The 66,026-nt window shown below is 56.5% G+C and overlaps 3 protein-coding genes across 3 annotated transcripts; all 3 read left to right on the top strand.

Annotated features, from left to right (window-relative positions):
* Nucleotides 1–6,689: 6,689 nt before the first annotated feature.
* On the top strand, nucleotides 6,690–11,914 carry LOC143382096 (cytochrome P450 11B3, mitochondrial-like). The gene is made up of 9 exons (XM_076835977.2): nucleotides 6,690–6,928; nucleotides 7,291–7,449; nucleotides 9,069–9,268; nucleotides 9,391–9,594; nucleotides 9,849–10,003; nucleotides 10,618–10,784; nucleotides 11,141–11,219; nucleotides 11,310–11,498; nucleotides 11,801–11,914. The coding sequence occupies exons 1-9, from the start codon at nucleotides 6,690–6,692 to the stop codon at nucleotides 11,912–11,914; spliced, it is 1,506 nt and encodes a 501-aa protein (XP_076692092.2).
* Nucleotides 11,915–24,664: 12,750 nt separating this feature from the next.
* On the top strand, nucleotides 24,665–26,742 carry Ly6k (lymphocyte antigen 6 family member K; the record flags this gene model as incomplete). The annotated part of the gene is made up of 3 exons (XM_076835790.2): nucleotides 24,665–24,761; nucleotides 25,206–25,307; nucleotides 26,462–26,742. Coding segments are annotated over 3 exons (480 nt in total), but the record flags the coding sequence as incomplete, so codon positions are not given.
* Nucleotides 26,743–51,247: 24,505 nt separating this feature from the next.
* LOC143381982 (ly-6/neurotoxin-like protein 1) lies at nucleotides 51,248–57,475 on the top strand. The gene is made up of 3 exons (XM_076835788.2): nucleotides 51,248–51,299; nucleotides 54,446–54,544; nucleotides 57,264–57,475. Exons 1-3 carry the CDS (start codon nucleotides 51,248–51,250, stop codon nucleotides 57,473–57,475), a joined length of 363 nt encoding a protein of 120 aa, XP_076691903.2.
* Nucleotides 57,476–66,026: the final 8,551 nt, after the last annotated feature.

Below are 66,026 nucleotides of genomic sequence, written 5' to 3'. Positions count from 1 at the left end.
CCTCCCCCTCCCCTCCCCCTCTCTCTCCAGGGGTTGGTTTGGTTTGGTTTTTCCTTTCCTTCTTTTCAGCTTTTGGCCACCTACAGGTGGTGGCATTGCGTCTCTCCCTCGGGTGGAAAGAGGAAAAAGGAAGGACTGGGCCTGAGTGGGCAGACCCCATGCCTGGGGAAGAGGGAGAAGGAAATGGAGCAGCACAGCTCAGAAACCCGAGCTTGGCTCCTGTGCACAGGCGGTGCCTCCTCCCCTGCTCTTCTCTCTTCCTCAGTCTCCAGTATTTCTCTCCCTTGAGTTGTTCTGCCAGTAAGACCTGGATGTCCTCTGGCTGCTCTGAGCAGTGGCCACCCTTTCTAGGGAGTCCAAAGCCCCTCGGAGGGACTGGGATGTGTCCAGAAGAGCAGCATGAGCTCTACTTTGTATCTCAGGCTGAGGTTTGAGTTTGGGACCTTCTCCTGCTCCTGCAGGAGGTGCACTGGGCATCACATTGATTGACCTCATCTCCTCGGGGTGTGAGTGGAGCTGGACCAAATGCTTTTCTCCTTTCTCCTTTTTCATTGAAATCAGAGCCATTGTCTCCAGGGATGGGACTGGGCTGGGGTTTAAGTGAGACAGCAGCAAGGCCAGGCGCAGGCTCAGTGTTTAGACCAAGAGCAGCACAAGTGTGGCCAGTGGGGCCACAGTCCCCAAGGCCCATGCCCTCATGCAGAAGCTGGGCATGGCCAGCAACTCACTTTGTCCTCTGAAGGACACTCCCTGGACTGCATGGAGCAGGCTGCTGCACAGGAAGACAGCAGCTCTGCCTGCCTGTCCCTGGTCAGTGCCTGTTCACCTGACAGGCATGTCCAGGGCACTTGGAGGGAAGCCATGCCTTGTTCCCTTCACAGTGGCCTTTGGTGAACTAGTAACTAGTCAGTGTGAAAAGGGGCTGCCCTGGAGCTCCACCCTGTCCAGGCCCACAGCACAGCTCAGCCGTGGACTGACAGCCTGGCCGTGGCGTTCCCACTCAGGGCGCTAGTAAGGAGGAAGGCACTGATGCCACTGAGCTCAGCCTGAGCTGTGGCTTTGCCTCAGTGGAGGTCATGACACTTGGTGGCATGCTCGTGTCGGTCAGGAAGGCCAGACTCCCTGCTGTGCTGGTGGGGAGGCCTACCTGTCCCTACCAACTGGCCTGTGGCACAGCTGATCAAGACACAGATCGCGTCCTGCAGGCTCAGCGAGGCTGATGACTCGGGACCACGGCCCTCGGAAAGAGCTGGCTACTTGGCAGTGAAGGGGCACAGGACACCGTGCAGAGCCAAGAAGAAAGCACGATGGGCAGGGAGAAGTGCAGGACGTGGGCCAGAGCTGGCACCCTGGGCTTCGTGAGCGCCCAGGCGAAGCAGTCAGCAGGCTGGTCGGAAGGGAGTGGCCAGCTCTGGGAGCAGCATCTGGGGTGAGTTTTGTGGCCATGCTTAGTGGTCCAGAGGGTGAGAACCCCATGCAGGAGTGGTGGGTGCTTCGCATTAGATGGTCATACATAAAAGGCCAGCCCCCAGGCTGAACAATCCTTGGATCTGGCCCTTGAGAGGGCTGCCTCCCAAGGCCAGCAAGGTCCCAGAGGTCCCACGCCAGAATACAGTGAACACACATGAAAAGCAGTGCCACTCCCCAGCCTGCATGCCAGAGGCAAGGGCTCCTTCAGCCCAGGGCACCCTCAGGCTTCCCTGTGACTTTGACCCCTTGGCTGCCATCCCTAACACCTGGCCCCCAACAGTCTGCTTCCCGGGCTCTTCGTGCTGGGCCGAGAAGGTGTGTCCAAACATGCACACAGCCACAGACCCAGAAGCCCTGGAGCTGCCCGGGATCCACTGAGGGAGGGGAACGACAGGGAAGGGTGGGCAGGCAGGCCCTGCACAGGATGTCCAGCCAGCCGGGACTGATTGCGCCACCACCCCAAGGACAAACCTTGGACTCAGCCTGCATCGTTCCGGCCAAGTTTGGCTCTGAAGTCGTGTTGCTCCCACCTAGGGCACTGGGTTCACTGTCTCCGTTCAACCGAGATCTGAAGAAGAGGATCCAGAAATGGCAAGCAAGCAGCAGTCTACTGCAAAGTGACAGAGATGGACTTGTAAGAAGAGAGTCTGGTGGGAAAGTTTGGGCCTGTTCTTTTATGGTCTCTGTGATTTCCTCCTTTCCTTATCCCCTCCCTGTCCACTCCTCAGAAGACCCTCTCCAAGCTCCTTTGTTCTGGCCCTGCCCCAGCCTCCTCACTCACCATCTTGCCCTGGCTGCCCACACCCTCCTCCATCTCCGTCAACATGGGGCTGTTATGTGATAGACAGATCCTTTCCCACAGCGGTCTGGCTGAAAGGCCCTTTCCTGTCGGTGGTGACATTCACAGCCCAAGTCTTCCTGTGGTGATGCAGGTGGTGACTAAAAATGAAAGCTGGTCTTTGCAGACACATCACACGCCATGCTCCTTGACCCACTCTCCATGGAAATGAGAATTTCATATGGATATAGACACTTAGAGATGTGCGGTGAAACTCTCATCTATATATGAAATTTTAACTTACATTTACATTTTAACTTACATTTAACTGAAATAGTTGTGTGTGTGTGTGTGTGCATGCACACACTCCAAACACACACACAGGACTGCTCACATCGATGGAAATGATCCCAAAGACAGACATCAAATGAAGGAAAGCTTCCTGGGGGGTCAGCACAGGGAGTGTCTGGGTGTTGGAACATGGCTGTTCCCTGCCATCCCACTTCTGAGGAATGAGATCAGCAACCAGAGATACCTGCATGCCCAAGTCTATTGTGGCACAACTCACAACCCAAGATGTGGAATCAACCTAAGTTTCCACCAATGCACACCTGCTTAAAGAAAAGGTGGTTTATATGTGAATCATCTTCAGCAAGAAGGACGGAAGCGCAGGACGTTGTCTTAAAGGAGATGAAGCAGACAAGGAAAAGAAGTACATATGTTCTCTCATACATAGAGCTAGCTAGGAAGGCTGGCCTGAATGCCCAGTAGTGGTCCTACAAGTTGGGAGGGTGGGTGGGAGGGCACAGACACTGAAGAGTTGGCTTGGATTGGTGAACGTGACACGTGTTGTGTATCACACCAAACACTATTTGAGGTTCAATTCATATCGTTTTTTTTGGGTGGGGGCTACTGGGGATTGAACTCAGAGGTACTTGACCACGAGCCACATCCCCATCCCTATTTTGAATTTTATTTAGAGAAAGGGTCTCACTGAGTTGCTTAGCGCCTCACTTTTGCTGAGGCTGGCTTTGAACTCGTGAACCTCCTGCCTCAGCCTCTTGAGCTGCTGAGACAATTCATGCTTTTCAATAAATAATAACAAAAACCAAAATAGAAATGTTGTCCCAGATGTAAGATACTTCTATACTGGAAGTGGAAGGAGTTTGAAATTTAGCAAAAAATTGGCCCCTCTGGGGCTGGGGAGGTAGCTCAGTAGTGAGGCTTGTACCCAGGCGTGTGAGATCCAGGGTCTGATCCCAGACCATGCAATTCTCCAAAACATAAACTGAAATAAATACAATTTGAAGATCGGCATTGCCCTTGATGAAAGGGAGCCTGACGTGGAGACAGGCACAGGGCTGAGTGTCTGGAATGCTGTGAGCACTGACGCAGGTCTCAGGATACACGGCAGGGGATGTGGCAGGTCCGGAGCCTCTCAAGACTCAGGTGCTGAAACTTCTTCCCCTCGGATTGCTTCGCAGAGGTGGGGCTTCTGGGCAAGGCACTGAGTCTGAGGGTGGAGGCCTAAAAAGGGCCTGAGACCTTGTGGAAGAGGGATCACTCAGCATCAGACCCTCCAGCCGTGCCTCCCTGCCAGTCCTTCTGGCACCAGAGAGTCTGTCCGTCTTGTCTGCAGGCTGCAGAAATGATGTGATCCTTGGAAGCAGAGAACTGGGCTGACCAGCGGTGACATGACCCTGGGTTTCATGGCCTCCAGGACCCTGAGGAATAGGTGTCTGATCTTTCTCGTTCGGACGTGGGGTAACTGGTCATGGCAGCACAAAGGGACCAAGACGCGCATCTGCCTGTCCATCTATTTACTGGGATCTGCAGTAGTGTTTCGTGGTTCTTGGCGTACAAGCCTCTCACCTCCTTGGGGACCACTTCTCGGGGGCCTCTCCCTTTGGATAGCACTGTGTCCCTCTACCAATTCGGGTGGTTCGCTGCTGCATGTGGCCACACAGCTGCTTGTTGGGTGTCCTGCCTGACAACGCAGATAGATTAACGCATTGGCCCATTGGGGTTTCTGTGCAGGGTGTGGGGTCTGTGGGAGCAAGACCCCGATGTCTGTGAACACAGAGGATCTCACTTCTTCCTTGGCAACTGCTCTGGCCAGAACTTCCAGTCCAGCGTGGGCCAGTAGTGGGGACACAGGCCTCCTCTGCCTCTTCCTGAGCTGGGGGCACCCTGCAGCCTCCACCACTGAGGGCACTCTCTTCATACCACCTTCCCAAGCAACTCTCAAGAAGTGGTGCCCCAGGCTGGGGTGGGGCAGTAGCGTGCCCCCCTAGCGGGGTGAGGCACTGGGTCAAGCCTCAGCACTACATAAAAATAAATAAATAAATAAATAAATAAATTAAAGGTATTCTGTCATATTTTTAGTTAAAAAAAATATGAAACGACAAAAGAAGTGGTGTCCGTGCTCATTCTAGGAGCTGGGGACGACCTATGGCTTCCTGCCCTTGGCTACACAGTGCTGTCATTCCAGTGGCTGGTTTCCATATCAAACTGTGCTGACGCTGGGCACTAACAGCACCCGATCACATGGCACTGACTTTTTAAAAGAACTATTTTAATTTGTTTTAACTAGTTATACATGACAGCAGAATGAATTTATGCACTTTGATATATCATACATAGATGGGGTATAACTTCTCATTTTTCTGAGTGTACATGTTGTAGAATCATATTAGCCATGCAGTTATATGTACATAAAGTAATAATGTCTGTTTCATTCTACTACCCTTCCTGTTCCCATATCCTCACCCCTACCCTCCCTTCACTCCCCTCTACCTAATCTAACGCTATTCCTCCCTAGTGCCCACCCCCTATTGTAAATTAGCATCCACATATTAGAAAAAAACCCTGGCCTTTGGTTTTTTGGGGATTGGCTTATTTCACTTAGCATGATATTCTCCAACTCCATCCATTTACCAAGAAAAGCCATAGTTTCATTTAAGGCTGAGTAATATTCCGTGAGACACTGACATTTTAATATTGCCAGCATTTGGCTTTGTTCCCTGTAGCGTTGGTGAGGAGCGTTGCAACCCACAAGAAGGATGTTGTGCTGGGATATCCTCTTGCTGTGACTCTCTCTGAGTGTGGCATCGGGTGCTTTGGAGTCACGGGAAAGACTTAGGCAGTGTTCCTTCTGCTTCTCTTTTTGGGAAGGGTTTCTTAAACTGCATAAATGAGGGCACTTTCCCCAGGCAGAGGCCATGTGGCCCTGAGCCGGACAGCACATGGATGGACCTGGCCACACAACCAGCGGCGGATTCCCTCTGCACTTGTCATTGATCCTGTTTCTTATTGCACCTTGTGTGTGTGTCTAGGACTTTGTGGACCTCCCCTGCAGCGTCTGGGTGCTTGGTGTGTGTTGCTCCCAACTGCACAGCTGCGTTCCGCCGTTCCTGCAGGGGCCACCAGCATGTCCACTTCCATTCCTGTTCTGGCCATTTGCCTCATCCTCTGTCCATGACCCCCTCCCCAAAATCGCCAGCTTAGGTTAATCAAAAGCCCGGCAGCCTTTGGTTTGCCAAGGAGTTGACAGCACAAAGCTGCTCCTGCTCTCAGTGTCCCTGTGCTGGGCTCCCCTGCTCCAACCCTCCCATTAGGCCCGTCCCATTCTCTTTCCTTAAGGCCAGAATCAGTCTCTGGAGCTGAGCTCCTTTCCTTCGCTGTATGGGCAGTGAGAGCTGAGATTCCCCTCTGAGCTGTGCTCTGGGTGCTTCTGGTGAGTTCTGGTTATGTGTGATTACTGTCTTATCTCAAGGTGTTTTCTCTCCTTTTTTTGGCTGCTGGGGATTGATCGATCCAGGTGTTTCTAGGTTCCCAGGTTCTTCTTTCACCCAGATGTCCTAGGTGAGAAAAGAGCTAAGAGGTCTTATTTTCTCACACAAAAACTGGTATGTGAATAAAGCAAAGGTTCTTCAGCACAGGCTAGCCATGACACAATGTGTGCATATGCATCACGTTGTATAATATACATATACAGACTTTATCTGTCAATATAAAAAACACATTGAAAGATTAATACATGAGGGTTAATGTGATGACTGCACAAACAACCCCTTCTCTAGCAACATGTCTTCCAGGACTGATGAATAATCAAGGCTCTTGATAAGATAAGCGTCCTATCCCTCTGTCTCCCTCACCCCTGCAGAGGAGGGTCCAGAATGCTCAACACTATGCACGGCTCCAGCCCCCCATGCGACCCTGCACCAGGGTCAGCTTCCACCTGCAATAAGCCTTGCAGAGATGGGGACCAGGCACCAGGCCATCTCCTGCCTCCAACTTTGGTTGGGGATCGGGTATGAGTGCCCCAGATCTCTCAGGCAGGTCAAGGGACAATTTGTTCCATGACGTGATCCTTGGCCACAGAGGGCCCCTGGGTGAGATAAAAAGGACTGGGCTGAACGGGGGTGGAGGGAGCATCATAATGGCTTTGAGGTCAAAGGCAGGTGTGTGGCTGGCAGGGTCCTGGCTGTGCCTGTGCAAGGTGAGAGCCCTGGGCACCAGTGCAGCTCTGGGTGCCAAGGCAGTGCTGCCCTTTGAAGCCATACCCCAGTGTGCAGGCAACAAGTGGCTGAGGATGCTACAGATCTGGAAGGAGCGGGGCCAGGAGAACTTGCACCTGCAGATGCACCGGGCTTTCCAGGAGCTGGGACCCATTTTCAGGTAAAGCCCTGCCAAGCCCCTCACTCAGGATGCCCAGCACCTCCTTCTCTGGGAAGCCCAGGCACTCGCCAGGCACACGGTGCTCCTGCTCCCTAGGAACATGGGTGGTCTTCGTCCTCCACAAGGCAGGAGGGGGCATGTGGGTTACGTCCCGAGACATTGCCAGTGGAGACAAGGACTCCTCCTGTGCACAAGGAAAGCTTGCCTCAGAGGAAGCTGAGAGGGGAAGAGGGCTCAGGCAGAAGGCTCGGGGACTTCCTGTGGGGCAGGCTCCAGCCAGGAGAAGGGTGAGGTCTGACTGGTCTCCAGAGGGGCACCAGGAGAGGACGTGGGATCCAGCAGGGCTTTGTGCACGTTCCAAGGTATGACGTGGGAAGAACACAGATAGTATCTGTGATGCTGCCTGAAGATGCTGAGAAGCTGTATCAGATGGAGAGCCTGCAGCCATGGCGGAAGCCCCTGGAGCCCTGGGTGGTCTACAGAGAGCACCGTGGACAGAAGCCCCTGGGCGTATTCTTGCTGTGAGGCACCAATGGGTTGGGTTGGGAAGTGGAATTGACACTGGGCAGCCTGGAGAGGAGACCAGACCAGCAGACCACAGGACACATGTCCTGGGCTCTGCGGGTGGGTGGACAGTGTCAGTAGTAAGCATGGGTGGGTTCCTGTGATGGATGTCCTGGGCAGGGGAGCAGGCAGTGGGGGAGAAAGGCACATGGGGTCTGCACAGGCTAGACAAGGAACACTGAGCCCCTCCCTGAAGGGAGCACCCTCGGCTTTAGGCCTTGGTCCATGTCCCCTCCTGCTGCTGGGTGGCTCTCCTTCCTGTGGGTCAGAAAACCAGCCCAGAGATGTGAAATCCCAGGACCAAAGCCGTAGGCAGCATGGGCCAGAATCTGAAGTCCACCAGGGCTGTCCCACCACCAAGGGGCCCTTGCATCCTGGGTCAAGTCAGCCTTCACTTTGGGGAGACAATGATGGGGAGGAGGTTGGGGATGTGCATGGTGGAGGTCCAAGGCAGCTTCCAGCTCAGCAGCAAGGCCCTGAGCTTCCACTCAGCAGCAAGGGGGTGGCTCCTTACTGGGCACAGGGAAGCGGGGAGAAGATGGTGCTTAGGGTGGGTCACCTGCAAAGAGGTTGCCATAAAGAGCAGGAAGTGCTGAGAAGAACCACAGGCTGAAGAGTCCCACACTCCGTGTCAGGAAGTGGATTTTCTGGGGAAGAGCAGGGCATGTGCACGTGAGTCTCCTGGGCTGGGCCCTCCATGGAGGGCATCTGGTGCAGAGGCCAGATGTGAAGGGCGGGTCTGGGGGAAGGGAGAGCCAGTGCCCCTGAAGGAAGTGGTGAACGTGTGTGTGTGTGTGTGTGTGTGTGTGTGTGTGCGTGCACACGCACATTAGGGTTATATGCAGCACTGTGCATACTCTTGGACATGAGTGTCTTCACACATGTGTTTGAGGTCCGTGTGGGCACACGCGTTGGCGTGGCAGGTACCCATGTTTCTCATCATCAGGAATGGGAGGCACTGCCCTAGGAAGAGAAAGGCGTGTGTGCCTGATTGTGGCTCAGGCTGCAAAGCCCTGCCCACCACTGGCACCAGAAGCTCCCGGGGCCCCATGTGCTTGGGATGTGGTGGGTGGATGTGGTGGGAGATTCAGTTTGGACTCTGCACTACAGAAGACAAGGACACTTCAGGGAGCAAGCAGGTGCCACTCTCCAAGCTCCATGGGGAAGGACATGGAGGAGAGGAGTCAGCCTGGCCTCTCCCACCTGAGGCATGGTGTGGGCCAGGCAGGCAAACTTGACCTCATCACCCCCCACCCTGGCAGAAAGCCTGGCCACCCAGGCAGGGCCCATGTGGATGCAGGGTGTGCCTGGCAGCTCCCAGGAATTAGCCCACAGGCCTCCCAGCACTCCAGGGCTACCTGCCCTCATCCCCATTTCAGACTTCTGTGGCCATCGCCCAGCACAGGAAGGTCACTCTGAGAGAATAAGGTGAGGCCAGGACATGCAGCTGCCTAGCCCTCGGCCCGCCTTCACCCTTGGAACCACCGAGTCCCTTTGGGTTCCAGGAAGATGGCAGACAGGTTGGGGACCTGTGGAATGCTTGGGGATGCCTCTCAAGCCCTTGCCTGCCCTACAGGAATGGAGCTGAATGGAGATTCAACCGGCTGCGGCTGAATCCAGTCGTGTTGTCAGGAAAGGCCGTGCAGAAGTTCATCCCCATGGTGGACGAGGTGGCAAGAGACTTCTCCGAGGCCCTGAAGAAGAAGGTGCTGCAGAATTCCCGGGGGAGCCTGACCCTGGATGCCCAGACCAGCATCTTCCACTATACCATCGAAGGTGTGGGGCTGGGGGAGCTCCTGGCCTCGAGGGTTCTGAGGTGGCCAGGGTGGGGTGGAGTGCTGCAGGACGCAGCTGAGGCCCAGGCCTGCCCTTGTTCAGGGCTGCCATCCTCTCTGCAGCCAGCAACTTCGCTCTTTTTGGAGAGCGGCTGGGCCTCTTTGGCCCACACCAGAACGCTGGCAGCCTGAAGCTCATTCTTGCGCTGGAGGCCATGTTCCAGTCCACTGCTCAGCTCATGTTCCTGCCCAAGAGCCTGTCCGGATGGATGAGCTCCCAGGTGTGGCAGGAACACTTTCAGGCCTGGGACTACATCTCTGAGTATGGTAAGGGCTGGACCAGGCAGGGCCGTGGGTCGGGGCACGACAGTCATCCAGGTTTCCTTTTACCACCACCCAGAGCCACACGGAGTCCACACAAAAGGGCCACGCCTTCCTCGTGGTCCTTGCAGAGTTGGTGGTGTGGCCAGGCTTAAGACAACACTGAGGAGCAGGGAGAGGAGGTGCTGGGTTGGTGGGTGGATTGACAGTGAAGCCGACCTTCCCAGCACTAAGGCCTGAGGCCTCTCCTCTCCCCACAGTCAACAACTGCATCCAGAAGGTGCATCAGGAGTTTGTCCGTGGTTGCCCTGAGGCTGTCAGCAGTATCACACTGAACCTGATCTTGCAAGGGGACTTCTCACTAGATGCCATCAAGGCCAACGTTATGGACCTCACGGCAGGGAGTGTGGACACGGTCAGTCCTAAGTTCACCCCAATATTGTGCGTGACGTTCACCTGACTCCCTGGAAATGTCTAAATTCATTTCTGAGCTCAGGACACTGTAGAGGTACCTTGGAAGGAGCCATTTTGGAGATTCGGAGCCTCAGATCTCAAACTGGGGCTGCAGATGTGTTTGGAGTACCAGGAATGATCCAGGAGGAGGACCTGGCTGGGGTCTGCAGGCCTGCTCAGGGTGGGACAGTGAGGCTTGTCAGAGGGGTCTGAACAAGGCTGGCGGACGGCCATTGCAAGCAGATGGACAAGGGCTGCAGAGCACCTGTGACTCCCGAGACGGTCACCCCTCAGGGCCATGGAGCAGGGTGTGAGAGCCAATCAGACCCTGAGGAGGCAGCAGGAGGTGGCCTGGGCTGGGCCCCGAGAGGTCGTTCCCTCAGGGCTCAGGGCAGGAGTCAGGGGGACATGGGGGTCTTGAGTTGTGGGGTGCCAGGGCTCTGTGCTGCTCGGGGCACGCCCTTCCCCTCCAGGGGAGGGTGTTCTCATGGAGGGGTGCCCTGGGGCTGGGGTGTCCTGGGGCTGGGGCGCATGGCCAGTGCCGTGGTCTGAGCCTTGTCCCCATGGCTCCTGCAGACAGCCTTCCCCTTGGTGATGACGCTCTTTGAGCTGGCTCGGAACCCCAGTGTGCAGGAGGCCCTACGCCAGGAGAGCCTGGCAGCAGAGGCCAGCATCTCTGCAAACCCCCAGAGGGCCCCCTCAGAGCTGCCCCTGCTGCGGGCTGCCCTCAAGGAGACCTTGCGGTAGGTGCTGGCTGGCCCTCCCCACCTGCCCTGGCCCCTCTGCTCACTGGAGGTGGGAGGCAGGCAGGAGCAGCTTTGCCTCAGAACCCAGAGCTCCTCAGCTCCTCCTGCTCTGCCTGAGCGAGGGGTGCTCCTCTCCTCTGGGATTGCACTCCCAAGTCCCATGCACGACTGGCCATGTCCTCCTGGGCCTGGCTGCTCAGGCTGCTGGGGGCTCACTGGGCCTAGCAGGTGCAAGCAAGCACATCCTGTGACCAGGGCTGCTGCACCCTCGGGGGTCCTGGGTGGGCAGCAGACAGAGGGAAGAGGAGGGAGCTGTCCCCCTGAGTCCCTGCCTGTTGGTGTCCTACCCCCAGGCTCTACCCAGTAGGAAGCATTTTGGAGCGAACCACAAGCTCAGATCTGGTGCTTCAGAACTACCACATCCCAGCTGGGGTGAGTGAGCCCTGAAGCCCACCCAGCAGATGGCCCCTTCCCACATCCCCTCGCGAGGCAGCTGACACCTCCCTGCTCACCTGTCTGCAGACCTTGGTCCACATGTGTCTGTACCCAATGGGCCGAAACCCTGCACTGTTCCCTAATCCTGAGCGCTACATCCCCCAACGCTGGCTGGACAGCCAACTGCATTTCCACCATCTGGCCTTTGGCTTCGGGGTTCGCCAGTGTCTGGGCCGGCGCTTGGCAGAGGTGGAGATGCTGCTTCTGCTGCACCACGTGAGTGGGCCTGGGAGGGGCTCAGCAGAAGGGTGTCAGTGGTGCGTGGGGGTGAGCGGAACCAGGAGGGGCCAGCGGGTCTTGGTGCAGGGTGAGCAGCCCCCAACCCTCATCACTCAAGTGTGCGCGTGATGGGGCGGGGTCTTCCCTGAGGGTGGGTCCTGCGCCCACTACCCCGCCAGCCTGGGTGCGCTGGCTCCTGCTCCCTGCAGCGTGGTGGCTGTGCTGAGCAGCTGGTCAGGAGGCTGGGCAGGACCAGGGCCTGCTGCCCAGACCACAGGGAAGTCCTGCCTCTGTCCTAGGTGCTGAAATCCTTCCAAGTGGAGACACTAGTCCAAGAGGATGTGAAGCTGGTGTACCACTTCGTTTTGAGACCCGCCTCCTGTCCCCTCCTCACTTTTCGGCCTGTCAAGTAGTCACATCTGCGCACTGAGAGTGCCAGCCCCACCACCAGCCTCCCTCTGCCCTGACCCCAGCCCACCTCTCTTTTGTCCCAAGGGCTCTGCTTCCTGGGCCCCAATATGGTCCAGCCAGCCCCTGGCCCAGTGGACTGGCCCAAGCCCCAGGGCAGGACAGGGCTTGCAGAGCTGTGCAGCAAAGCCAGGATGCACTGAGGAGGATCCTGGTGGCAAGTCCCGGCTTTGTTGCCAGCCTCACTGAGCAGTCTGCTGGGACATGTTCCACCGCCCGCTTGGCAACAGCTCCTGCTCCTCCTGGCCATCTAGTGGCCTCTGATGATGCCTCCCCCCATTGGCTTCCTGTGCAGCCCCATTTTCCCTGTCCTCCTATACCGCCCCCCCCCTTAATGTAGGTGCCTGGTTTGAGAGACAGGAGGAGAACCCCAGCATCTGAGGGACCAGGTTGGCCTCATTTTTGGCCTCCATTCTGCACCAGCTCATGAGTGAGATAGCTCTGCACACCCATCACCATGGAGCTTCACCCTGTAGTGCCTAGTGCAATATCCCCATGGTGGCTTAACCCTGCATATTTCCATTGGCGAGGTGAGAAATCTGAGTCTGCACAGGATATAACTGGACATGTCACTGGTGTCAGTTTCTGGATTCAAAAGTGAGATAACAAGATATCTCTTCCCCTATGGGCAGAACGGAGCAGTGGCACAGCCACTTTGAGAAACTGCCTTGGTATTCCTCCAGGAGCATATGTGGAGGTCCTGGCAGACCCTACATCTTCACCCTAGGCATATACCCATGCTGAGAGCCACAGCTGAGTCGGAATGGCCCCTGGCATTTTGCCAGTAGTATTGATTGACAGGCGAGGCATTACTATCCCCTCTGCTGCTACTCTGCAGTTCTCACACTACTCTGCAGTTCTCACGCTACTTTGGAGTTCTCCTGGGGATTCCCAAAGAGTTACCATTGGTTGGGGAAGTGCAGGAGGAGGGATTTCCGGAGGATATTTCCGGCTGCTGGTTCCTGGACGAGCCACATGGCATTCGGGAGAATTCCCCGGGAGCGTGTGTGAAGTGTTTTGGTGGAGCTCAAAAATAAAGTTTGTTCCTGCTTCAGTGGCTCGTGATTTGTGCCCAGCCAGACTGCGGCATACCCAGAGGGCCCAAGGTCACATGAGAGCTTCTGTAGCTGTTGATGGCAATGTTATAAAGGTGCAGAAACTCCAGTGTCCATCAGCTAATGAAGGGATCCACAAAATATGTGTGGCATTCATCCAGTGAGACATGACTCAGGCATAAAAGTGAAGAACTAGCACACCTGCATGGATGAGCCCTGAAAACACCATGTTAACTGGAAGAAGTGGGTGACACAACGTCACACGTTATAAACTCCATTCCTAGCACATGTCAGGATTGGAAACCCATAGATAGAAAACAGGCAGCACTGGTGGCCTGAGTGGGTAATGGGTGTGGGGTTTATTTTTGAGGTCACATTAGTGTTCCAAACTGGACTGTGGTGATGACTGGTGAATCTGTGAATGTACAAAACATTCCTCAATTCTACACAGAATTGGTGGGTTGCATGGTGTGATTACATCTCACTAAAGTTACGGAGCATAAGAAGTGCCTAGAGGAACAAAAGCAGCTCACCTGATGAAACCACAGAGGAATTCTGAATTTGCAGGGAGGCAGAAAAGAGCAGCAGCCTCACTGTAGAACCTGAGGACATGCAGGGAAACCAGCATTCCGGCACGTTTCCAACCAACAGCATTTTCCTTTATTTTGCTCTTAAAAAAGGCATGAAGGGGCCAACAGGAGGCCTGACACATCAGCGTCTCCAAGAGAGAACAGCAGCATTCTGAGCAATAGGGGAAGATGAATGGACTCCAAGAGGCCATCCAAAGTCAGTGTATTACTGACAATGATGGAAGCAAAGCTCAGGAAAAATTTTGGTTCCCCCAAATATGCAGACCCTTCTGGTAGAACCTCCTCAATTATCTCCTCGCCAGTGGGTCCTTCTCCACGTTAGAAGGTTCTCCAAAATTGCATGTCATCCTGCTACAACACTGAATAAATAGAAGCTGTTAATCCTCTGGGTTGTTGTGGACTTTTTGGCAACTGATCTACTTCATACACAACACGCAGTTCAAAGTACAATTCTTGAACATGAGTAATTTATGAGAGTTCAAACATGAAAAGAAGAAGTGCTGGAAATCACTGCGTTCACATGTTCTGACTGTGCACAGAGCACATTCAACATGACAGGACTGTACCACACACCACATTCCCAAATGCTCCGACATTGTATTGCCAAGAATCTGAGACCAAGAGAGAATATTCAGTGTCACGAGAGGATCTGAATGGTCCACAAGAAACTTCTTCTAAAGGCATTTTTCTCTCCATGGCCAGGCTGCCATTGGCCCTTCAAATGGCATCTTGGTATTTTGCATGTAGATATACAAATTAAATGTTCTGCTCATTTTTTTTTCTAAGTGTTCTAGAGCTCTAGAAAGTAAGGAAGACCAGAAACCATTCTCTACTTATAACCAGTGACTTCTCTGCCATTAACACCGTGGCCTGTGTTGATGTGGCATGCCTCTTTAGGGGGGATGGGGCCCGAGGCCTCTCATTCTCCTGGGTTTTTGTTTTTTGTTTTATTGTTGTTGTGGTGGTGGTGGATGGTTAGTTTTATGGTGTGTGTGTGTGTGTGTGTGTGTGTGTGTGCGCACATACACACAATGAACTTCCTGGCAATGACGTGAGCAGTTTTGGTCCTCCACCTGCTCCATGAGGCTCAGCCCCAGGCTCAACCAGTCATGGAATGAAACCTATAAACCTGTGAGCCCAAACAAACCTGCGTCCTTATGATTATGTGAGGTATAGGCTACAATGACAAGAAGTTGACTCAAACCAGGTCAAGTGCTGTAGAAGGCCACCATGCCTGCGCAGACTACTGGTCCCTGCTTCACTCCACCCTTACAAATGTCATTCAGGTTTCTCCCTTTGCCAGCTCTAATGCAGCCACACCGGGATGCAGATCCTCAGAAAGCATCGGCCAGTCTCACTTGCAACAATAGTTGAAAAATGACAACACATAACCCATCAAGGTCCCCACCAGTGGCCCACCACGGTGACAAAGCCAGATTCTCAGCCTCCTGCTGTCCCAACTCAGCAGATCACCACAGTGTGAGGGCACTCAGTCCAGGGAAGAAGGGGCAGTCTGGAGGTCTTTACACCCAGCTCGGGAAACAGAAAGGCACCTGAAGCTACAGAAACAAACTCAGGTGGGGAGACAGCAACTAGAGGAAGGGTCCTGAACAGGGCCCAGACAAGACCTCCAGCTGTCTGTCACAACCTCACAGACTGCCTGCCTCTGGGTCCCTGAGCCTCTGGCCACATGGGTCTTCACAGTAACGCCCTGGGGAGACGCACACCTGCCTCACAGCACTAGAGGCCTGCAAGGAAGAAGCAAGAGCACGTTCGGGGGCCAGCTTTGCCCTGACACATTCTGTGTGTGACAGTGTTACCGGCGTGGCCCTGAGGGGTCAGCACATCTGCTGCTCGGACTTGGACAGCTGGACAGCCCCCCCACCCGTCCCACACCCAGCACATGACCGGAATTCAAATGACGATCAACCAGGCTACACTGAGGTATCTACATACGTGAGCAGGGAGACCCAAGCAAGAGACCTGTAGGTCCAGCAACATTCCTACCGTTGAAGACACGGCAGGTGTGGACTCTGCTCCCCCTCTCCACAGATGACTGCACAAGCTGGTGCACAGTGTCCTACGTGAGGCATGGCAGGACCTGGGAATAAGTCCTCAGGGTGGGGAGATACCAGGAGAAGGAAGTAGGTCAGGGTGCAGAAAGAAAACCATACAGACTCCACTCCCGAAACAGCTCAAATAAGACGATGGAACACAGGTGTGAAAAGAGCACAGGGAAACTTACGTGCCGCTACGGTCATACAGCGTCTATGGTCGTATAAGCACGTCCTGAGATTCGGGCAATCAAACGTGTTTTCAGCCACACATTCATGGCACTGCACATTGAAGGTCCCTGAGGGAGGGAGAGCAGGCATTGGGCTCCTGCCCCAACGTATCCTTCCACCCATTACCATCTCGTCTTCCCCCATGCAGTAGCTGGCCCTGCCCTCTCTCCCAAAGACTTGCCTGAGCCTGCACAGCTTGGTCTCAGTGCAGTCCCAGTCTGGCCAAGACCTGCTCCCAGGAGGGAAGCCAGGCCAACCTAGGAGCTTTCCCTCTTCTCAGGAAGACATGCGGGGACCATGAGCTCTGCAGAGGGGCCTGCCTCTCCAAGGAAGTCTGGACGCTCCCCTAAGAAGCCAGCATGTTCCTGGATTTCCTTGGACACTGCTGTCCTCTCTTGCTGTCCCTAATGGGCAGGGTCACCTCCAAGCTTCCCCTCAGGTCTCCTGGTCAGCTGCTCTTTGAGGGAAGCCATCCTTCCTCCTTTCTCTCCCCTGCACACGAACACAGCCCATTTGGCCCTCAATTCTCCCCAACAACATTGACAATGCACACCACAGCTAGCTCAGATGGCCAAATTCCTGCCACGTCCTCCTGGGACCCCGGGCAACTCTAGGAGAATCCATATGCCCTCCATGTCTCAGAAGAGATGATACTTACAAGTAGCTGGAACAACTTTGGTCACGTTGGTAAAATTGGATTCCACACGTGGGAGCCCCACAAAGAGGAGCAGGAACAAGGGGAGCATCATATAGGGCAGAAGCTTGGACCTGAAAGTGAAGAGACCCACAGCCAGTCAGCGAGAAGCCAGCTCCCTGCTCCACTCCACGCCCCCAGCATCAACCACCACAGGAGTCTCCCCCCTCCCGCCTTCCTCACAGGCCCTCCTCCCCACAGACCTGGAACCTATCAGAAGAATCAAATGGATATTCCTAAACCAAGAGAAGCAAAATATTTGAAATTTTAGAATTCACCTGGACGCCATTAACAGCCAACTGGACTCAGCAAGAGGAAACAACAAACGTGATACAGGCCTATGGAAAATGTCCACACGCTGCCCAGAAAGAGAAAAAGGCCAAAGTGCATAGCAGCTGAAAGAGAAGCTGCATCCATGTGAGTCAGCTGTGTAGCACACACGCAACTGGATTTGCACAAGGAGAAGACACACATGGAGGGAGCAAGCGTTTGAAGGACCACTGGTACTGAAATGTCTCAATAGCAGTGAAAAGCATCACCCCACAAACTTAAAAAGGGCCAGCGGATCCACAGCAGAGGAAGTCCAAGGAAACCCAATCTCAGACACATCACACACAAACCACCGAAAACTACCGGAAAACGTGAGGGGCCGCGGGAGAAAAGGAAAGGCAAGTCAGCGTCTCAAACAGCAATAATTCAAGTGGTGGCTGACCTTCCCACACAGACCGGCAAGTGCTGAGCAAGCATGCCAGAGTCTGCAAGGGCAAACAGACTTCAAAAGCGAAGGCCAGATGGAGACCGCGACCCAGCAGGAGTGAGGGGCAGCGCTCCCAGGAGACCCGCTACGGGAAATCTTGAGATCTGACTCCTTTACAAGGACCCCCAAAGTCAGCCAGAGCCCAAGCAGAGGAGGCTTCAGAATGGAGAGGAGTGGCTGGGGCCAGCTTCCAGGCCCAAAGGATTACAGAGGTCAAAAGGCAGGCTGGTGACAGCAGAAAGCGACTGTGGAACCCTGAGTCCACTTTCTGACTTCAGCTTCAGGAAGCCAGAAGTTGCTCACCAAAGGAGAACTAGGACTTCCTCCTGCTTGGAATTGAAGGGGACACTTCAAATAATAGGTGGCCCCAGATCATGCCCAGTGGAAGGCATGCCTGCTGTGCACAGGCTGGTGGTGAAAGCAGGACAGACTCAGAGCTAGCCTCAGCAGCCTGAAGGGCCCAGAGGGAAGAGCAGGCTCAGAGGCATGCTTGTGGGCGAGGGCAGGTGGGGAACCTGGTCCAGTGTCCACTTGAACAGTCATCAGTGGACTCAAATCATGAGCCAGGAAGGGAAAGGGGAAAGATCAGGGTGGCCACTGAGAAGTCCAGGCTTTTGGAGATCCAGGATGATTTGGGCCACAGGAGAGGAGGCCAAGGTCAGGAACAGAAGGTCCTGTGGGTGGGGCTCCAGGAGGAGGGGGCCTTTGCCCACTAAGGGAAGGGACTAAAGGACAAAGGGGTGAGACTAAGTAGAGAAGGGGTGAGAGGGAGAAGCCATGAGAAGGTGGGCTCAATCCTGAAGGAGGGTCTCGGACTAAAGTGTCTCTGAGGTGACACATTGGAACACTGAGAGCATCTGCTCAAAGGGGTCTAGGGGACCACAGGTCCACAGGACTAGAGTGTGGACCCCGGTGTGGGTCCAGGGCCCTGGGTATGTCAGGGGTCTCTGAGAGGAGGGTCGCCAGGCCTGGAGGGTCGGAAGGAACCCAGGAGCCTGGATGGGGTCCGGGAGAGGACAGGGGGGGAGGTCCTACAGGAGATAGGACGCGACCTTGGGAGCGGACAGTGTGGGCAGGTATATCCTACACAGTTTGGCACCATGATGAGAATAGAAATACCTGGGACAGAAGCAGACCCCAAGCAGACCAGCACGCTTTCCTGTCTGCAGGACGTCAATCCATCAGGCATGGGAGGGCTCATTTTCTGGGTATAGGAATGGCCCCAGGTAGGAGAAGGAGTCTAGGCTTTGTAGTTTATGGTGAGGGTGAATTAATCACTGGACACTGCGAGCATGCTGTCTGGACACTTGGGGACCTGGTGGTTCAGGTTAAGATTTTAACTCAGGAAAGCAGCTGTGAAAAGTCTAAACTCACTGTCACTGGGAAAAGCCCAGAGCTGTGTTCACTGCTTATCTTCCTTCCTCTGGGACCCACCGTTACCTAGAGGGTCACTGTTCCTTTTCTCCTTCAGGACTCATCTGCAATGGAAAGGGTCAAAGTCCAGGGCCCAGCGTTTCAGTATTTGCCTCCTGCCTTCAGGACCCTCTGGGCCTGGGAAGGGGTGAATGTTTGCTTTTGCTGAGGATGAGCCCAGGAAGGATCCAGGTTTGCTTTTCCTCTAGGGGCCCTTGTCCCTGGGAAAGGACGTACTGCTGGGAGAGGGAGAGTGTCTGGCTAATTCCCTCCCTCCCCACAAGCCACACTGTCCCTCTGTTTTTCCTGGGGGACTGTCTTATAGGAATATTATTTTCCATAACCCCTCAGAAAGGGTGGGCTGGCAGGAGAGCTCTGGAGACCAGGACAGGGTCCGTGGGACAGGACCACAGACATGCTGGGACACGTGGGAACTGAACTAAGTTGCTGGCTGTCAGGAACAGCAGCCTCGGGCAGGCTTTGTCGGGACTGGGCACAAGTGATAAGGACCTTCATCTAGAGAAAGACAGAACAACGCTGGAGTGTGCTAACAATGAGCACCAACTTGGAACGTATCTAAACCACTTGTCCTCCACACCAGAGAGCTCTGCTCTAAGGAACCCCACCTGGCCCAGCCACCTTCCCGATGGAGGTTGTGTTGCTTTCTGGAACTTCTCTGCCCTGATGTCACCACCCAACTTCTGGAACCTTCCCACAGGAATGGGGGGGGGGGGGGATTCTGGAACCTTCCCGCCCAGAATTCACCACCCACCTCTGGAACCTTCCCACTGAAAAGTCTCACCAGGCTTTCTTAACCTTCCAGGCCCAGATTGCTGTCTCCTCTGCAACTTCCTCCTGTCCCAGTGTTCTCCCACTGGAACCCTTTATCCAGGTCCCTGTATTCCTCCTTCTGCATGTGGCCACACAGTTCCTCCCCAGCCTTCCTGGCCAAGTTTGAAGACTAGGCTGTGCTCTGCTCCGAGCGGCTCCGCCACGGACAGAGCAGCAGTTTTCAGGCTGTGCCCGAACCTGTGCTGCCCTGGTTATAAAGCCGCAGTTGGTCCTGAGCCCTCCATTCTGAGTTTCAGGGCTGAGGGGCAATGACTCCACACCTTCTTTGTACAAGTCAACACCACCATCTGCCAGGCACGACCACCTTAAGGCACAGACGGATAAAGTCATGCTGGTAGGAGCAACCCGTGAACTTGTCTGCTGACCAGAAGCACAGGCGCACGCGCCTGGCAAACTCAGGTGGGAAAACCAGGCCCGAGAGCTCCCCATGCAGCAACCTGCTCACTCGAGGTCCATCAGAAGAAGGGCACCCTGTGACTGGACACAATGGCACCCTGGCCCCATCCCCTGGTCACTCGTCACCAGCCTTGCCCAGGAAAATCACAAAGAACCTCCAAATCCCTGCCCTTGGGCTTTAGCAGAGTGCGGTTTCTCCTGCTGGTGACGAGCATGTCCAGGCTGACACCCCAAGCTGACCATCCAGGATGACGCTCTGAAACTTGCAACCCCTGGGGACCCAGAATAGCTCCGGTGCCCTGACAGCTCTGCACCCTGAACAAGCTCTTCAGCTGGTTCCGGATCTTACCTGACCGCCTGCAGGGACTCCGCCTTTGCTCTCAGTCCAGTCTCCCTGACCCTGTGGCTGCCTTGACCCCTTCTTATGTGTGTCACTGTGTGAAGTGTGATGTGCGACTTGAGTGCCTCAGATACTAGCAATGAAGATTGGGATAAGAACCTGTGGCTGCCTGGCTTATGACCACCAGGTGATCTGCACGTCGCCAGGGAACTGCCCCTGCTGAGCGGTGCAGCCTGTGACTCGACTGTCATTCAGCAGACCCTGACCTAGTGGAAAGACAGGCACGAGTGTGGTCTAGGCTGAGGACAGGGCCCTCTGCTGGGGGCGACACAGGTGCAGGCAGCCCTGTTCTGGCTCCATCCCCTCTGGGAGACCTCCCTCACGACCCCTGACGCTCAACCTCAATACCCTCCCCAGCCTCCAGGAGCCCTTGACTCAGGACCCTCCCTGTAGGTTCAGGTCTTTGACCCCTTGGCCTCTGTCCTTTAGCCCCTCCCTCAGGGTCCAGGAACCCTTGACCTGGAAGCCCCCTCAGGGCCCCCAGTCCATGGGCCTGGAGTTCCTCCCTTCAGGGTTTCCTCAACCTGAGGCCTTCCCTCACGGCCCCCACCCCTCAGTCACTGAGTGCCCCCCCAGGATCAGCCCTGGTCAGGTGGGCAAAGCCTGAAGCAGCCCCAGGGCCCCCATCTCTTCCTTAAGCAGCAGTGAGTTGTGAGTTCCTGGGACTGCGTCTGAGCCTCATGCAGAGAGGTGGGAGAGCTGGCTTGTGGAGCCTCTGTCAGAGGAGTGGCCTGCCCCAACCTCCCCCTTTCTCTGCCTTGGCTGGCTCCCTGACCTCACCCTGCACACCTGTCCTTTTCTGGCCACTGGCTCTGGGCAGGGACCAGCAGTGTGAACACACAGGATCCTTCCTCTGGCACCGTGACTCCCAGGTTCCACCAAACTGCAGGCAATGTGCCTCGCCTCCCCAACCTGGGTCCCTCCCAGCAGCCCTGGAAGCTGTCCGGGGAGTCCATCTCAGAGCCCCGGAGACTCCAGACCACCTGGCCCCTGGAGCCTAGGGGGCTTGCTCTGGTCTGTGTCCCCGGAGCCCCTCTTCTGCAGCCTGCCATTGGAGCTGACGCAGGGATCTGGAGAGGAGGCCCCCCTCCTTGGAAGCCTCCTTCCTGCAGGACCTCCTTCCACAGCTGTCCACAGCCTTAGCAGGGGGCACGTCCCCTTTGCTCATTTCCCTCCTGGTCACAGCCTCGGTCATGGGTGGCACAGGCTGCCGCCTCCACCCTGGGTGCAGGAGGGGCGTGTTTCCCTCTGGCTTTGAAGCCCGTGGGCCTCGACTTGTGTCTGGTAATCCCACTGAACTCCTCAGTGGTCGGACTTTGTGTCTTCTTTTGTCCTGGTAGTTATTCCCGTTTGTTCCTCTGATTGTCCCACATTTGTACTGTCTCCCTTCCCTGCCAGCAGAGAGCTCTGGTCGGATGGGAGGCCATGTCCCCTTCCATTGTTGGCTCTGTGGGCTCTCACCACACTTCTGGGGGTGAGATGACCATGGTCTGGCCTCTGCCTTTCCTGCTTGGGGTTTGGCATCTCTGTTGTAGGCCAGCTGTGGAAAAGCCTGGGTGACGCGGTTCTAAGGAGACCCCTGTTCTACTCTTCCTCAGGAGACGAGGCATGAAGCAGCCTGCTTCAACTGTGCAGGGTCTCCAGGCCTTGTGTCTGCTCCCTGGCACTAGGTTCTTGAGAGTCCATGCTCCCAAGGAAAATCCCACCCACCCAGGCTCTAGCTTAGTCTTCAGGAATGTAGTCCCCTGGATCCCCTCCCGGCTTCTGCACAGGAAATGGTGTGGCTGCAGTGCACAGGCTTCCCAGGGAGACCTCTGCTAAGGGTGGCAGAGCTCTGGGCATTGCCCATCCGTCTAAAGGTCAGCTGGAAATTTGTGCAGCTGTGATAGGAATTTGGGGCACTGACTCTGAGGACCTGTGGGGAAAGGATGCTCAGAATGCGCAACACCCACGTGCACAGCCACTGACCAAAGGCAGCAACAGGGCAACATTCACCTGAGCTGAGATACACTTGAATTTGACCAACTGTCTCATCCTGTGGCGTGTGCCCTTCCCACCCACACTCGCATGAAGGAAGAACACTGAGGCGAGGCAGTGCTGGGTATGATAGAGAAACTCTGCACAACCACACAGACGTTCATTAGGAGGCTATCTGAATCTACCTTGGTGGGTCCAGACCACAGAATGGCACGCACCTGTAAAACAATTCTAGGAGCTGGGGTTGTGGCTCAGTGGTAGAGCACTCACCTGGCACGGGTGAGGCACTGGGTTCAATCCTTAGCACCACATAAAAATAAAATAAAGGTATTGTGTCCATCTACAACTGAAAAATATTTTTTTAAAATTATAAAAAAAAACACAGTCTCATTGTGCTACTGGAGTGTCTGCACAAAAGGTGGAGGAAAGGAAGCACTGTGGGCAGGAGGAGGGGGAATCAAGACCTGTCCACCATCACCCTGCATTCCATCTGGGAGGGCTCAGTGAGAAGAGGGGAAGGGACCGTTCCTGCACCACGGGGGGTGGCCCCAGGACATGGGACCCACTGCCTGCCAGCTCTTGCACTCACCTGGGTCAGGACACACTCTGGCTCTGACATCACCCCATCAAGTATAGAGAGATGCTGAGAGCAGACAGGGGTGGAGAGCAGGCTGTGCCCTGAGTTACTCCACGATGTGTAGAAAAGCAGTTTTCAGGCTGTGCCTAAGCCTTTAATCCTTCATTTTGCAAAGCAGCAGATTGCCATAAGCTATTCCATTTTGATTACAAGTGCAGCTAGACTACTCTACACCTTATTTGTACAACTGAGCGACCCTCACATGCCTGACACAATCATAAGGCACAGACTGATAAACGGAGACACCGGAGACAACCTACCAAAAAGCCATATCTAGGGCTGGGGCTGGGGCTCAGTGGTAGAGCACTTGCCTTGCACATGTGAAGGAATGGGTGTGATCCTCAGCACCACATAAAAATAGATAAAATGAAGATATTGTGTCCATCTACAACTAAAAACTATTTATTAAAAAAAAAAAACAAACCTAAATCTGGAGCACATGGACAACGGACACCCAAGACTGTATCAGGAACACCAGACACAGCAGCTTATCAACCTCACCAAATGTAATGTCCTCACCTGAGCCCTGTAAAAGGAACCCCAGACCCCACTGGACACAGGATGGACACAGTGGCACCCTGCTCCCATCACCTCACCACTTGTCATGAACCTTGACCAGGACAAGGCTCCTCCATTCCTGTCCCTTGGGGCCGCATTCAGCACAGCCTAGATTCTCCTGCTGTGACACAATGACTCCAAACTTACACCTCCAGGACACTCTGAAACTGCCTTAATTTAGACTGGAACAAAACAGCTTGTTTGCCTCCCTAGGACGACTACCCGACGGCCCACGAGGACGCGGACTGCGAGGCTGTCAGTGGTGCAGCCTGTGAATTCACAGTTACTCGGTGAAGTTCTGACACCGAGGAGTGACACGCCTCTGCTCCAGCAGCGGGCGCGGCCGCAGGACGCCCAGGAAGGCAGTCCCAGCTCCCCACGGCCAAGGGGGCACTGGCGGCTGCGCAGGTGGCGGCGCGGGAGGAGCTGAGGGCGCGGCCACGCCCGCCCCACCCCACCCGGCGCCAGCCCCCGGCCGCTCCGCCGCCCCCCGCTGGTCGGACCGCGCGCAGACAGTCGGCGGGCGCACGCCGGGAACGTTCCCGAAGGAAGCCCGGTGGCGCCCAGGAGGGGGCGCTGAGAGGAGCGAGCACGCGCAGAGCAGGGAGGAGGGCGCCCCGACGGTCGCGCCTGCACACGGACACGCCATGGACGGGTGGGCGCTGCCGGGGACAAGCGCGGGCCGGGGGAGGGGGCTGGCGTGGGTCGGGGGCGGGCCGGGGGCTGGGGCGGGCCGGGGGCTGCCCGGGTCGGGGGAGCGGGTCGGGGACTGGGGCTGAGGGGAGGGGCTGGCGCGGGCTGGGTGGGGGGCTGAGGGCTGGCGCGGGGCGGGCCGGGGACTGGGATGGGTGGGGGCTGGCGCCGTTGGGGGGGACGGGCCGGGGACTGGGGCGGGCCGGGGGCTGGCGCGTGGGGGGGGCGGGGGGGGGCGCCCGGGCGGGCCTTGGGGGGCTCAGGGTGGGAAGTGGCCGGGGTGGGCCTGGTCGCTGAGGTCCGAGCCGAGGGTGGCGCGGGCGGAAGGTGGCCGGGTGGCTGGTCCCGGGGCAGGCGCGGGCCGAGCTGAACGCCGCTCGCTCCCCGCAGGGCTAGGCGCCCGCTGCAGGTGGTGGCCCTGCTGGCCTTGCTGCTGACCTTGGACCTGCCTCAGGTGCTGACTAGCAACAGGACCAGACGGCAAGGTGAGTCCGCGCGGGCTCCGCGAAGGGAGGCAGCGCGGGCGGCGGCTGGCCGCGAATCCCAGGAGCTGCGTGGGCGGGAGGGCGCCTCGTGGTCCCCAGCGGGTCCCCAGCGAGCAGCGTGGCGGGCGCCTGCAAGCACGAGTCAGTGGCGAGAGCGACCTGGCCTCCCCAGAGCGGGTCGGCGCTCCCGCACGGGGCACTCTCCAGCCCGGGCTGGCCTGAGGCCCAGGCCGAGGAGTGTGTGCCAGGAAGGCCACTCAGTGCAAGGCACGTGAGGATGTGCTGAGGGACCCAGTGGGTGACACATTTAGTGAGTGAGTGCCGGGCCCACAGAGGGAGGAGAACTAGGCAGGGAGTGGGGGCCATGGGGCTGGGAGGACAGGGGGGTTTCTCTGACAGGAGAACTGTGATGATCTACTTTTTTTGCTTTGTTCCTCATTTCAGAGAATTTGAGATGTCACGTTTGTGAGAAAGAGAATGATTTTGGCTGCACCAATGAACAGGAATGTGAAACAAATGTCACATACTGTAATCTTGTGGCAGTCAGTAAGTGTCTCTGTTCAGGTCTAGGTCCCCCCAGAGCCCTGAAGAGTCTCAGGAATTAGGAGCCCTCTAGTCTGCCTCCATAGAGAAAAATAAGCAAAGCATGGCCTTTTAAAAAGCCCTCAAGGGCTAGGGGTTGAGTTCAGTGGTGGACGCTTGTCTAGTACGCACAAGTGGCCGGGTTCAATCCCCAGGATTGGGACAACAGCAGTTGAAGAGCAACAAAGCCTGACAGGTGGTGAGTGCCAGTGAGGCAGCGTTGAATGGCATGGGGTTAGGGTAGGGTGGCAAACACAGGCAGTCGGTCACAGTGAATGTTGGAGTACCAGGAGAAAATAGTGATTTTTTTAAATTTGTTTTTAAATGAAAAATTAAGCTCTAATGACGACAAGTGCCTCACTGAAAACAGTATGTCAGAGATGAGTGAATCAACAGTACAGGCTCACTGCATGCTCTCCAGAGAGTGTGCATGCTTTAGGATGTTTGCAGACCAAGTTGCTGACATCTGTAGTTCACCCAAGATTCTGGGTACACCAAGAGCTCTCCAGAGCTCAATCAGAAAACCTGCAACATTCTTCCCACAGAGGTATTTTGGGGGCTTGGGGATTCAGTTTTGGTTCTCAGGTTATTCCCTGGGGCCTCTGCATTCTGGGAAGTTTGTGGGGTGATGAAGCAGTGGTCAGGCAGTTCACTTTAATGTGGGAAACGATGTGTACAAAGGAGAAGACAAGGTCAAGTATTGAGACCAGCGCCTGCCCAGAGCTGGGCCAGGCCCACTCAAAGCCAGCTCCAGCTGTAGGCAATGCCAGGATCACTGGGAAGCCTTCAGCCCAAGTGTCTGGACAAACAAAAGGCTTGAGCAAGCCTGTGTTTAAGAGCTGAGGCACAGGAGCGTGTGTGCCACTGGTGCACACATGGACAGGACAGAGGCAGGCATTCAAGGCCATGCTGAACCCCAGCTACCCTCCCTGAAGCAGCTGAGAGAGAAGCTGCCCTTCTTGCATCTGAGCCATGGCTCACACCTTCCTGCGGGTGCCTTATTGAGTGGGAGCCTCTGACCAGGGTCCCCAGGAGGTGCAGGCTTAGACTGACAGCCACAAAGGTGCTGTCATAGGGCTCTGAACTCACTCGATTTCTTTCTCTTTCTTTCCTGTTAGAAATATTGTCACGTTTCTTCTACGTTTCAAAGCAGTGTTCCATGTTTTGTCCATATGTGATGCCAATACTCAACCAAAAATCCTTTCTAATCGAAAAGCCCATGCCTTTCTTCTATGTGAACTGCTGTAAGGGCAATTTATGCAATTTGAATGCACCGAACTTCAAAGGAGAGTCCTTCCGAGAACAGGCTGACAGGGCCAGTGTGAGGAGCCATAGCCAAGCCATGCTGACTGTTGTCATGGCCAGCGCCACCATCTTTGCAGGCCTTAGCTTGCTGTAAGCTCAGAAGGGCCTGGGCTACGCTTTCTGGGACATAAGCTAACCACAGACTGTTGACACCTGTTGCATTAAACTAGTTCTCCTTTGGTTACCCCTTAGTCTGACTCCTTGGGTGCCTCAGGATGGGTGGGTGGGTTTGAGTACAGTAGCCCTCTGCCTAGCAATGTCTCATTTTGCATCACAGCAAGTCAGTCCTGACTCTGGGCAGTGGTTTTGTTGACCAGTCTCTGAAATCAAGCCTCAAAACTCTTACTGACAGCCCCTGCCTTCTTCTGCTCCTCTTTGCTACTAAGGGCCTTACCGTTAATGGGGAGGGGGCTATGTCTCACCCAAGAAGGGGACATGCTCACTGCTTCTGACCTTTTGGGGTACCCAGGATGGTGGGACAAGGAGACGACCAAATGAACATGCCTGGAATAAAGGACTCCTTGGCACGACCTTACTAGCTGGCGTGGTCAAGGGCTCCAGGTGTGATCCTGCTGCAGATGGCAGCAGGCCTCTCCCTGCATGCTTCAGCCCAGATGCAGCCACACTGCAAGCACTGAGAACACCGGCTACAGCCTGCCCTGAGCAAGTGCTTCCTCAGTGTGCGGCAGGCGGACCCACACCCTGCTGCCCCTCTCCCTTCTCTTATAGCACAGGGTGGCCTGAGGGTACTTCCAGAGAGTTTCGGGGCTATTCCTGAGTCATGGAGGACAAGGTCACCTACATCATGTCTAACCCTCCAAACCTGAGACCCACGTCACTCCTGGAAGCAGTGGCAGGGAGTGTCCTTGAGTGCCAGCCAGCACTCCAGGACTGGAGGGACCTGCATGTCCCTTGGCCATCGTGGGCTCTGAGCTCACACCTGCCCCTGGCACCTGCACTCAGGAACAGGAGCCATGCTCCGGAATTTGCAGGGGCACCACTTTTCTTAGGGCAGAGAGAAGTGGGTACACTTTACCCAGAAAAAGCAAGAGGGAAAGGTCAGCATGTGTGAGTTGCTATGGCAACCTGACCCTGGTGTCTCGGATACGGCCTGCAGTGAAAAACAGCAGGAAATCAGAAAGAGGACCGTGGACAGATCCTGATTCAGGCACTGGTGGACCTTGGGCAGTGGGCAGCAAGAGGAGGAGTGCTTTCACAGACCGTTGCAGGAGGTGTCAGGTGACTGCAGGATGAGGAGTCAGAACAAGACAAGGAGCGGGCTGTCACCAGTGTTCAGTACTCTTTCTAGAAAGGTCACTTTGGAAGGAAAGATACAGTGGGTGGTGTCTAGCAAAGATCAGGGATCGGCAGAAGTGCTCCCGTGAATGACAGCCCAGTCAAGAGCAGGAAGCTGAACAGGCGGTGGGCCAGCCCTGCAGACCAGCAGGGGCCTCCCACAGTGGGGACGGAGTAGATGAGGTCTCAGGCCAGACGCAGGGAAGAACAGATACTGTCTCCCATCAGCCTGGCAGAACAACAGGCAGGAGACCACAGAAAGGTCACCTGCAGGGAGGGGCCAGGAAGTTGAATAACCCACTCCCAACATCACTTTTGCAGCTTATGTCCTGTATGGCAAGATCCCTTGGTGTACAGGACCCAAGCAAAAGTGATGTTGAGAAAAAAGTAATCAGAAATTATAGGAATAAAATAAAGACTCATTTATTAATGAAAGCGGGGCAGGGTAGGTGACCAGCTCTGATGGTCGTATCTGACAGTGAATAAGAGCCCGTGTTTTATTTTTATAGGTAGGAACATCAAAGAGTTCCAGTGTGACAGGCTTCTTGAGGAAAACAGGATGGAGGTGGGAAAAACAAGTTGGCTGGGGCTTGGCAGGCCACGCCCACCTTCTCCACCTCCCCCCACCTCCCCCACTTCCAGAGTCTGCATTTTGAAATCTAGGCTTTTTGAACTAGTGAGTTCCATGGCAAACAGAATCTCCCCCATCAACAGGAACCACCTTGCAAGGATGTTCCCCCATGTCCCTGGTACCGCAGGGTTCCTAAAAGCAGTGTTTCAGTGTCCAGGGGTCACACGGTTCAAAGCAATGACTTATCAACCACCTATGACACATCATGGCTTCTCTGTGGTATGTCTCAGAACAAGAGCTTAAATAACGGGCTTTTGAGTGGCAGGAGAGCAACCTGCACAGTCCTGAGAGGCAAGAGGACCAGGAGGTTGCGCAGGCCTCCCCAGGTTTCCAGCAGTGTGGAGGCCCTGGCTGAGCTGGCGCTACACACTGGACTGCAGGTCCTCCCACAGGAGCTCACAGATGCCAGCAGAAAGGGCAATGACTGGAGTGTGTCAGGGTGTGTGAGGGTCACACACAAGAGAGAACCTGTCACCTAGTTTCAAGAGGAGTTGAGGATTGGACCCTGGAACCAACCGCAGGCGGGTAAGAAAGGCAGGGCAAGGTGAGAGACATACCCTCGGGGAGCAGTGTGAGGCCAGGGACTAGAGCCATGAACCCGTGGCCTGTGGGCCAGGAGGCAGGCAGGAGCAGGCAGAAAGGATGGCAGCTTCTCGAGCCAGAACAGAGCACCCACAGTGACGGCTCTGCAAGGCTGGCCCTTCTCTCCAGATGGGGAGAGTGTGTGTTTGCCAGTGCAGCATCCCTGCTCAGAGGACCCCTGGCTGGGCACTGCCACACCCTGAGGAACACGGGTGAGTGAGGCGGTGCTGGCCCTGGAAAGCACCTTGCTCTCACATCCCGACTCCCACATGGAAGAGCGAGGGGCCCCGCTAGGCACAGAAAGCCGTCTTCTAGGGAGAGCAGGGGTCAGGAGCTCCAGGAGCTGCCAGCTGCTCTGCCGACCCCAAATATGGGCCACATGCCAGCACACGGGAAGGGTCTGGAGTACAGCAGTTTCCCCTCTGCCTGGAAAGTGGCCTCCTCTAAGATGCAGGGAGCAACCTATGAATTCTACACACAGACTCCCAAAGTTTTTGCAAAAATAATAAGCCATCTTGAGCAAGTATGGTTACTGGAAATGCAAGAGTGGTTGAATCTCAGGAAAAGGTACCAATCACTGCCACAGAGAATAAAGGGTGATAATCACATAATAATCAACATTCGCTTATTTTTAAAAAAATCTGAGATAACTAAGAACAGAAGGAAACTTCAGGGATTTGATAAAAAGCTACCCACTAGAAACTCAAACAAACACCATGCTTAATGGTGAAGCACTAGACACTATCCCTCTAAATACAAAAACATAAATTAGTACATACATTTTTCACTTTTACATTCAACACCAAAGTGAGGACTTAGTCACACAAGAAAATAAGAAATACAAAGTAAGAAGTATAGAAATGTTTTTTTCCTAATAATATGTCTTATTAGATAGCTTCCTTATTTTGTTTGAGCTGCTATAACAAAATGCTGTGGGTTAGGTTTTTTATTTTTATTATTATTTTTAAGGTGGACACAATTTTTATGTGGTACTGAGGATCGAACTCAGTGCCTCATGCATGCCAGGCGAGTGCTCTACCACTTGAGCCACATCCCCAGTCCCAGGTTAGGTTATTCATAAATAGAAATGTATTGCTCCACAGTTCTGGGACCTGGACAGTCCAAGATCAGGGTACCAACAGATTCCGGGTCTGGTGAGGGCCTATTCCTTGTGGATGGCACCTTCTGACTGTCCGTACCTGGCAGAGGGACCATCCATGTTCCCAGAAAAGAGGCTATAGGCTGGGGCAGGGCCTGTAGCCTCTTTTCTGGGAGCACAGATCCCACTCAGGAGCGACTAACACTGTCCAAAGGCCTGCCTGTTAACATCAAGCAGTGAGGGTTAGCTTTCAACACGAATCCTGGAGAGATGTCCATTCAGACCACGGCAGTAGCTAAGACCTTCCTATTTTAAAATACTTCAAAAGAAAAGGGTATTTTAAGGTGTTCTTAATTATATGCCAAGCTATCATGGATATATTTTCAGAGGCATAAAACAATCAAACACTATGATAAAATAGACCTGGATAATGACATGACTCAGCCAAGTGCTGAGTCTGACCACAGCCCAGAGTGCGTTGACCATCTCTTGCTCTGTAGAGCCACATATGGCGGATGGCACATGTGGCACTGGATACCCCAAAGAGAGGATGAAAGACAAATGAGGAGCCCAGAGGAGACAGATCTGAAACTAAGTGCTAAGCCAGGGAAGGGGCAGGGGACACTGTGCGTCTCAGGACTGCTCTGCCTGGAGGAGAAGAAAGGAAAAGAGACAAACATGAAGACATTTCTGGGAGAACCCAGAGCCCTTCTGACTCTGGGGCTTGCATTTCCACTTCTGGTTCACTCCGGCCTAGGCTAAGAAATAATGGGGAGGTTTTAATGAGTCCCCTTTTCTCTGCAGATGCCTGAAATACCGAGAAGCTGCTGGAGGAACGGGCCATCAGCCCTAAATCACAGGCCCCCACAGACTCGGAAAGAGAAGGAAGATGTCCCTGAGGCTCATGTGTGGGAAAGGCCCCCAACACAAGGTGTTAGCGTGGGGCTCTAAATGGTGACCAGTCTGTGCTTGTCACAATGAGGTTCTCATCCCCTCCCCTGCCCCCAGGAGGTGAGGTTAAACTTGCAGGGAAAGAAAAGACCACCGACTCCAATTTTAAATCCAATTAAAGCAAGCTTGTAATTCCAGCTGGCCAGGACTCTCTCTCCCAAAATCCGTGGGTTAGAGGTCAGCACCCCAGCTCTCTAGGAACACGGTTTTATAGCACAAAAAGTTGCAAAAGGGGGTGTGTCTTGAGAACTTACAGATAACAGGATTTTGACAAGCATAGTACAAAGGCAGATATCAGGTTAATGATCTAAATGGTTCAACATTTCAAGTTATAGCCCAACACCAGAACTTAGGAGGCACCGCTAAGGTCTCAGAGAGGGTTGTTATCTGTCAGGGAAGACCAGGCATGGGCGAGTCAAGGCACGGCAGGCATCCCAAGCAAGTTTAAAAATTACAGTAATTTATGGTAAAACAGAAATTAACTTTTCATGACTTTGTGACAGATGGCTCCCAATCTTAAGATAGAATTAGGCTGGGTTGACACGCACCTTGATCTTGGACTTCCAGCCTCCACAACTGTGAAAGATAAATCAAGTCATCCAGTGATGGTGATATATACAGCAGCCCAGGAAGACCAGGACACATGGAGAAGTCAAAACACATGTCGTCTACTAACAGGACAGTGGTTCCAACTGAGGACATTCAAGAAAAGTCAAAAACACCAGGGACGACCGGCATGGAGGCTAGGAGGAAAGCAGTTGGAACTGTCTACTTTTTACAATTCACAAGAAGGCCAGAGATTTTGAAAAAATTAGATCTAAAGAATAAATACAGGGCACGAGGTGTAGCTCAGTACTGTGTGTGAGGCCCCTCTCCCAGCACCACCCCCACAAAAAATAAGGCGTGCAGCAGGGCTTCCTCTGGTGCCCTCTGGTGCGGCAGGAGGGAAACAGGAGAGGGGTGGAGAGGCAGGTCAGGCGCATGGAGGCCAGGACTGAAATGGAGAGACTGCAGGGAGGGGCTCCTGCAGGACACTCTCTCCACGCCCCAGCCTTCTGCTTGCGAGCCAGAGCCTGGCTTCTGGGGTGCGCTGGAGAGACTCCCGGGGTCCCAAGGACCCCTAGACGCCCTGAGGTGCGGCGGTGGACGGGCGGAGCAGAAGGAGAGGCAGGGCGGGCGTTCCAGGGGCTCCTCCATGGCTCGCTGACGTCCTGAGGACCCCGCCCACAGTCCGGGACGCGGGGACAGCGAAAGGGCAGTTCAAGGAGTGCAGCGGGTCGCACTAGCCACCCCCACCCCCCGCGCGCAGCGCGGCCAGTGCGCAGACCTGGGCGCGCTGCCCCTGGCCGCCCGCCGCGCTCGCCCTCCGCCGCCGGTCACCGCGCGCTCCCTGGGGCGGGCCTGGGCCCCGGGCGGGACTCCTCCTCACCTGCCCGTCACCTTCGCTCCCCCAGGGGCGCGCTGGTCCTCACCTCGCGGGCACCGCCAGCCAGGCGCACCCCTGCATCGCCCTCTGCCCTCGCCCTGGCGTTCGCTGCCGCGCACTGTCCACTCAGCCCAGGTCCTTCCGCTGATGTGCCTGAGGTCGTCGCCGTCCCCATCTCGGTTCTCCTCTCCGACTTTGGTCTCTTCACTGCCCATCGAGGGAGCAGGGGAGGGGCGGTCACAGCGGCTCAGGCTGGCGACCCTGGCTTCTGGGGAGACTGAGGCAGAAGAATCACAAGTTCAAGGACAGCCTGGACAACTTGTAGGACCCTGTCTCAAACTAAAGGTAGTCTTTAAAAGGGGTGGGGGGCTTGGGGTGTAGCTCAGTAGAAGAATATTTGCCTAGCTTGTGCCAGGCCCTGTCCCCAATATGGTACACACAGTAAATAATAAAATGGCAGAAGTGAAATTTTTACCTTTTATAATATGAATAGAAAAATAAGAAGAAAGGACAAAAGCCAATATTGAGTGATGAAAAGGATAAAAGAAATAAAAATTGCTCACTGTACATCTATACATCTTAACAACCACGATATAAAATCCCAGTCCAAAGGTACATTATCAGACTGACTTCTTTGTTTAAATGCATAAAAAGACACACTCCAAACACGAGACTATGAAGACTATGGAAGGGTCAGTTGTAAGAAGATGGCAGAAGATATAGTGGATTTATATTACAAATGTCAGATACGTGAACTTCAGGGTGAAAAGCATTATAGACAAAAATGACAAAGCGTTCAACTCAAAATAAAAATATCTTAATTTAAAATTTATATTTACCTTGCAGAAGTGCTTCAATATATAGTAAAACTGTTAGAACAACAAGGTAACAACAAGATCAGCAACAGCAGAATATTTCAACACACCTCTCCCAATAATTGACATATCTAGAATAAAAAAATGGGGTGAAAATAATGATAATTAACAAGACTGACTGAATAAACATGTAAGATCATGCACTCAACAATCCTCAGAAACAGGGACGTGCTGGGGAGAGAGACTGGTCCAATGACATTGTCATGATGAGTGCATGTGCAATTATGGGACAGCAAATCCCACCATTATATGCAACTATAATGCACCAATAAAAATGTGGAAACGGGAGCATTTTAAAAACAGGAAAACAGAGCTGGGGCTGTAGCTCAGTGGTTAGAGTACTTGCCTAGCACGTGTGAGGCACTGGGTTTGATCCTCAGCACCACATAAAAATAAATAAACAAAGGTATTGTTAAATACAATTAAAAAGAAGTTTTTAAAAAGGAAAACAAATGGAAATTTTTAAATACTTTAAATTGAACAGTGAACAGATAATTATACAGGGGGAAAATAAGTTTGGAATAAAGGTTAAGCAGTACCCAGAAATAAATTTATAAACATTTAGAAATTTAAGCATTGAGGGGAATTCAAAAACTAAAGAAAGAAAAAGCAGTTGTTCAAACGGGGGTTATCCGAGCTTGGGGCGCGTAGCTCAGCTGGAAGCCCTGGGTGCTGTCTCCATCTCCGCAAAATTAAATAATTAATTAATTAAAATGAGGTTAACTAAGTAGCCATTTGAAAAGTCATTAAATAAGAAAAATAAAATTTAAAAGTTTATAATAGCAGAAAAGAAATTTGGAAAATTAATGAATGAAACATTCTATCTCAAAATAAAGAAATGAGTATTGAGAAAATATCAGTGTGGCAAAATTCAATGAAATGGAAATCTAGGATGACAGAAATGATCCAGAGCTGGATTTAACAGCAGACTAGACAACAAGGAAGAGAACCAGGAAGAGAAACAACAGTAGGTCGAAAATGTCAGACCACAGATCACACCATCTGAAGAGATGGAAGATACCAGGCTCAAGACACCACCTGTGATCTCAGCCACTTGGGAGGCTGAGGCAGGAGGGTCACAAGTTCTAGGCCAGCTTCAGCAACTTGGCCAGACCCTGTCTCAAAACAAAAAAATAAAAAGGCTAGGGATGTGGCCCAGTGGCATATCCTAGTACCAAAAAAGGAAGAAAAGAGGGGATAGGCAGCACCTGCTATATCTGGAACACGAGGTCTGACACATCTTGATCTGACCCACTTCTTTACTCTGCCCCAAAGTTCTTCAAAGGCTAGATCTATTTCCCAGGCCTTGACTTTGGGCTCAGTCATGCGACTTGCTCTGGGCAAGAACTAGGGTGAACTGGTATGGTTGGAAGTGCTGTCTCATCCTACCCCATTGCCATGACAAGGCCTCAGCTTGCCCCTCACTTGTCCCAGGAGGATGCGGGGCGCCGTGGCTGCAGCAGCAGGGCTGGGTGCAGAGCTCCTGGCGAGCTACCCACACCCATGTCCAGGAGATGTGGTATTTTGGAGTAAGGGCTGTGGGTGGCTGGGCATGTGACAGGGCTGACACCACACGGGAGCACTGAGAGTGGGACACATAGCATTTGAACATACTCAAGATACTATTTCTTCAACCCTGATGCACACCATCAACCCCAGACTTGGAAAACTCAAAAAAAGTGGAACAGAACAGGTACAAAGGAAAATCATAAAACCAAGGAGAAGAGAAACAACACAGCCAGGGAAAGCATCCACTTCCCGAAAGGAGCCAAAGGCTAAGTTCCAAAAAGAGAAAACAGGCGATGACGATGGAATGGCATTGACAAAATGCTGGAAGAAAATAACAGCTCAACTAGAACCTCACACAAAACAAACACTCCCTTCAAAATACAAAGGGAGGGCTGTGGCTGGGGCTCAGCGGTAGAGCACTCACCTGGCATGTGCGAGGCCCTGGGGTGGATTCTCAGCACCACACAAAAATAAATAAAGATACTGTGTCCAATCACAACACATATATATTTCCCTTTGTGTGTGTGTGTGTGTGTGTGTGTGTGTGTATTCAAATAAAATACCACTGCATTTATCATCCACAGACCATGAGAAAGGAAATACTAAAGCAGAAGAAAAGTGATCTCAATCATAAAAGAAGGAGAGAAGTAAAAGGCAGTGGGAAGGAATAGTCAAAGTGAGCGAGCCCCGGTTTGTCAAGACAGCGGGAGTCTTGGAGGGCTGGAATACTGGCAGGTCGACAGCCATGCAGAGGTTGGATGAAATGCCTAAGAATGCTGCTCAGAGCTCTATGCCACCAGCGGAGGGGTGGTCCCCGAGATGTGCTGTCAAAAGGTCCTGGGCATAGGCTGAGTTTCTCTCCGACAAAGCCCACTCGAGAACACGGAGGCCCGGATTTCATAGACATTGACAGAAGATTCTTTGCCTGCCACCAAACGATTAAGTAAATAAAACAAAAACTCCAAACACTTTTAGCTCCCAGAGCTGACAAAAACAGCAGGGACATCTTCCTGCAGGTGGCACTTTGCCACAGACACCAGCAGGGGCCAAGCCTGTGCATGTGACAGCTCTGCACTCTGGGATAAGAAGGAATGTCGCCGATTCTTAAAGCTAGACCATCTTTGGAGGCCAAGCCGCTGGCAGCACAGGGAGGCTGGCTGCACCTGGGTCTAGTGGAGGAAGCAGTACCCAAGCAGGGTCTTCCCAGGGTCTGGGGTGGGTACAGACCCTGAGAGGGGACAGATTTCCATCTGAGCTGCAGGATCCAGGATGGAGCAGAACCCAGGATGGAGCAGGTCGTGGTGTGAGCTCAGGGGTCTAAGGTGGGTGTGATATCTGAGCTGGAGCGGGTAGGTGGGTGCAGAGCCCATGGAGAGGCAATCTGTGTTTGTTTTCTGTTGTTTTTTGGTCCTGGGGACTGAACCCAGGGGCACCTAACCACTGAGCCATATCCCCAGCCCTTCTTTATTTAGAGACAGGGTCTCACTGAGTTGCTTAGAACCTCAGTAAATTGCTGAGGCTGGCTGTGGACTCACGATCCTCCTGCCTCAGCTTGCTCCAGCCGCTGGGATTACAAGCATGCGCCACGGTGCCCGGCGGCCACCTGGGTTCTGAGCTGCAGAGGCTAAGGTGGGTCCGGACCTTTTCCCGACCGTCTTCTGCTGGGGTTGGGGTCACAGCAGTGTGGGGAAGCCAGGTCGTGTGCAGAGGAACCCTCAACCTTGGGCTAGTTGTAGAGAGAAGTTCCTTCCTGCCTGGTGACTCGGAGTGGCAGCCAACGTGCAGCGGTGAGGAGAGACTGGCAGGAGGCGCTCCGGCTCCTTCCTGAGCCTCTGCTGCTGGGGAGGCGCCCGGCACGGTTTCCTACCATGGCCAGCGGCCAGAGTTTGGGGAGCCAGGGTTATAGAGGGAGGATGGGTGGGGAGTCAGTCTAGTACCTGGAACTCGACAAAAGAACTTTGTACGGTTCCTGCTGTCACACCAAGGAGATGGCAGGACAAGACACATCGCTGTGATGGAAGGCTTCTCCCCTCTCCAAAGGGCAGAGCCCACTGGTAGATACGATTCTGAAGGTGTGTGCATCAAGAGCCTACCCCAAAATACGTAAAGCAAGCATTAACAGAAATAAAAGATCGAATAGTAGGTTTCAGCTTACTGCTTTTGGTGTGCAATAGACTAAATCAGCAAATTAATAAAGACAATATTTGCACACCATGATCGACAATCTTGGCTCAGCATCAGAGAGCCCTACACCCAACAACTTAAAATCATTCATTTTCCATATGCCTGGAGCATTCATCTAATTTTTGTCCATATGCCAAATATATAACTAATCTCAACAATTTCAATTGATTGACATCACCTAGAGTGTTTTCTTAATTATCGTCACATCATGATCATACATAGTAATGAGATTTGCTGCTACATATCCATATCTGCACATGTCATGGCAATGGAATGGGTTCACTGGGTCCTCTTCCTCTATGGAAGTGTGTTTTGGCCATAGTGAAATGAAATAAAGACTAATAACAAAATTAAAATATCCCTATGTGTTTGGAAGTTAAGCAATACATTTCCAAATTCCCTAAGACTGAAAAAAAATCACAATAGAAATTAGAATGGATTTCTATTTGGTTATAACATGTACATGACATATTATTATTTGTGTCATGCTTAAGAGAATTTTGTGATCTTGAATCACGTTTTAATGGAAAAAAATCTAAGAGAGATCTGAGAATTAATTTCAAGAAATTAGAATAGCAAATAAACCCCAAAGAAAGTAGAAGAAAACAAAAACTAATGAAATTCAAAATTCACAAAAGAATCAATAAAGTTGAAAGTTGTTGCTTTGAAAAATGAGTAAAACTCATAAATTTCAAGAAAGGCTGATGATAAGAGAAAAGCCACAAATTATCAATTTCAGGAATGAAACAGATGATATCTTTTATGAAGAAGACATTAAAAAGTTATCAACTAGGACAAAGAGTTTGTACTAATACCAAGTACAGTTCTTAAAAGGGAAAAATGATGACTTGAATTTCACTAAAATGGAAATGTTTGCTCTGCTAAAGTTGGTGTTGCCGGATGAGAAGACATGCCACGGACTTGGAGGAGGCCGCAGGTCTGACAAAGAATCACCATCTAAACTCTATAAAGAAATCCCAAACTCAACAGTTTAAAAAAACTAGTTGAAAACCTGGTCAGGTGTATGAACAGTTATTTCATGAGCAAGCAGACATGGATAGAAAATAAGTACATAAAAGTTGTCCAGGAGTGGAGCGAGGTGGTGGCTCAGTGGCAGAGCGCTTGCCTTGCACATGTGAGGCACTGGGTTCGATCCTCGGCACCACATAAAATAAGTAAACAAGTAAAACAAAGGTACTGTGTCCATGTTCAACTAAAAAAAAAAAAAAATCAAAAATCAAAAATGTCCAGGATTGTTATTCTGTATGAGAACTACAGACCTATGAGAAGAGCTAAGATATAAAATAGACTATATATAAAGTGACCTGGGTGTTGAGAAGTGGGGCTACTCATGCACAGTGGGTGAAATGGGAGGCTGTGCAGGCACCATGTGAAATCATTTGCCAGTTTTCTATAAAAGTAAACATGGAACCACCATACGGCCCAGAAACCGCACTCAGAGGTGTTTTTCCTGAGAGGAAGGCTTAGGTTCTCAAAAGGAACCTGTTGGTGAATGTTGGTAGCAGCTTCACCCATAACAGCCCCCCCCAAATGACCCAGACACTCCCAGTGGGCCGGTGGTTAAGCCAGCTGTGGTATAGCCACACCACAGAGAAGCATGCACACCCCCTGTGGCCCCTAGGGGACCCAACTCTGGGGAGGCCTCATGGCGGGCAGCACTGTGGCAGGACCCCAGGAGAGAGGGAGCCACTGGGCGAGACAGCAACCAGCACTGTGAGAACTAACCACAACCCCTCGGGTCCCTTCCAGGGTGCGTTCCCAGTGACCTGCCTGCCTCTCACCAGGTCCTGCTTCCTAAGAGTCACCATCATGTGACAGGACCACATTCAGACCTCCTCCAACCACAGCACATGGCTCTGGGGTCCTGCACACACCTCCTCCTGCTGGGCCATAGACTCCCCAAGTCCCCACAGCTCCCGGGACTCTCATCCTGCCACGTGTCCGTCCGTAGCCTGTGTGGGGTGCTGAGGGTGTGAAGCAAACCCTGACATGCAGGTGAGAGAGCCAGAGGCTTATGCAGGAAGTGACATCCCCAGGGAAGGAAGGCAGCACGGAGCCATTTGCCACTGTAGGTCACCAGCTCCCTCCCCAGGAGTCCCCTGGAGCCTGTGGAATCCTCAACCTAGAAACGTCCACCCAAGGAAGCAGGGAAGGGTGTGTCCTTACCAGCCCCAGCATCATCTCTGGGGGCTCAGGGACCCCTGACAGGCCCAGTTTTGAGGAAATGGACTCCAGACCAAGGGCAAGTTCTAGTCAAAGACATGCAGCTGCCAGTGTCGGAAGCTGGGTGTGGCACTGGTGGTGGGCGGGGTGCAGTGGCACCTGCTGGCACCATCTCACTGAGTCTGCAGGAGTGCCTGCTAGGTTGGCCATGCGGGGCCCCGGGTAAAGATGATGAGCGAGCTGTGGGCAGCATGGCTGGTGGGCAGCACCTCAGGCTGGGAGGGCACAGCCCGGCTTGGGAGCCAGGTGATCCCGTGCCCTGGGCCAGGAGGATGCTCGCCCGTGAGGTTCCTCAGCCGCCGGGACTGTAGGAGCACATTCCTGGCGTGGGAGTTATTCCCTGTGGCCTGTGTTCTCACCACCTGCATCTCCCCCACCCCAGCCTGTGCCCTCAGGGGTCCAGTCAAAGCCACTGTGGCCCACACCAGACCCACACCCCACATCTCAGAGGTACAATAAATATTTGTGGAACTAATTAATAAATGAGTGGTTTCGTGCACAGAAGCCACACCTGTTTCCTGTTTGCAATGCCCAACACCTGCAGGGTCCGGGAGGCGCCAGGAGGGCTGAGCCCCAGGCTGCGGGCTGGTCAGGCCTCTGCAACAGAGCCTGGCCCACAAGCTGCCCACGGGCCTTCCAGCTTCTGGGAAGCCTGCTGACCCTCCTGAGGATCCCCAGCTTTCCTGGGCCACCTCACCCCATGTTCCAGAGCCCTCCATGGGCCAGCCTACAGATTGGGCCTCGAGGCTTGGAAAGGCACCCTCTCTGCTGAGTGTGCTCAGTATTTTGCGACTGGTTTCCTGAAGGCTGCCAGGCAGGACAGTGCAGTGGGAGCAGAAGAAGGTGGACCCTAGCAAACCTCAGAGTGACTCTGGGTGCAGATTTTCTCCAAAGCTGCCCCCGGCCCTGGGCATTCTCCAGGTGGTGGCAGGGGGGTAAGGGACAGTCCTCCACCCACTTGGCCATTTTATCCCTTGGCCAAGACCCTTTCCCTGCCTGGCAAAGGTCTGGCCCAGCAGAGAAGCCTCTTTCCAACAGTCCTGAGGGCATGTGGCCTCAGCTGGGCCCTGTGCTCCAAGGGCTGCTCAACCTGGACGGGAAGCCCAGGCCACCTGTCAGTGGCCCTCAGCAGACCCCTCACCAGTTTCCAGGGACCTCCTCCGGGCACTGCACTCCATGCTTCTACTGCCTCCTGGTTGCAATCCCCACCCCTCTGCCTCCTCTGTGCTTTTCCACCGTGCCCAGGGGGACCAGGGACACCTCGGATCAAGTCGACACGAGGAGGGCTTGGCATGGCCTGGGCGTGCGGGGGAGGGCAGGGGAGGGGAGGAAGTAAGCACGCACCACCGACAGGACTCAGCTACAGCCCTGCTTTTGGTGACCTTAGACTCTGGAGTTCAGTGACCCCTCCAGGGGCCTCAGAGCCAGGACTGCAGCTGCCCAGGGTGCCCAGTGTCTACCCTCAAGGAGAAGGTGCAGGGAAGGTTGATCAGACCCTTGCAGAGTGGGCCCAAGCAGTACAGGGAGGCTGGGCAAAGCCCCAGTGTGCACCCGAGGACATGGTAGCTCATGGTCCCCTCCCCTGGAAGCTGAGAGACCCAGAAATCCGGGAACAGAGGGCTCGGTGTGGGGTCCAGCGATGCTTCCTGAAGGAGACAGGGAGAAGAACTGGGGGGACGGAGGGGCAACTGTAGCTCAGGAGCCCAGCCCGTGGGAGGGTGGCCAGCACCAAGAGGCTGGTCAGCACGAGGCCCAGCTCCGTGGGGTCCGCCCACACAGAAGCAGACGCCGATAAGCTGGGCACTCCAGGGGCTGGGCTGCTGGAGTGCCTGGAAGGGGCCCATGAGAGGCCCAAGCTGGGAGCCAACAGGCTGGTGTCAACTGGCAGAGGGAGCCCCTGCCAAGATGATCCCCACTCCACTGTACCCCGCCTCAGTTTCCCTGAGGTGCTCAGAGGAAAATCGTCTTGCGAGGGTTCCTCTGCACAGGCATCTGCTGGTGCCTGGTGCCCCTAAAGCTGAGCCTGCCCACAGAGGCCACGCTCCCTCCAAACACTGAGGAGATACCGGAGAAAACCCACTCCTTCGCCTGCAGCGGTGGCCAGGGTATCGGCTTGGCAGGGGGGCACTGTGTCTGAGGGTCCTGTGGAGGCGGGAGAGCTAGGGCCACCTCCCAAGGCCTCAGTGGGGAGAAAGCCTGAGCCACCATGGGACCGGTGCAGTGTGGGAAATATCTCAGGCAAGTCAATGCCCGCCTGGGCCTAGCCACGTCCTCCGCTCAGGGGCCATGCAGACAGCAACGCCCTGCACACCCAAGCTGCCCCCAGTGCCCACCCCCTCCTTCCCAGGCCCTTCCCCTCCCCTCCATGCCAGTCAGATGCCACTGCCTCACCCCTGGCACGTGGCATGCTCAGAAGAGTCCCTTGCTAAAATGAGTCTCTGGGCAGTGTGTCCATGTGACCACTGTGTCCAGGGAGCCCTGGGTCCAGATGCTGCCCATCCCTACTGTCACCAATTGGGCATCTCTGGAAGGGGCTCCAGGAGGCCATCCCCTGCATTTGGGAACAGGAGCCGTGCTGCGGGACTCAGACCAGTGGAGCAGCCCGCTGGCCCCGTGCAGGTGGGCAGCCTCGGCTCTCATCAGACTGCCCCACCCTGAGGGGACAGCCCCACCCAGGACAGAGCCCAGCTGGGATCCAGGCTCACCTCAGACCACTGCTCCCAGGCCTGGGCTTCCTGTGCTTCACACATCACCCCGCAGGCTTCCTTTACCAGGAGTCGGTCCCTGATGGCCACATGGCCTGTCCCTCAGGGATCAAACTGAGCCCCTGAAAAGAAGTGCTGAGTGGGTACCAGAGTGTGCATCAGAGGGATACCAACTGTGGGAGTGTGTCAGGGTGACTGTGCGAGGGCGTGTGCACATCTGCAGGCACATGTGTGTGTCTGGGAGTGTGCATGTACCTGTGGACTCACCTGCAAATGTGTGAGGGTCCTGAGTGTGCAGGCATGTGTTAACATGTGCACGTGTGTTTGGGTGCCTTTGCCTGTGTGTTGGTGGATGGTGAGTGCCTGTGGCGTGGGGCAGGGGCTGTGACAGGACGCGTGCTCTCTGTAGGAGGACTCCCTGCTCCGCATGGGTTCACAGGAACCTCGACCTACAGGAGCATTTAGGGGGCTGTCTGTGAAGAATGAGAGGGGCCAGGATGGGTGTGTGAGCCATGGGGCCACCATGCCTCTGACTGGTGTGGAAGGAGAGAGACAGAAGGTTCCCAGTGGAGGGGCCATTCTGAGGTCCAGCAGCCTGGCCGAGTACCTGGAGGGGAGGTCCAGGGTGCGACTGCCCGCTGTGGCGGTCATCTGTTTTGAGCAGGGAAGGCACCCATAGAACTAACAGGCTGAGTCCACAGGGGCAGTGGCTGGGGTGACTGTCCACTCCCAAAGCTTGAACGATCCATGGCTGCGCAGTCAGGTGCTGGCAGAAGTTCCCGACGCACACCCGACACTGCAGTTGTGCTTCTGCTCTGCAGGCAGGGGTGGCTGGAAGGATCCTGAACGCTGGGGGCTGGGGGCTGTCCCTCAGTCTGGCTTAACAAAGCAGGAAAACTGAGCGTCCATCTCTCAGATGTACCCAGGGTGGAAACTTCTATCATACGATTCTGGTCAAGAACTGAAGGGCTCATGTCCCAGAGGCCAGGGCTACCCACACTCCCCAGGACAACTTTGCCCGATTCTCTAAGCACCGTCCTCCCGGCCCAGCAGGATGGCGAGCTCCTATCTGTCCTTCCTGGCCCCCCTTCAGCGTCCCCCACCAGAGGCCCTTCAGGACCAGCCTGTGGCTCAGCCCCAGCTTTTGGGGAGGGGGCAGACAGAACTGTCCCAGGTGCAGCCCAAAGAGCGCTGGGGCCTGGGAAGGAAGCCAGAATCCCTTGTCACCCAGCTGCCACCTCCTCACTGCTGGAAAACACGGGCCGCTCCCTGGTTCAGAAGCACATGCACAGGCGCCCTGCAAACTGGCTCCCGGCCGGCCTGACTGGCTGAGCCTGGTGCGGCTGGACTGCTTGGGAACCCAGGACGCATTATCAGTGTCCACACCCCACCCCGCGGCCTCCTACAGGACCCAGCAAGGCTCAGGGAGGGGCAGCAGGGCACGTCTGGACAAGCAACTGGCTGGTGCAGCTACCATGGCACTTGGCGAACCCAGACCCGAGACTGGCCCCTCTGGGTGGGCCCAGGGAGACCGGTGCCTGCCCCAGAGGAGAACAGGAGGTAGCAGGGGACAGAGGTACAGGGGCTGGGCAAGTCAAGGCACCTTGGATGCCCAATTTTCACCTGGCAACTCGCCCCGTCGGGATGCTCAGCACCCAGGCCTGAATCCGCAGTGCTGCTGAGCCCTTCGTGGGGAACTCTGCCCAGGCAGACGGGCACTGCCGTGTCCCCAGGTTCTGTTCTGAGTCCATGACCTGAGCCAGGGCTAGCAGGTGAGCAGGACTGACACCAGAGATGGGGACATTTGGCTCAATGACAAGAGACATGAAGATGGGTCAAAGGGCGTGAAAGAGGGAAGGCTTTCTAGGAAGAGGGGCTCACCCAAGAGGGCAGCACGGCAGTGGGGAGGAAGCCGGGAGGGAGAGGCTGGCCTCCATCAGCCAGCGAGGCAGGGCGGGGGCTGGTGATGTTGGGGAGATTTTAAAAGAGCTCCCTGTGAAGGAGCCTCAGGGCATCCAGATGGCCATGGGCGCCTGGTGTTTATGGTTGATCTGATTAAGAAAGGCGCATTCCACAAGAGCTAGACAGTGGGGCAAAGGCTCCAGTGTGGACGTTGTCGGCCACACAGGTTCCAGGTCAAGGACCAGGAGCTTCCCTGTGCTCTCCCATGACTATCTCGGGATCAGGGCTCAGTGTGTGTCCAGGGTCAGGGCTCAGTGTGTGTCCAGGGTCAGGACTCAGTGTGTGTCCAGGGTCAGGACTCACTGTGTGTCCAGGGCCAGAGCTCACTGTGTGTCCAGGGTCAGAGCTCACTGTGTGTCCAGTCTCAGGGCTCTGTGTGTGTCCAGGATCAGTGCTCATTGTGTGTCCAGGATCAGGACTCAGTGTATGATCAGGGTCAGGGCTCAGTGTGTGTCCAGGGTCAGGACTCAGTGTATGATCAGGGTCAGGGCTCAGTGTGTGTCCAGGGTCAGGACTCAGTGTATGATCAGGGTCAGGGCTCAGTGTGTGTCTAGGGTCAGGGTTCAGTGTGTGTCTGGGATCAGGGCTCAGTGTGTGAGCAGAATCAGGCTCAGTATGTGTCCAGGGTCAGGGCTTAGAGTGTGATCAGGGTCAAGGCTCAATATGTGTCACAGGTGAGGACTCACTGTGTGTCCATGGTCAGAATTCAGCATGTTACTAGGATCAGGGTTCAGTGTGTGATCAGGATCTGGGCTCAGTGTGTCAGCAGGGTCGACTGAGGCTTAGTGTATGAATAGGGTCAGGGCTCAGTGTGTGTCCAGGGACAGGGCTCAGAATGTGGCCAGATACTAAATTTTAGCCATTTTCAAAGTCAGAATACCCTCTAAGGGCAGTGGCTGGAGGGCATGCTGTGGCCTCTGCCCATGGTCTTCACATTTGTCTCTGTTGAGGAGCCATTTCCAGGGCTTCTTCAAGCTAAAGAGATGGTGGCACGCACTGCCCGCACAACCAAGCCATGCCAGTGGGACATTTGAGGTGCCAAGGCAGCACCCACTCTAAGGTCTGTGGGAGACCAACCTTACACAGGACTGAATCACACTCCCCAGCTGGGTGCTGAGGCGCTCAGTGTCTCTTGCATGGGTGTGTCTTGCTACAGCCCCAGGGGTGGAGCTATGCTCACCTGTTCCTTTGTAATATAACCCCTTGCCCTGTTTAGGATAGAATCTTCCATGGAAGTGCCTTGTGTGTGTGTCCTCCTCTTACTGTGCCCTTGGGTGTGGCCTACCCAGGTGTCAGTCAACCTGCTGACAGTGGACATCATGAAGATACTCAGCCCCCTGAAACCTGACCCCTGGCCTCATTTGAATAGCTCTCGTTCTCTCTCTTTCTGCGGACCCTTAAGGTCAGAGGAGCCGTCACAGCAACCCCAAAGAAAAAGGTCTTTGTGTCTCTCGTGTGGTTATTTCGCACAGCCCAGTCAGCCCAGCTTACCTGGAGCGACCCCTGAGCCTTCTAGTCGCCAGAACAGAAACCCGGCAAAGGTCGACCCGCTTGGGTGGAGGAAGGGCCATGGCTGCCCGTCGCCCTGCCAACCCTGTGAAGCCTCGCGTGTGGCTCACCTTCTGGAGGCCATGACTCGTTTTTTATGTAAACTTTCCATTTTAGATTGGGCCTGGGTCCTCAGGGTGGTCGGAGGGACAGCGAGCAGGGGCTGTTCCCGGCACTCGGGTTCGCGTTCTGCCCCGTGGTCCGTGAACGGACGTGGCTGCCTGCTCCCAGTGGAAGTTCAGACCTCCCTCTTCTCCCTGAGGACCTTTCTGCCAGGGTCCTTTCCAGGACCCCCCACGACACTTATTCACCGCGTCTCCTTGGACCCCCCAGACTGTGACCCTGGCTCAGATGCCCTATTTCCCCTGACCCTGGCAGCTGTCAGTACTGGTCAGTAGTTTTTAGAATGTCCTCGAGGAGGTTGAGCCAGATGGGCATGGCCAAGAAAGCCCGGGCAGAAGGGAAGGGACTTTCTTGTCAGGGCCTCACCCTCTCGGGGTGACTTGTCACCCTGGACGTTGGCCTTGGTCTCCTGGAGGACCACACGGGACGTATTTCCCCATCCCAGGGTTCTGTCCACACCCACACTGCACTCCTGGTGTGGAGGTGTGAACGGACAAACACAGTCAATAGGAGTGTGAGTCACAGGTTATGGATCAGTGAAGAACACAGATCACAGGTACGAGGTTTCGATAAGCGAGACAAGACAGTCATCCTGCTTTAGCAAGAACTGCCCCAGGCCTCAGCCTCCATTTTGCTGCCTTCTCTAAAAACGGTTACAAGAGCTGTTTCTGAGAAGCTGAAACGAAAGCTGTTTTCTTATTCTGAAAACTTGTTTTCCTGCACTTTGTACCCCACACCCTGAGCCCTACTCGGGATGCAGCGGTGGTCATGGGAGCTACACCCTGGGTGTGAGTGCCCTTGTGGGTCCCGCTGACCCCCACCCAAGTTCAGGGGGTGACTGTCTAGCACCTGCTTGAGCCCGGGACTGTGGTCATCTGAAGCGCAGAGCTCTGCATTTTTAGCTTCTGTTTACCGCTCGCTTGCTGACTGGAGTCCTGCCCAGAGCCCAGGGTCCCATTATTAATATTTTAATTTCTGTGACTGCCTGGCTTCCATGACGATAGGCACGTCACTGAGTTGGGGTTTTGTGCTTTCTCCTTGGATGGACCCGGAAGCTGCTGTCCTCCCACAGAGCTTGAGTCTCTGCGGTGGGTGGCAGGCCCTGGCCAGGTAATTCAGACTTAGCGGCTTTCTAGAACGGCTCCCCATGGCACTGGGAGGCAGGCCCAGCTGGCTGGGGCGGTGAGAGCTGGCCGCCTCCCGAGGGCCGAGGCCCAGAGAACCTCTGAAGGGTCAGCCACGTCTCGCTCGCACCCGCTGTGTCTGGCTCTGCTCTTCTTCCGTCGTCTGTTTGTGTCGTGGTGGACTCCGGTGGACTCAGGTGTTCACTTGATACATGGGGCTATGACACAGTGCAGTCCTATTAGTCACTTGGCTGTTCAGAGTGGCCCTGGAAGATTCTCTGGTTGCCTCATGATTCCCTCTGTCAGAACACCATCATTTTTGTCTTATGTTTTAGCATTTTCTCATTTTCTGTCCCACAAGATGCTCCACGACCCAAATGTCCACCAGTGAGACACAGCGTGGCCCATCCACATGAGGGAACATCGCAACATCTCTGAAAGGAAAGCGAGACGGACACCTCCTACCACGTGAGAGAGCCTCAGGTCACCAGGGCGGGCGCCACCCACACGGGGTTGTCCACAGAGACTGTCCTGGGCTGGAGGGAGGCCAGGGTGGCTGCCATGGCACAGGGCTTCTTTCCTGCAGTGATAAAAATTTGAACCTAGACTGTGGCGATGGTCACCCAGCTCTGGGAGGCTCCAGGAGCGACAGCTGCTCGCAGGCTGTGAAGGAGGTCTGGACCAGGAAGGTCAGGCAAGTGCTTCTGGCCCTGCGTGGCTCCTCGTTGCCCAGACCCACCACCTCTCTGCCCAGTGGCACCCCTGTGTTCGTGGGCCAAGGTCTGAGCGGTGGAGCCCCATCAGTCTGCAGGTCCACCCCCTGAGGCCCTCCAGTGCTCGTGCCGGGCTGCTCAGTCTTCCGGTGACAGCTGGATGCTGGTGATCTTGGGGGACAGCCCAGAGCCTCACAGTGCAGGTGGAGTGAGCCCATGCCACTGGCTTTGGGTCCTCCCTAGACGTCCTCGTCTGTCCCCTGAGAGGACCTGAGATTCTTCCATGCTCCCTCTGACTGAGGCCAGCCCAGGGCCTGGACCTCCTGCTGTCCTCAGCATAGGGTCCTCTGTGGGTACAGAGCCCCCAAGTCCAGTTGTCCAAGTCCCCAGCACAACCCCTTTCCACACTTGCCTCCCAGTGGAGATGCCTGAGTTCAGCCCGGGCTCCTCCCCGGCCTTCCCTGCGTCCCGAGTGAGGAGGCCTCTTGGCTGAGCGCCCAGTGCCTTCAACCAGCTGGACCAGTGCGCCTCTGCCTGGGCCTGGGGCATGTGATGGGCACAGGGGTGCTAAGAGGTCTCAAGGTGTTGTTGGGGCTCAGCAGGCAGCAGGTGGTGAAGCGGGGATGCACACAGCCTGGACCCTCCACATCCAGGGGTCAGGGTGCGTCCAGCCACCAGACCACACTGAGAAACCCCGCCAGAGGCTTTCCTCAGCGCGGCTCCCTCCACAGGGCTGTGAACGGCATTCAGACGCATCAGGTGCCATAGGTGATCCAGAGGTGACTCCAAGGTTCAGGAGGAGATGCGTAGGTCAAGTGCAAATGCTGAGCCATCCTGTGTGAGGGCCTCGAGCATGCAATCATAGGTCCTGGACCAACTGCTGCAGAGACCAGCAACATGTGCTGCTGCCCCTGCCAGCCTGAGCAGGAGAGTGCGGGGTGCCTGCCTACAGGCCTCCAGCTCCAGCCCCCCCACAGGTGGGAGCAGGCAAAGTGGAGGCTGGGAAGGGCCTCAGGAGGGAGAGAGCAGAGCGGGCCATGGCCCTGGCTCACTGGGAACCTTGGGGCTCCTAATAGGACGCAGGGTCCTTCCTGACAGTCAGCTTGAACTGGGCCTGGTAGAGCACTAGATGCCTGACCAGTGCAGCACCCCACCCTTGCCCCGTCCCTCGCCTGCCCTGCATATCCCTGATCCAGGAGGCCTATCCCTTGTGGGCTGCTCTGGGAATGGAGGCCAGTGCCTGGTTGGTGAGGCCAGGGGTTAATTATGGCTCCGAGTGAGCTTGGGCTACAGTTAGCGCACACCCAGCTCATAAAGGAGTGAGTCTCCGATGCCTGATTAGATTAATGAAGAGGGTCAGAGCCAGGCCCAGCCTCCCCAGGTCCCCCGCCCCACCAGCCCCCTATTAGAGGTCTCCCTTTTCTAGGACCACCTGAGCACCTCCCCCTGGGGGCTGAGGACTCTTTGCCCCTAGAAGGCCCTTTGAGATTTGTTGAGTGCAGCATTTCTCATTCCTTACTTTCATGGGTTCCTGACAATATCGACCCCCATCTAAGACCCTTCTTGGGCAAGGAGTAAAACCCGGCCGACTTTGCCGGCACCGAGACCGTGGAATCCAGCAGGCCCTGGCTCATCCTGTCTGGGTGGCTTGTCCTCCACTTTCAAGGGTCCATTGGGACGTCCACCTTCTCCAGAAAGTGCAGCTTGCCCCTGCCCTGCTGTCACCTGGCTGTGCTCACTCCTGCTACTGTGGGTCCCACCACACACACAAGCCACCCCAGGCCCCTTGTCCCTTCACTGGTCAGGAGTCCCCAGGAGGCTGGCCGCCTGGGGCAGGGAAGCCTGGGCCCAGCTGCTATTCCCCTGTCACCTGCTCCCAGCTCTGTCCCTTTGCACTCTGGGGCCAGTGGAGCCTGAGCAGGGTGTGTGGGCTGCGGGCGAGGGGCAGATCTGGGTGTGGGGATGGGAGGGAAGCTTGTTCTGATCAACTGTCCAAGGTGCACGCTGGCCACTGGCACAGCCTCCTGCTCGGGGAAAGGTCCGTCCTGCCCTGAGGGGCCCGTCTAGAGCCCACCTGAGGGAGGTGCCCAGCGGGACCTGCTCTGGGCCACCTCCACTTCCCTCCAGGGCTAGGCCCAGGGCCTGTGTGCTGCTGGCTGCCGACAGCCTGTCCCAGCACACTCTTCCCACTGCCTTCCCTACCACAGAGCAAGAGAACCTCGGGTCAGGCCGAGGGCTGGGGCTGCATCTGGGGAGGTGCCCAGGCCTCAAGTCCGGTCCCAGTCCCAGGCCAGCTCTAGACAAGGCTGCCTACGGGCCTGGGAGACTGAGGCTCATAGCACAGGAGGAATGAGCCCATGCCACTGGCTTTTGGTCAGCCAGGCCCTCCGGGGCCTGCCCAGCCTGGCTGGCTCACTCTGTGGTGCCCAGCACCAGGGGCCCCAGGCTCAGAGGACACAGGAGTGGGCTGAGCAGAGCCCAGGCGGTCAACCTGGGCGTGTACAGCCGTGTCTGCCCTCACAGCTCACAGAGGCGTCCCTGTCCCAGGAAAGCTTATGAGAGCCCAGGCCTCACCGTCCCCCACGACAAACAGCAGCTCACACACCATGTGTCTAAACTAGGGAAGTTCTAAGGAAATCTAACACACAGTCAAATAAAATAGACCATCCCAACCCCCTGGAGTGCCTGGTATGTGCTGACCCCCATCTTCCCTCCCAGCCCCTCCCTCACAGCCCCACCTCCCCCCCTGGACCTGACAAATGCCCCTTCCACCTGGGCCCAGCGCAGGCAGCAGCAGGAGGGAGGAGGGAACCTTGGCACCCAGGTCCCCAGAGAGGGTGTGGAAAGGGGTCAGGCCCATGTGAGTGCCTCCCGGGCACAGCCAGGACAGGGGAGGTGGTGCTCTGACAGAATGAGTCTTCCCTGGGTTCCGTGTTGTGAGCACAAGGTCTGGAAGGGCCTGGAGGTAGGTGTCATGGTCCACACAAGAGGGCCAGAGCCACCGGGAGTGCAGGGAGGAGTCGAAAGGGACAGGGAGGCCTGGAGGCCAGCTATTAGAGGGATGGAGGAGAGACCAGGGACCAGAGCTCCTCCCTCAGCCTCTAAGACCCAGCAAGACCCGTGGACCAATGCAAGCACAGACCCTTTCCAGTGGCCCCTGGGCACCCTGGTCACTCTGCCGTTCCCATTCTAGCCTGGAGGCCAGACTCAGGAATCTGGTCGGGCCTGGCTGCTGGGTGCTGCTCGGCTCTGCCTCAGGTTCGGCTCTGTGGGTGGTGGACCAGTAGCACCATCAGCCCCAGGACGAGCCCAGATCTGCACCCTGCCCGGACCTCCAAGTCAGAACCAGCACTAGTCCTCAGTAGGCCCAAACAGGTGTCCATCATCGACCGCAGGGAGGAGAGGTGGCTGGCTCAGAACCCAGGCACAGCCAGAGTGGGGCACAGAGGACCTACTGCGAGCCCTGGGCCCTGGGGGTGGGGCCGAGGGAGCCTGGGGGCATGAGTCAGGCCAGCCCTGCCATCCCAAGCTCATCTTCCTGCTAAATTACCAGGTCTGACCCCGGCCCCCGCAGCTGTATAAAGGCACCCTTACCCAGGCGGCTCCCAGTCCTGGCGGATGTCCACGATGAGGCCCCTCCTGGTGTTGCTGCTCCTGGCTACTGTGTGTACTGCCCTGGGTAAGGCCGCTGGCTGCAGGCGGGGCGGGGCGGGCTCCCCGGCAGGGCACGGGGGCCTGGGCACTGGTGAGGCTGGCTCTTTGCTGAGGACACCGAGTGCTCCCTGGAGCCTCAGCCTGGGTTGAGGGTCACAGGGGGTGAGGGGAGCCCCTCAGGCAGTCCCCTGCCTGGAAAAATGTTGTGGCTCTCTACTTAGGGCCTGGCTCTTGTGGAGGCAGAACTCTGGCGGAGGGCTGGAGAGGCAGACTGTATGCCCAGGGCACCGGGGCTGGCCTTCGACGGGGGCAATTCCATCCCCTTCCCCCCAGGACAGGGTTCCTGGGGTGCAGGACTGTTCACTCTAGGAAGGATGTTCCCAAGTAAAACAGAATGAGTGGGTCACCCCCACCAGCCCACTCTGCCCTGACCCTGAGACGCTGGTGTGGGGACAGAAATGAGGCCAGGGGTGGGAAGGGACGTTCTGCAGCATGCGATTATCAGCCGAATAATTATCATTTGGAGGATAATTAGCCCCATCAGCTTCCCCTGGGGGTGTGGAGAGGGAACCTTGGGGATCCATCCAGCTGGAGGGACACCTTCAATAGGAGGCTGGAGAGGCAAATGCAGGGGCATTGGGCAAGGGCCTGAGGCTGACTCCAGAGGACATGGCAAGGTCAAAGCTTAGGCACTCACCAGAGGAGGCAGGGTGCTGGAAGATCCCAGGCCACAGCACCACTCAGGTCTCACCAGTCCTGGTCAGGACACCGCTGTGGGAGAGAGGGGCTGAGAGGCCTGGGTCAGGAGGTAGGACACTGGCCAGACCTTTACCCTGGGGCTTAGCATCTGTGGGTAGCTGATGAGGACATACTAAGGGTTATCCTGCGGTCTCTCACAAGTGCCCAGGGCAGAGGGTCTGGAGAATCTCAGGAAAGAGACTAAGGTAGGGTCCTTGCTCAGAGAACCCTGGGAGTGCCTCTCGGGCCTGGCAGGACCAGGGACCAGCTGCAGAGAGAGGAGGCAGAAATGGCCAGGAGTCACCCCAAAGGCAGCTATTTCTCCTTGGGTGGTTCCAGAGCCCTGACCTGAGAAGGGTGGCCTCTGAGCTCAGAATGGAGACTAAGCACCTCCCCACTCTCTGCCCAGGGCCGTGACAATGGCTGTACATGGGCTGACCCATGAGTGGAAGGTGTGATCACCTCATTGCACAGGTGGGGCTCTTCAGTCACAGCAAGTGTGCATATCCAGGGGAACCAGGGCACCCTACGGACCACCCCTACAGGACACCCCTACAGGACACCCCTACAGGACACCTCTGCAGGCCACCCTTACAGGGCACCCCTACAGGACACCCCTACAGGACACCCCTACAGGACACCTCTGCAGGCCACCCTTACAGGGCACCCCTGCAGGGCACCCCTACAGAGAACCCCTACAGACCACCCCTACAGGACACACCTACAGGACACCTCTGCAGGCCACCCTTACAGACCACCCCTGCAGGGTACCCCTACAGAGAACCCCTACAGACCACGCCTACAGGCCACTCCTACAGGCCACCCTTACTGGCCATCCCTACAGACATCCCTACAGGACACCCCCATATGACAACCTATGGGACATTCCCTACAGAACACTCCTTACAAGGCACCTCTCCCGGCAGCCCAGCCTCCACACAGGACGCCATGGGGGGCTCCTGGCCCCTGCGTGCCCTCCTGCAGCCCCCAGGCCCTTGCATCTCTTTAACTAGCAGTCCCTTCCCCAGACTGCCCACAGAGATCCTTACTGCAGGCCAGACTCTGGACCTCCCACTCCAGAAGACCTTTCCAGGTCACTCCCTTCACTCTGTGGAGACAGCATCCACAGAGTGACCATTGTACCTTCTGCTCCAACCCGCTGCAGGTCATACCACTGTCCCTGGGCCAGCCACCCCCAGGCAGTTTGTCCTCTGTTAAGGGAAGCCTTGACACAGTCCTTGTAGTCAGAAGCTGGGGTAACCACAGAGCACCAGAGCCAGCCATCTCCAGGGCCTGCCCAGCTCCTGACCACTGGCAGCCTGGACCAAGGCCTTTTGCTGCAGACTCTGTTCATCCCAGGGATGAGGGTCACCCCATCCTGGAGGCTTCTGCCCTCCTTTCCCAAGGAAGGAGAGGACTGGACACACACATGTCATGCATTACACCACTCCATGATCTGAGAGCTCCAAGAGCATCATTGTTGATCCCATCTCATAGGTGAGGACACCCTGGCTCAGACAGGGAGGGGACAGGGATGGTGGGATTAGAACCCAGATCACCTCTGAAGCCAACCAACCCACTCTGCACAGATCCTGCTGCTGGGGACTGTTGCTTTCTACCACCCATTCATGCACCCATCCACCCACCCACCCAGTCATCACCATCCATCCTCCCACCCATTCATGCACCCACCCACCCACTCATTGCCAAACACCCATCAGGTCAAGGGGGTGCCCATGGTCTGCAGTGGCCCTGTCGGCACTCTGGACCTACTGTCCTGACGGCTCCAGTTGGGCACAAGGTAGGAACGAGGGTGGCCAGATCCTGCCCTGCAGGCATCTTGCTGGGAGAGGAAACAAGGTGCCACCCAGAGAAACAGATGCCAGGCCCCAGAGCCACTCTTCTCCCCAGTGGTTCCCAGTAGCTCAGGAGCACTCACCTACCCATCATCCACCCCACCCCCCGTCATCCACCCACCCATCCATCCATCTGCCCATCACCCATCCACTCACCAGCTACCTACTCATCAGGACCTTTCCTAGTTCAGCTGTCATGGCTCCGCTGCTCTCTCTAGTCCTCTCTCCAGAGGCAGCTGCAGGGCAGAGGCAGAAGAAGGCATGAGTTCACGGGTGCCAGGAAAGCCACGGGCAGAGGGACCGCGAGCCCAGCCCCAGGGCAGCCTGTCCACACCACACCCACACCTACCTATCCCTCAAGCTGATGGCCTGGCACTGACACATGGGACCAGAGGGAAGGGAGTTGGGAGCATGTCCAAATCACCAAGTCCCTGTCCACCAACCCTCCAAAGACCTGGAGCACCCCTGGAGCAGGGAGGAGGAGACCCAGAGAGGTGACCCTGAGTGGGCCGCAGGGCAGGCAGCTGGGCCTTCAGCCCCAGCCCAGCCCAGACTGACGGCCTGTGCTTCCCCCCAGCCCGGGCCCTGCACTGCCACGTGTGCTGCGGCCACGAGAACTGCGAGTCTCTAGTGGAGTGTGCCCCGACGGACAAGTTCTGTGTGATCACCAGGGCGAGTGAGTACCCTGGGCCGCGCGGCCCCGGCCTGCCCACCTCCACACCCAGCCAGAGCCCAGTGCCCAGCCCCACCTCAGTCAGATCCCAGGGACACCGTCCAGTCCACAGGGCAACCCGTGAGTCCCCGGAGGACACGAGGGGTCAGGGGTAGCTGTCCACACACTGGCATCTGGAAGACGCTAGCCCCAGTCCACCCCAGCTCCTAAGCCCAGCCTTCCACACTGTGTGCCTCTTGGACTCTTCCCAGCTCCCTCTCAAATCAGCCATGACTGGACATGACCTCCTGCCCCATGTGCCCACTCCCTGAGCTGGATCTCTGCCCTGTCCACATTGTAGCAGAGCAGCTTCCTCCAGAGTCACTGCCTGCCGCCCTTCCCACACCTCCACAGGCCAGAGCTCCTCCTTCCTTGCCCTTCTGCACCGGGCTTTGGGGCTGAGCTAGGGCCAGAGCTCAGGTGTGGGGCCAAGAGGTGCCTGCAACAGGAGTCCGGGCAGTGCACGGGAGTAGCCCAGAGGTCACCTCACAGGGCCTGAGCAGGACAGAAGAGAAGGTGCTGTGCACAGTGAAGCAGGTCACCGTTGGTGACCCCTAAGGCTGTAAGTCCTGACCTAGCTGCAAAGGATGAGACTGGGCAGTGGGGAAGCTGGCCAGAAGGGGCAGCAGGACCAGGTGAGACTGCAGAGAAGGAAGGAAGTGTACAGGCAGAGCCTTGGACCTTGGTCAGGGGACCCTGGGCAGTGTCACCTCTAAGCCTGGGGTGCTGTCCCCTTGCAGCTTGCTGCCACCATTGGGATCATGTCCATGAGGTTCTCTGGCCCCTGATAAATGGCAGCTGCAGTGGTGACTGTCCCCAGGCTCCTGGCCTGTGTGTCAGGCAGGGGAACCAGGCAGCACTGCAGTCTGGGCCACTCCCTGGGCCACAGACTGCTACAGCTCCCAGAGGTGACAAAAGCACCCTCAGACTCAGAGTCACCCCATCTACTGAGGCAGTATCCTCCCTGGGCCCTACAAGGACCCAGGTGGCCCTTGTGTACCTCCCGGCCCTGGAGAATGAAGGGGAAGCAGCATGTGCCCCTCCAGGCCCCCCACTGAGCAGAGCAGGGCCCTGCCTGGAGACACCTCCTCACCCCACTCTCCACCCTGCTCCACCCTGCTCCGTACCCCCGAGCTCGGGCACACCCGCCCTTCGAGGCTCACGTGAGGCAGGGGGTGGCAGGTCAAGGGGGTGCCCGTGGTCTGCAGTGGCCCTGTCGGCACTCGGACCCACTGTCCTGACGGCTCCAGTTGGGCACGAGGTAGGAACAAGGGCGGCCAGATCCTGCCCTGCAGGCATCCTGCTGGGAGAGGAAACAAGGTGCCACCCAGAGAAACAGATGCCAGGCCCCAGGGCCACTCTTCTCCCCAGTGGTTCCCAGTAGCTCAGGAGCTGGGCGCCCCTCGCCTGAAGCCTCGGGTCTCACAGCCAGACAGTGCCCAGTGCCTCAGGGCCCCGGCCTCCTCGGGATGGGGGTTCTCTCAGGCTCTGCAGGCTCCCACCCCACGCCCCTTCCTCCCTAAATAGTCACTGTGTCCCTGAGTGCCAGCTGGGGTCTGCAATGGTCCGGCTCAGTAGCCCATCTCTTGGGCGCGGAAACCAGCTCAGAGCCCAGCCAGGGAAGGAAGGCCAAGCTCCGGCCAGAGCCAGAGCTTTCTTTCTCCAAACCAGTGCCGGCAAGGACACTGTGCCTGTCCATGTCCCCAGCAGTCACTCAGAAATGGCCGGTGAACACTGCCTCTCCTTCACCTGACCCATCAAAAAAGCTCCTTGCTTAAAAACTGGGCATAATGACAGACTGACCACAGGCCTCAAGAAACGACTCACGCAGGGCAGGATGGGAAGGGGTGCCACTGCCTGCCATCCTGTCCCACCCTGGAGGCTGTGTCCTCTCAAGAGGGCCACTCAGCCTCAGCCAGCAGGTGGATTCGCACTGACCTCAGAGGCTCCCTGGTGTCCAGGCCCCGAACTCTGCTGTTAACCACCAATGCTCGCAACACGAGCCCAAGTTCACTCGCGACCCCAGAACAAGGGCAGGGGCTGCTGGCTCCACTGTTGCCAGATGGAGAGACCGAGGCACAGGGACCGGGCCCGCGAGGGGCAGCACCTTACCCCACCTGCCTATTTCTGGGCCAGCTGGGGGGCCTCTGGGGGCTGGCCCGAGTCCTTGCCCACCTCCGACTGGAGCCTGCGTGTCAGGAGGGGAAGGGGGAAGCAGGCAGCACTGCAACCCCACCCCACAGTCCCGGCCTCCCCCGTGCACACAGATGCAGAGTCACCTCCCAACAACAGCCGTGAGGCCTGGAGGCAGCGGGCAGGCCACGGGCTTTGCCACCCTGTCCCTTACTGCCATCGCAGGCTTCCTCATCCCCAGGTGACCAGGGCTGAGGGTGGGGTCGGTGCCTTCCTGAAGCCCAGAGGAGGAGGGGGAAGGGAGGGAGGAGCCTCCAAGTTGCTCCTTGGACTCAGAGACCACAACGGTGCCAGGCAAGAGGGAGACGGGTCACTGCGGGCGCCAAAGTAGGACCCCACCTACTCCTCCAAGGCTCCACCTCAAGCCCTCGCAAGCATTCAAAGTCCCAGGAGCCCCCAAAAGCAGGCTGCGCCCTGGGTGTTTAGGTGGGTGCCGGGGCCTCTGGGCCTGTGGTTCATGCCACCCATGAACCCCGTCCTCTCTCCACAGCCAACCCCGGCGGCATCCTGGTCATGAAGTCCTGCGCCCCAACCTGCCCCAACAGCACTGTGTCCTCGGACGGCCGCGCCCTCTCTGTCTCCTGCTGCCAGGGCAGCCAGTGCAACCGCAGCGCAGCCTCGGGCCTCGGGGGCAGCCTGGGGACCCTGGGGGCCAGCGCCGCCGCCAGCCTGCTGTGGGCCCTGCTCCACGCGGCTTGGTGAGGGTGCAGCCTGCATCTCTGCGCCTCGCCGCAGGCGTCTGTCTGCACCTGAGCAGTGCCTCACTCAGTCCCAGGGGAGGCCCAGGCCCAGCCAGCACCCCTCCCCCACCTCCCCAGGACAACCCAGCCAGAGAGAAATGAAGGACCACAGCCCCTCAGTCCCCTACCCTGATGAGGAAAGAGCCCCTCCTGCCTTGGGGGCCGTCCAACAGGCTGCCCAGGAGGGGCCATCTCCAGCCCTGCTCAGCCCTTCCCTGCTCCTGAGGCTTCCTGGCCACTTTGGAGTGGGAGGGGTGCCCCAGGTCTCCCAGCTGTCTGCACCCCGACTCAGGGCTAAGACCCAGGGGCTCAGGCTGGGGTTTTCCCTCTCAAGGGTGCCTGTAGGACCTTGTGCTCATGGCCGTCGGGCCCCTGGGCCTCTCCTATGCCAGGAGTAGCCCTGACATGGAGAACATGGCTGTGAGTTTGGGGCAGCTCTCTGCACCCCCGTGCAACCCCCGTTCTTACCCCATTCACCCACCCGCCACCACCCACTGCTGTCACTCACTGTTCCTCACTCTCACACATCCCACCCACCACTGACCACAGCACTGACCAGTCACAGACCTACCTCCCAGGGCTTCCCAGGGACTCCAAATGCTAGCCAGTGCCCCCAGCCCAGGGACCACCACCAGCCCCTGTCTAGGTGAACACAGGCTTTTTAAATGGTCCCTTGGTGGCCCCCGTGGGGGTGGGGCAGGGCCTCGGGACTTGGTATCAGGCTTTGAGACATGGGCGGTGGGCTGTCCACTCCCACTGGGCATGGGGAGACCCTCCTACTTCCAGAGAGTGCTGCCTCCCAGCCGGTTCCCCAGGGTGTCCTGAGAAATGAATAAAGTGGCAGAGATGTCAGGTCTGGGGGACTTTCCGGTCCTTGGTCTTCGCACTCAGAGAGAGGACGGGCCTCAGCCTCAGACAGCCGGGGGCTTTGGAAAGGGCTGCTGGCTCCCCTGATGCCAAGCCCAGGCATGAGGGGGAGCACTTGCTTCGTACCTTGGTCTACTGCAAGCCTCAGGAGGGCGCTGGGAGTGCGGGTCCAGTCAGTCCCAAGTGAGGGTGCCCTTGGGCGGCTCCGGGGAGCTCTTCGAGCCTTGGTGTCCCCACGTGGCCTCATCCTCCTGCTGCCGCGGGCCCCATGCCCTCACGGTCCACATCCCCTCCACCCCCTGACAGGCCCTGGGACTCTGAGGCCTCTCGAGGCCACATCTCCTCCCAGGGCTCTTTCTGGGGAGCAAAACCAGAGCCCCCCAATTCTGGAGGAACTCTGTTCTCCCACCTTCAGCCCAGGGCTGGCCTACAGGGGCAGCAGGAGGCCCATCCTCAGAGCCCGCCCAGGTCCTACAGGCCATGGCTTGGGTTTCCCTGCTCCCGCCATGGGCCTGCCTGCCCTGCCCACTTCAGTGTCCAGTCCTGAGCCCTTCCCTGCTCTTCTGCCCTTTGGAGTTCAGAGGCTGGAAGAGATGTCGTTTCCCTTCCCCTACTTCTTTCTCCCCCATATCCCTGCCCCAGGTGACAGGAACAAACACTGGGCCCAGGCAAGTGGAGGCAGGCCTCCTGGCCACCTGGCAGAGCCGGCTCTCATGGCCAGGTGTGGCTGCGAGATTCCCTAAGCAGTGTCTGTCTCCACTCTGGGAGTCTGGCAGGGGGGGAGGCAAGGCACCCAGCCTCCCCCACAGTCTCCCTTGGCCTCTACCCTCTTTACCTGCCTGCTGCAGGGTCACACCCAGAAGGAGGAAGGCCCCACCAGAGCCCCACCTGTCCACTGGCCACTCGCCTTTGTGCCCAGACTCGAGCCCCCTGCCCTGCATGTTCCTGAACAGCCTTGCCTGGCTGATCCCGTCCTGTGCAGTGGCCACTCTGTGGGACATGGGTGTCGCTGGAAATGAGGGTCAGGACACCGAGATCTGGAAGCCACACTTTATTAGTGGAGCCACGGCCCAAAGGGATGATTCCCAAAGTCCGAGCCCCGAGCGCAGCAGGGTTCTTACTTACATAAGCAGGTTTGGGTGCAGCAAGGCAGGGAGTTGGTGCCCCGCCACTGGAGGGTGTGTTCTACGTCTCCTGTGCGGGCACAAGCTCGTGGACAGTCCAGGGACTCCACATACAACTCGGGGACTTTCACTAACTCTGAGGGGATGGTTCCCTGCTTTGTTTCCTGCTTCTGCTGCGGAGGTTTTCTTTCACAGGCACCTGCAGCTGCTGCAAGCCTCGGTGACATGTCCCTGTGCAGAGCTGCTGTGCTTCGCCTGCAAGACCGCAGCCCCCCAGCTCTGCCCCTGCTCAAGTTCCTATTGTGTTCTCTACCACGTGGGAAGCGGGCGGCTGGGGCAGGGGTGGGGTTCCCGTTCCGCTCTCACCACCCCTGGCGCTGGGAAGACAATGAAGGGCAGTCCACTCTGAGCCACCCCCTGGAAGCCAGGCTGTCGGACCCCTCACCCTTTGGCCCCAGCCTCCAGGCCCTGTGTGGCCTGCCACTCTGGGTTCCCTTGGGAGTGCTAGGGCCCCCGTGAGGGACAACCATCCAGGAGCAACATGGGTCTTCTCTTCTTAAGGGTGGAAAGCCCAGCCTGACCCAGGAGGGACCCACCTGCAGGTCTCCCCACCAGGGAGACCATCAGATGCCACACGGCATCACACCACCTCCTCTCAGAGCTCCCTGCTCCACAGGCAGCGGGACAGGGAGGCTCTTCCCCTCCCACCTCCAATGGGGAAGTGGGACACAAAGAGCTCCCGACCCCAGCCCCCAGCCCCGGGGGAGTGGCGTGGGCAGCCCGGGTTCTCCACGTCCCACACACTGAGTCACCACACACCCAGGCGCCCCCTGCCCACCAGGCTCCTTGGACTTGGGATATCAAGGGACAACAGACGGGTCCCTGCTCCTAAGCAGGAGAGGCGGGGGGCACTGTGAGCAAAGCAGCAAGCCCACGTGGGCCCCGTAGCAGAGAGGACGGAGGACAGGCCTGGGAGCGTGGCCGAGATGCTGCCCATGGGAAGACACTGACGGTGGGCACAGCACAGCCCAGGCCTGGAGGAGGGGATGGGTCCCGGGACTAGGAGGAGCCCAAACGCTGGGAACAAATAGGGGTGGGCCCCTGCGAGTGGCAATAAGCCTGGCCAGCCCAGAGGGCGCTAAAGCAGGGCCGGAGGCGGGTCTGACCCTAAGGCACTCTGTGGGCAGAGGCCCTCCATCGTCATCTGTGTCTAGAGTCTGGCCCCCTCCTGGGACAACACTGGGGATCCCAAGGGGATGGCAGGGCTGGGGAAGCAGTCTCAGGCCCCGCCAGCCAGAGATGGGGCTACAGAGGAAAGAGAGGAAGGAGGGAAATGGGGGACCAGGACTTGGGGAGGGTTTAGATGTGCCCTCCTAGGTCCCTTCTTGCTGCTAGACTGGTTCGGGAGGAGCCATTGCCATATGTGGGGACAGGAGGCAGCAGGCTGGGACAGTCACCCCTGAAGGCCAGGATGGGGGGAGGCATCCAGAGCCACAGGAACTCAGCCAAGACTCAAAGTGCAGGCCAGCCAGACTCTGGGGGCCAGCCCCGTGGCAGCCCTGCTGGGAGGGCCGTGGGGAGCTCTGGAGCGGAGGCGGGGCTCTCTAGACTGCCAGCTCAGCTCATCAGACCTGGACCCAGAGTCAGGCTGCACCTCTGTCCTGGCCCGCTCCTCTGCCCCATAAGGGCCTGCCAACGTCTCGCCCTACATAACCCTAGGTGCTCACAACTCACTTGAACTCTGAGGACTGAGGTAATGAGATCTCAGGTAGGACCCAGTGTGGGACCCTCCTCCATCCCCTGGGGTTGTCACCACACCCCAAGAGGGGACTTGTAACCACATGCCAACTCCTGGGTCAACTTCCCCGTCCTGCCCCAGACAGAGCACCAAAGTGGGGTCCCTGGCTACCAGGCCCAGCCCACCTACCCCAGACTCAAGCTCAGAAGCCACCTGAGCCTAGAGGGACCCCAGTCCCCCCCTCCCATCATGCCATGTGCAGAGAGCTGGCCTGCTCCCAGAGACGAGGACCAATGACAGAGGCCAACCCGGCAGGCAGGTGCACAGGCCCGCCCTCTCCCCTGGTTGGGGGGCATCCCAAAGCCCTCCCAGAACCCTCAAATCATATGACCCTTAAAAAGAGCCTGTCTGAAGACTGGGTGTCTCAAGTCCCAGAGCTGCCGCCCTCCACCTGCAGACCCAGGGTCTCGGAGCCCCCGGGGCTACTCTACAGCTTGAGAAGGTCAGCTCTCCCGTAGGGAAGGTGCATGTGGGTGGGAAAGGGCAGGGAGAGGAGGAAGCAAGGCAGAGGCAACCTGGCATCTGCCCTATCTCCAGGGGCACAGCCCTCCGGTGGGGACTTCAAGCTGGGGACAGGGCCTGGAGGAGCAAAGCAGACGGCCAGGTGGCCCTTTCCTGGGGTGAGCTACAGGTCCCCGTGCCCGTGGCCTGGTGGGACCCCACCCTCGCAGCTGCTCTGCACTGACTCACAGGGAGGGGTCCCTGGGTGGGGTAGGAACACTCCAGAGGCACAGGGAAGCCCTCAGGGAGAGTCGGAAGACCAAGGCCCATCCAGAGGGCGGGGAGCCGTTGGGAAATGGATATCTGGGAAGGGACTCTGGATACGTCACCGTCCTGGGACTTGTTCCCATGACTCAGGGAAATGTCATTGTGCAGCACTGCTGGAGTCACCCAGGTCGTGACAAGATGCAACTCACTGCTCTTCTGGAGCAATCAACCCACACAGCGCCCCACTCCTCACCCCCCACCCTGTTCTACTCCTCTTCACAGGCTCTGTCCAGACCTGATGTCCCAGAATGCATTTTGCTTTCTTTCTTGAACAAAGTAAAACCTTCAGCCCAGTCCTGAAAAAGTGAATTCTGTGGGGAGGCATGCTCCTCGTTCACGTGGGCCTTCCTGTGTGCTGTCCAGCAGGCAACTAGCCCATGTCGGTGCTCTTCTGACCAAGTTTATGGGATGGAAGATGGATGGATGGGCACATGGATGGATGGATGGATGGATAATGGATGGATGATGGACTGATGCATGGATGGATGGATAAATGGATCAGTGAATGGATAGGGATGGATGCATGGATGCCTGAGTAGAGGGGTAGATGAAGGGATGGACGGGTGACAGGTAGGTGGGTGAATGGGTCAGTGGGTGGGTGATGGACGAATGGGCGATGGCTAGATGAACTGGTGTAGAGGTGGATGTTGGGAGCAAGTGACGGCAGGAGGCAAGGAAGGAAGTGAAGAAGACGCTGTGTTCTCTTCCCCCACGGAGCTCAAGGCTTGGCAGCCACCATCTCTGGGCCACAACGGAGGTGAAGTGAAGTGCAGCTCATGAGAGGTGAGCCCAGAAGCTGAGCATAAGCGCAAACCCTCGTCCTCCCCTCGAACCTTGGAAGGAATTTACCTCAACAAGCAGAGAGCAGATCACTTCCAGGTTCCTGGTCCTCGGGCCTTTGTGTGCTACAAGCCCACACTGCCACAAGCCTGCCATCCTGGTTTGGGGGTCCCCATAGTCATTTGTGCCAAGGTTCCGTGGCCCCACGGCTGTGCCCTTTGCACTCTGCCCACACCATCCTCATTCACTAAAGTCTTCTCCTTCATCCCCCAGACGGTGGCACGAGGCACCCCTTGCTGAGACCTTGGTGCCCGTGTCTGTTGGTCCTACCACACAGGCCTGGGAACTGGTTGCTCCCTCTCTGAAGCCTAGGGCCCCAGTCTTGCCCTTCCCAAGAGCAGGCCCCACCCCAGGCAGGGCTGAGTTGCTCAGTCTGATCCATGACATGCTCCTGGGCTGTGTACCACGGCAGGCAGACAGGAGAGGCCCAGCACAGGGCCTGGCGCCAGCCACACGCCCAGACCCCGACCCAGTACATGGACACTAAGTGCGCCCAGCCCAGCCCAGCCCAGCAATGGGGGGAGGGTACACTGGAGAATGACTGCTGGGAGCCAGGGTCCCAGAGAAGGAGCAAAGATGCAGGCAGGGTCATGTAGGCCCTGGGAAGCAGGCGAGCAAGACCCACTTCCAGGCTGTGGCTGAGCGTAAAGGTGACTCCTGTGCTCGGAGGGAGGGCTGTGGAAGAAGAGCCCCAGGCCCCGGGGACAGGCCCAGCTATGACTCCACTGGCAGGGTGATGCTGGGAAGCCCACCCCTCCCTGTGTCACCCGAGGCCCTGCCTGTGTGTGTGATCTGGAGGGACTAAGTGGCCCAAGGGAAACCCTGCCTCACTGACTCCTCTGGGAAAGCCCCAGGTGACAGGGGACTTGGAACCAGGCCCTGGTGCACTTGACAAGATGTCCTCCTTGCTCCACAGCTGACGGCCACCTTCCCTCAGGTCTCACTTAGATGGCTCCACCCAGGTCTGCCCTCCTGCGGCCCCAACCTTCTGGATGGCTACATGTCTGCAGCGTTAGGGGCCAGGCTCTATGGGCAACGGCCAAACAGACTCCATTTCACCCGAGACTCCACGTCATGTACGACGTGCTTCTCCCAGGGAGAGCCCCCTCTGTGCCCATGGACAGTTGCTTACTAAGCATGTCGATGGCGATTCTCATAGAGTGTAAAATCGTTCTCTTTTGGTTCCCATTTTTCTTGGACAATGTACCCTGTCCGAAATCGACTGTCTAGATGTTAGTAACCATTCTCTAACTTGTACTCAACTAGGGACATTTTGGGTCACTCCCCCTTCTGCTTATGATTTTAGATCTCATGACGTTTCTTTATGGTTTTGAATCATAGCAGCAGCCACTTATGATTAATATGGTCTGGGACCATAAAGATGCACCCAAACCCCAGGAGGGGGTCAAAGGGTATAGACTTGCAGCCTGCCCCTTGGCCTGCCAGCTGGTGGGTCCAGACCTCCGGCTGGTGAATAAAGCTTCTGTCTCCTGCTTGAAGATCAATTTGGTGATTTATTGCAATCTCGCCTTAACAGCATAACCGCGTACACCACAGATCAGTCTGCCATCTCTCTTTCCCCCGCTGACCTGGGGCCTGAGACCTGGGTGCCTGCATACGGTATGTCCTTATAGAATGTAGACTGAATAAGTGAAGTGCCTGGAGGGGCCTGGGGAGTGGCCAGGACTCGTGCCTGCCCACATGGCAACCTTCCTTTGCCCTAAGGTTTTTGGACATCTCCAGTCCAGGGGCCTGACCTGTCTGCCTGGTGTCCAACTTCAGGCCAGGGCAGGGACCAGGGCTACACTTTCAGAGGGCCTGGAGTGGCATGCTCTGCCCCCTGAGCCAGGGCCTTCCTTTCTGAGCTCAGGCACCTGTGATCTCCTGGCACACACAGGAAAGCAAAAGGGAGGGACATCAGCAGAGGTCTCTGCTCCAGAGCGAGGTTCGGGCCTGTTCCCCAACTTCCTGGCCACCCAGCCAAGTTCAGGGAGTGGGCTGGGCGAGGGGCAGCACAGTGGAGTCCCTGCTCTCGGCTCTCCACCATTCCTATCGCCAATGTCCTGAGGGTACAAGTCACATCAGGGTCCTGGTCCCAGGGACTGAGAGAGAAGGGGCTCTGTGAGAGGAGGGTACTGGAGGGCCAGTGGAGATGGTAAGAGGGCTTGAGACCACTCCAGGGGTGCTGCCCTGTCCTCTCTGCCCTCATGTCCACTAGTAGATGGGTGCTGGTGGGGCAGAAGTAAGGCACCACAGGCTCCTGCACCCGCCATACCTCCAAGGCCCCGATCTGGCTGCTGCCTACAGAAAGCCCAGAGTCCCCATTTCCTCCTGAGAGTGAATTTCCTTCGAGGCTGTTTCACACTTGGGCCAGGAAACTGCCCAGGGAAGCCAGCTCACATCCTCTCAGGCAGCCCTGCCAGGGACAAAGGCCCTCCCCACAGAACTGGAGCCCAGCTTCTCTCTTGGCCTCGGGACACACAGCCATTGTGAATCCCGAGGCCCCACCAGCTCCATCATACCCATCAGAAATTCCAAACCTGTTTTTCCAGCAGATTCCTAGCCCAGTGAGTCACCCCTCCCACCTGCCAAGCCCCATCATCACCACCCTGTCCCCAAGCTCTGGGTTCTGCTTCCCAAGGCCTCTAAGTCACCCTCCCTCCGACCACCCTGCACACCCTGGGCCTGTTGTGCACAGCCGGCCTGGAGCTGGGGTGGCCTTCTGGGCAGCGTGGGCCCTGCATTGCCTGCCCACCCTGTGAGGCTGTGACAGCCCTAAGCAAGCGCCCGGGGACCAGGATCAGCCAGGGAACAGGAGCCCTTACACATGCAGGCTGCAGAGGTGGGGCCACCCCAAAGGGCTACTCCCGACACCCCTCTGGGTCCCAAAAGGCATCACCCGTGCCCTCTCTGTCCTGGGGCAGGTCTGGCAGGCCCAGGAACTGTCAGAGAGAACCACACTGCAGTTGTCAGGCAGCCTGTCCTCTGTTCCCCCACCTACGGCCTTAGCTTTACCCCCGGCTCAATACAGAGCCAGCTGGCCCAGGTGCAGGCCACAAGGGCCCAGCAGTGTCAGGACCACAGGGCTCCCAAGAACTTCAGACTGGCCCAGGCCC

The sequence above is a fragment of the Callospermophilus lateralis genome, chromosome 16 (assembly GCF_048772815.1).
Source record: "Callospermophilus lateralis isolate mCalLat2 chromosome 16, mCalLat2.hap1, whole genome shotgun sequence".
Classification (NCBI taxonomy): domain Eukaryota; kingdom Metazoa; phylum Chordata; class Mammalia; order Rodentia; family Sciuridae; genus Callospermophilus; species Callospermophilus lateralis.
The sequence above is the reverse complement of the archived record's forward strand: the minus strand, read 5'-3'. Positions and strand labels throughout refer to the sequence as shown.

What these genes read in the sequence shown, in the direction of transcription:
- LOC143382096 (XM_076835977.2), top strand. Translation starts at nt 6,690, where the DNA reads ATGGCTTTGAGGTCAAAGGCAGGTGTGTGGCTGGCAGGGTCCTGGCTG. An exon ending in CCCCTGGGCGTATTCTTGCT is followed by an intron (nt 7,450 to 9,068) that starts GTGAGGCACCAA and finishes CCTGCCCTACAG; the next exon opens with GAATGGAGCTGAATGGAGAT. An exon ending in TGCTGCTTCTGCTGCACCAC is followed by an intron (nt 11,499 to 11,800) that starts GTGAGTGGGCCT and finishes CCTCTGTCCTAG; the next exon opens with GTGCTGAAATCCTTCCAAGT.
- LOC143381982 (XM_076835788.2), top strand. Translation starts at nt 51,248, where the DNA reads ATGAGGCCCCTCCTGGTGTTGCTGCTCCTGGCTACTGTGTGTACTGCC. An exon ending in TACTGTGTGTACTGCCCTGG is followed by an intron (nt 51,300 to 54,445) that starts GTAAGGCCGCTG and finishes GCTTCCCCCCAG; the next exon opens with CCCGGGCCCTGCACTGCCAC. An exon ending in CTGTGTGATCACCAGGGCGA is followed by an intron (nt 54,545 to 57,263) that starts GTGAGTACCCTG and finishes CTCTCTCCACAG; the next exon opens with CCAACCCCGGCGGCATCCTG.